Source organism: Dasypus novemcinctus, chromosome 7, assembly GCF_030445035.2.
Source record: "Dasypus novemcinctus isolate mDasNov1 chromosome 7, mDasNov1.1.hap2, whole genome shotgun sequence".
Classification (NCBI taxonomy): domain Eukaryota; kingdom Metazoa; phylum Chordata; class Mammalia; order Cingulata; family Dasypodidae; genus Dasypus; species Dasypus novemcinctus.
Genome location: NC_080679.1, coordinates 58,031,823 through 58,103,911, shown reverse-complemented (window position 1 = coordinate 58,103,911; position 72,089 = coordinate 58,031,823).

Genomic DNA, 72,089 nt, shown 5'->3' with positions numbered 1-72,089 from the left:
GTATTTGCAAACATTGAGTGTTTGAGTAGGAAGACAATTTTAAGGTTTTTTTCTTTTACTTTCTCATACTAACTGGCAAATTGAAGCAAACAGAAGTAAAGTTAATTGCCTGGTAAAGCATAGCCAACTTGTTCAGAGCTGGGACAAGCCCCAGGACCCCTAATTTCCTGTATTTCAGGATCCTTTTCTGATTTCTACCTATTTTTTTTTACATAAAATATTCCAATTTTTAATTTAATTAGTAATTTTTTGGTACTCTTGATTCTAGACAATACTGTATATATCAGTGTTTAAGAACATGAGTTCTAGGGACAGATATTATAGATCAAACCTTAACTCTATGGTTTCCTAATTGTATAATTCTGACATATCACTTAACTTATATAAGTTTCTGTTTTTCCAGTGGCAAAAATGAGCATCATAATTCTTATATTTACCTCAAAATTCATTGTGAGTATCAAAAGAAGTAATACTGCTAAAGGACTTATATAAGTACCCAGCTTATATCAATTATTGAATAAGTGTGAGTAATCATTATTTTTATCAGCCTTATACTTGGCTAGAGATTGTGACTTTTTCTTCAGTACTTTCATCCTTTGTGTTTTTAGCTAGATTTACTTTGTCCCGTATAATGTTTGATTGATAACTTGACCTGTTCTGGAAATTAGCATAAACTCAGATGAATGCTTCAGACATCTGATCAACAAGAAGAGTCCAAGTATCTTCCCCTGGTAGTTAATATTTCATATAGATTGCTTCATACATATCAGGAAGAGACATGTTGAACCCACCTTTGTCATTCAATGGATTCCTCTTTATTTTCAAAAGAGAATACCATAAGAGATCTGCATATACTTAGAACTGAAATAAAATTATAGAATGCATATGACCCACACCAGATTTTGAAACAGGTGCATATGTCTAACATTAATTGTATAACACAAATATATATATCTATACCATGACATTTTATTTACTTTAGTTATTCTTTCCATAATTTTAATATTTCTCTTTAATTGTGATTTTATTATATGTTATGTCACTTACAACTGTGGGAACATTTAAATATATTTCTGAGATTTATAATCTGACAATTAGATGAAAAAAGACACATTTGTCCATGCTGGTACTGTGGTAAGTACAAGAATAAAATTTGGGGGAAAATGGTTCCTAGAGATGCTTACAGATATGATAATTTATATATTTTGTGCTAGAGAATGGATACTTCTATTTTGAGGATGTTAAAAGGGCACACAGGAGGGAAAGAAATACAGAAACCTCTGTTATGAAATGTCTTTGTTCTAAGACCCTATATATTGCCCCTGCTTCTTTGCTGAGAACTACTTTTATTCTTTGGCCTGCTGTTGCTGAAGACCCTCTCCTGTCTGTAGGTGCCAAAAAATAAAGCTTATGCCGGACACTGTGCTAAATGCGTCCTTTGGTCTTGCTGCAGCCCTGACCCAAACCCTTCAGGAGTTGGGTTCCAACAACTAGTAACACTGTAGAAATGTATTATAGAATAGGTAACAAACATTTCATATAATTTAACAATTACAAATGATTTAATGTGGACTATTTTATTTAAATTCCTTGACAATCAAAACCAGTATTATTCATACCATCTTAGTCAACAAATAATAAAGTTGAAATTATAAGAATGATAAGTAATATGCTCGGGTTCACGCTATAATATCAGCACTCCAACACTGGGTTTCTGAATTCAATTCTCAAATTATTTCTTCTATGTGAAAAATAAATAAATTCCCAGTTACCGAAAATTTGACCTTGAGATATTAATAAAAACTCAAGGCAAGAAGTTGGGATTCCAAAAAGGGGTGTGGTCTTTGTCTATGTTCCTAAGGCAGGGGTTCTTGACAAGGGGTCCCTGAGCTTGAATGGAAATTTTAAAAAAACATACTCTTGTGGGGACATGTTGGTGCAGATGTGATATATTTACTAAATAAAGCACAGTATAGTGTGGACTTAGAGAGGGACTTGTGGTTTTCCCCTGACTGGTAAAGGGGTCTATGGAACCAAAAAAGTTAAGGATCTCTATCCTTAGGGGGTAACCTCTAAATCCTTGGGTTTTCGAATTGATGAGTGTCTTTGTAATTCATGATGCGTCCCCAGACCGCGCCTGTTAGTTTATGCTAACAGAGGCATAAACAGAGGGCCACACCATTAGTCTTAGGGTAGGGGCTGGTTATGCTAGAAAGACCTACCATGTTATTATGTGTTTGGGGTTTTGAGGAACATAAAGATCAGCTCAATCTCTTGGGAAGAGAGGGGCCTAGAGAATGAGTTCAACCATGGGGATTCCTATGGTAATGAGACCCCAGTGAAAATGTACACCAAATCTCAGGTGAAATTCCCTTGTTCATAATGAACATCTACAGGCCAAGGGAGATGTATCCTGTGTCCCTGGGAAGACCTCATGGAAGCTTTGTTTTGGGGCCCTCCATACCTTGTCTTATGTCTCTCTTCTTTAGGCTGGTCCTGATCTCAACCCTTTTGCTATACTAATACTGTAATATTAAGTACAGAGCTATCTTGAGTTTTGTGAGTCAGTCTAGTGATTCACCAAACCTGAGGGGTTAGTGGGAACTCCATGTAGGCACTTGGTCCGAACTAAGAGTGGCCCTGGGAACTCCCCATACTTGGGTCTAGTATCTAATGTGAGGTCAGTCTTGTAAAGAATTGTGTCCTTAACCTGTGGAATTTGTGTTAAGGTAGTTAGTAACAGAATCACACTGCAGCAAGATGAGACCAAACAACAACAACAAAAACAAAAAAAAATATTCTAGAAATTAATACAAGACAAAGAGTGGTCACAAAACAAATTCAGTGAATAAATAACTATATATAAGTCCTTATATCTGATAAGCTATTAGAGTGGAATCACCAGTTAGCAATTTCTTGGCCAGTTTGTCTAGAGACCACATAGAAAATCCTTCTGATTAGATGAATATGTTTTTTTTTCTGGGGATGTGAATGATCCTATGTGCAAGTGTACACATGTGTGTTACTATATATTATTGCTAGTTACTTATTGTCACTTATATTATTTACTTCATTAGATCCATTATCAAGTGGACAAATGGAAGGATCATTGGAAAATCTCTTGTTTGCCTTGCTGTGTACAGTAGTCATCACTTAACTCACTTCTTACTTTGACTAACTGATAAACAAGGATTGACATATCATTTACAACAAAAAATAAAAAGTGAACAGTTCCTCCTTGGGGTTATAATAATGTAGACTTCTAAGTCTGTAAAGAAGAGAGACTGGAAAGTAATTCTCCCAGTTCTACATAAACTCATACTATATTTCTCTCCTAGGTATTTATTACTGGGCAACAGGAAAGTCACATGATTGGCCACATGCTCTAAAGCAATCAATTAAGCAAATCTTGTGCCAGAGGTATGAAATGTGATTAGTTAATGCAACTCATTGTTATTATAAAATATTGTAAACCTATTCCCCAAAACCACAAGAGAATTTAATCGCTGGTTGTTTAAGGGTGTGGCAAGAAATAACCAGTAATATTTTTGGCATTGATTGCACCTCTGAGAGAAGTATACTAAAAACCAAAACCATTCCCATGCTTGGTAAGTGTTACTCAGAGTACATGCAGTGACTGAGAATTAATAGTGTCACCCTGTGGAGGAAAACTACTTCCAGTACTCTCGCCCAAATTTAAGTGTGTGTTAAAACTTACCTAGATTTTCATACGGCTGCTATGTTTTCAAAACTCTCTGTGGTTATGTGATCATGTCTATAAAAGAACATAAAATTTATTAAAGTTGGAAAAGTTACTAACCTGTAAAATGAAAGGAAAGATATTCAATGACCTCAGGATTGACTTGTTTCAGAGGTAGTTTTCAATCAATCCAAATGGCATTTGTAGTTTCTGAACTTTAATACACATTTGAGAAGCAGACTGAATATAATTGATACCCTTCCCATCGTGGTCTATTACGGATTGGGGCAAAAGTATGGAAGCAGATATGCCTGGGGTCAGAGGCAGACTAGTAAGAGAACCAGGAGTGAGTCCTAAGAGTCAGAGCCTGAGAAATCTCTTCAAATTCCTATTGAGAAGCTAAGGAATCAGATAGCGAGGGAGATAGTGGAAAAATAAAGAATATTGCTACAGTCAGGAGAATACTGAATAAAGCAGTCTTGCTCATAGCAGAGCTCTTATGCATTCCTTATAATATAATTCATAGGCAGGCTCCACGATCAAATAATAACAATAAAAGCAATAGCTAACAGTTAATGGGCATTTACTGTGTACCAGACACACATCTCATTTAATTCTCCTAACCTGATCATCAAGAAGTTATAATTACACCCTTCTTTTTCACTCATGGTCTTTTTACCTCATCATCTTTACCCAACCTTCTGAATCTGCCCTCATCTCCCATTGACTGTATATTTTCCTCTATTTCTGTGAGTATTGACTTTTCTTCCATCTCTACAGTAAGAAATAGCATCTTCCTGTATTCTGTCAAACAACCCTTTTTTCTAAGTTTAAACAAAAAGTCAAATGCATGACTCTCCCAATTTAATCCATGTAGTCTTAAATTTGGGGCCATGATATCCTTTAAGTGTTTGTTATTAACCTTTATGGGGCTTTTATTTTAGATCTTATTCTCATCATAGATATGATTTCATTCCTCTGTTTTCAGTCTCTCAGCATACCCCATGTGGCATATTGAGTATCAGTAGACTTCATATTTTAATATTCCTGTGTCAAAGGATGACACAGACATACTAAAAAATAATAATACATAAATTTAAAAAACTAAAAAAAACCAAATTCCTGTGTAGAACACTGTGACTTCCAAATTTGTAGTCATAAAGCTCAAATTTCTCAGAACACTGCATATCATCATTTGTAATCTCTCTCTTCAATTTCATCTCTTTCTCATCCTTGCCTTCTACTTCATGTTTGAACAAAGTAGCTCCCCTGAGAACAATTAGTTGTCTCATGACATTGTGCCATTATTCATGTGCTAAACCATCCCATTTTTTCACCTTATTAATGACTTGTTCTTTCACACACTCTCAGAAGTCTTTGTGTTGACTGTCCCTCCTGTGAACATCCTATTCATTAGCATTTGAGTGTGTCATTGCACACACATACACACACACAATATTTTAGGAAAGTTATCTATTTATATGCCAGTTCCCTCCCTAGTCACTGTTACTCATCTACCTATATATATTGCCAATGCTTATTCTGTATGCAGGACATTGTACGCACTAAACTAAATTAGAGCTCATGTCTCCTATCTCTGGGATTAGTCCTCTTACACCTCAAACTAACTCTCACGATACATTACAAAATATATATTGATATAAGTTTATTTTTGATTTTATGATCACCCAACTTATCAACTATGTGTTTTTCACTTATAAGTAACAAAATCCAATAAAAGATTGCTTAAACAATGAGTCTGTACCAGCTCATGTGAAACTGAAAAATTTAGAGGTAAGAAGAGCTTCAGAAATGGCTTGAGTTCCAGCTTCATTTCTCAGGATTATTTCCTTTGTGTTTTCCCTTGTGTGTCATGTTAGTCGATATTGTCTACCATGGTAACAAAAAGGCGACAGCAATTACAGGTGTCACACATATTCTACACTGCCCAGGAAAACAGAGAGAAGCCATCTCTTCCTCAACCATGAACCCATCCTGTGGCTCAGGTAGACTTAGGCCAGTAGGTCCTGTGGCTGAAGTTAGTGGCAGAAACACGATTAAATTCAGGAATCTTGACTCTAAGATACATAAAGTAAAAGTAAATTTTTATTCCGTATTGTGCTGTTCTAAGAATTGTTAATGGGTCAGAAAAAAAAAATCTCAGCTTTACTGTTGAAATATTTTTATATATAAGTTTTTATATTATTTCATGCTTGAAATGTGCTAGAAATATTTCAGATTTCTAAACCAAGTAAACAGGGTGATGGGAGAGCCATCAAACTTTGCAAATTGTAATAGAACAATGGGGTCAAACAAACAATACTGTACTCTTGAGTATATAGAGTATTTAAATAACAAAATATAATAGTTTGTAAAAACAAGAAAAAGGAAATGTACATTTAATGAAATATTTAATGAAAAATAATAGGTGAAATTGCAAATTGTTTACAACATTCTATAAAACCCTCTGAATAAAACCTGATTAATAAGAATAATCACAGAAAAATAAACATATAAATCTAATTCAGATTAAAATTAATCATGTTATTGGAATCTCTGCCAACAGCAGTTTATGTATTTCAAGGAGAAACGTAATTTCCACATATGCCTTCCTTTTATTAAAGCTATTTCACAGCGTATTTTAAACCATTCCATCTTCATGTTAGGTGCGCCTTATAATATATTAGATCTTTTGGAGGTTAATAATTGCAATCTTCAGGCCAAAGAGAGGCTAAATTTCTTTTGAACTTTATGAGGAAGTATCCTTTTTCAATAGTCTAACACTGCAATTAATCCTACTCATCAGTGCCAGAGATATTTTTATTAAATGCACACAGCATCTTCTGACTGTAAATTGCCCCAATGGCTCTCATGGTCTACAGGATAAGATTCAAGCCCTCACCCCTGTCTACTTCAGCAAGTGCATCTCACTTCATCCTCTCCCTGTGTATTCAATTTACCATTTGCAGAATGTTTCATTATTTTCTCCAATACCATTTTATAAAATATTTCTGAGTATTTCAACAAATTGTTGTTCTGGTTTGCAATCCCCAATTCCCCTTTCCTGATTAAAAATTTATATTTATATTATGTATGACAGATATATTTGATAAGGAAAAAAGAGATTATATAAGATAATAAAAGCTTTTCCTTCAAACTTAAGCCCCTCATTTTGCAAGACACTATTATCTGGTCTTTCTGAAATTTGCAATCAAAGTCATTCTTAGTTCACACAATTTTAATGATCTTGGGAATTAAGAAAGTTTACTTCAAATAAACATAAATTACAATTGAGACTAATATATAAATAAAGCCCTAAATAATATGTTCTTATAATTTATTCTTAATTTTGGATATTAGCCAATTTTGGCCATGACTAATTTTCCAAGTTTAACAGAGAAAATGATTCTTCAAAATAGAATTTCCATCCTTTAAACTTCTATTGTGCTCTTATAGTAAAGTAAACAATGTACTCTGGTAATGAGGAGATTTCTAGAATACTATGATCTTAAATGCACTTCATTACTTAAGCTTTTGGGAAGTAATACAATTATTCATGAGGATATTTTAAATACTTTTCTTAAAATACTATAACATTAAACAAAAATTAAGATGACTGTTAATAATTCTCACAATGTTGTGTTACCACCCCCCCCATCCATTACCAAAACTTTTCCATCATCTCAAATAGAAATTCTCTATCTTTTAGGCCTTACCTCCTATTCCCTACCACCACTGTGTCCCCTGAAAGTCTATATTCTGGATTCTGACTCTCTGAGTTTGCTTATTCTAATTATTTTATATCAGTGAGATCATACAGTATTTATCCTTCTGTGACTGGCTTATATCACTCAACATGTTATCTTCAAGTTTCATTCATGTTGTCACAGGTATCAGAACTTCTTTCCTTTCTACAGCTGAATAATACTCCGTTTTATATATATATATATATACACACACACACACACACACACACCACATTTTGTATTTCCAGTCATCGGTTAATGGGCACTTGGGTTGCTTCCACATTTTGGTAATTGCGAGCAATGCCCCTATGTCAAGTCCCTACTTTGAATTCTTTTGCATTTATACTTAGAAGTGGGATTGCCAGGTCATATGGTAATTCCATACTTAGTTTTCTGAGGAACTGCTAATGTGCTTTTCACATTCCCGCCAATAATGAATGAGTGCTCCTATTTCTCCACATCTTCTCCAACACTTGTAATTTTCTATTTCGTTAGTAGTTTATAACATTTTTGAGATGATGGCTTTGCTTTATGTTCTCTTCAATTTATACTTGAGAAACTGTACCAAATATTTGTTCAGTGTAATCTACAGAAGTAAATGTTACAGATTTGAAACAAAAATCAACATAATTAGCTGAGTAATTTACATTATATCACTTTATTAGATCTTGCTCAAAAGGAATCAATTATATATAACAACTTGGAAATTTGGAAGAAAACCTGGCATTATTATTTACAAGGCTAAAAGTTTTACCCCTGAGTTTCCTTAATGAACAAACTTTTCAATATCAATAAGATTAATTTTTTAAAAACATCAGAAAAAAATATCTTTTGAATAAAATAAATTACATATGCTATTATTTACATTTTATTGGCTGGTAAAATTAAATACTGAAAAGGGAGGTGAGGAGAAGAAAGAAAATAAAATTAAAATCACAGTTTTCAATGATCAATCCTTGACCAATTGAGTCACATTTGGTTTAGCTCCACTGGAGGGACAGTTTCTAGAAATGTACTGTATGTCTGTAATTTTATGGCTAGTCCTTTAGGTATAGAATATGTTCCCTATTACTTATTAACATTGTGTGCCGAGCTAATGAGATAAAAATAGTTAGTGTGAGAACTAAAAACAACAACAACAACAAAAAAAACAACTTTTCCAAGCTGAAAGAAATGGATTCATACATAGAGCAGTGAGGAATAGCTTTAAGACTGCAGTAAGGAACAGAAACATCCATCACATGTTTTGTCATATTCTGTGCAAGATACATGACAGGATGGATATAGGTCATAATTTATAACATGTGGTAAATTAGAAATATTTTTTATTTGATTTTATAAAAACTGTACGTATAAGGGAAGATAAATTTTTTTCTGGTTGTGCTATTTTAACTAGTTATTTTCTAATACTTTTTTAAAGGATAAATATTTTACAAAGGGATAAACCATATACATTTAAAGAATGAAATGAACATAAATGCTGTCTATAGTCAACAGTCTGTTTGGGGATCCCTGCAAGCAGCCTTGCCAGTAATCTACTAACATATCTGGCTTTCGTCCTCTTCACAGGAACCAAAAGACAGAGCTGTTCACTGTCAGAAAGGCAAATAAACTGTTCAATTACATTTGTTGATTGTAAATAAGATGGCTTTTCTTAAATGAAAATAAAAATATCTAATTTACATCAGTGGACTTTAGAAAATAGTAACTGATGAAAGCAAAATGAAAGTTTTCCAAATCAAAGAGGTAATGATTTGATAGAATCTGTTCACTGGGCCCAAAAGATCGTAAGCCAGAAATATGTGAGCCATCTTACATTTTTTATCTAACTATCCAAATCCAAATGATATCAACTAATATTATTTAATTGCCTCTTGAGTTTACTCCCCCCTAAAGTAAGGTACTCATCCTTTATCTATGTTATTGACAAATGTTTACTATAATTTTATGTATGACATGTATTTGATAAGGAAAAAGAGAGATTATTTAAGGTAAAATAAGTTTTTTTCCTAAAAAATTCCCCAAGGTCCCAGCTTCCTTCTAGAGGCAAAATTTCATATAATTTTTAAATGTATACTTCCAAAAATATTTCATGCAAATATAAGCACATATTACTTTATATTAATGTAAGCACACACAAATATATTTATATAATTTACACAGGTTGTAGTATATTCTCTACAGTGTTATCCAACTTACTTATTTCACTAAACAATAAAGCTTATAGATAGCTCCATATTAATTCCAATAAGGCAAATACTATTATCATTGTTTTTTAATCACTCAAGGGGGAATCTCTATTTGAGGAAACCAGAATTTTTAATTGTAGTATAGTAGTATCCTCTTGTGTGATTGTAACATGATAGTGCATTATACAGTTATTGTGCCCTTTATTGAATAATTCATTTTCCCATAAAATTTATCATCTAGTACATTGAGGTTTACTTCTGAACTCTTTATTTGGTCCCTGTTTTAACTCTTGAAGCTTCTAAATTAACCCCCACCATTTACTGTTTTCAAATGTTTGCTGGTATTGCACAAGATAACTCTCTCTATTCTGCTTGCCTTCAGTCTAATCCCCTTCTAAAATCAGCCACCAAGATGATCTTCTAAAGGACAAATCATGTACTTCCCATAATATCTTTCTACGACTCCTGATCACCTTCACAATAAATCCAAACTCCTTAGAAGGCTATTCAAGACTGCCCTTATGTAGCTTTAATTTCAACATTCCTCTCCTATTTCTTGTAGTTTCCCCAGTATGCCATGTTCTCTCAAACTTTTTGGTTTTTGCAAATACATGCTGTAAACACGCAGAATCTATCAGTCTCTCTTTCATTAGTTACTTATTATTCATTAATAATAATGCAAATAAAATTGTATTTCTTATTAAAGTCTTTTCTGATCCTCATGCTCTCTTTCAACATCAGGAGTGATCCTCCTGAGTGTTTTTAGGACAACTGTGCATAATTTTCAAAACAGATTGTAATGAAGTCTTTCCGGACCATCTCTCAAAATACTCTTTTTATGTTTAATACTGTCACTCCCTTCATGTTTGTCTTTACTTGCACTCAGTACAATGCCTAGCAGAAATCATATAGATATTCTGCCCCCCAAAATGACAGTGTCTATTAGACTGTAAATTTGTAGAAGAGGGAATTTTTCTTTAATGTCTTATTTTCCTTTCCTCAGTTCTGACTGAAATTAGAATGAAACCACAAAGTAGCTTGTACAAGTCTTACATTTGTAAGGGTAAAAATTAAATTTGATTTTTCATAATGTTCTTAATATTTTATGAGCACAATATATTTGAATACAGGTTCAGAAAAAAATTGGGGGGTTTACTGTCATAGCTGACTAAAGAACTATTTACGAGTACAGTTCATTAATTTAACACATACCACTAGGTTTTTTTTCTCTTATATGATTTTTCTCTTTATTTATGGAACAATTACCATAAACTCTGTACATTTCCCCACATTTACAGACAAGTTAATTAAAACTACATACATTAAGTATCAGTACTTCTTTTCAACCCTCCTCTTCTCTCATAATAACCTATAATCTAGGTTTTAACTCCATACATTTATTCTTTATATTTAGTTCTCATGAGTAAGACCATGCAATATTTGTCTTTTTGTGTATAGCTTATTTCGTTTAGCATAATGTCTTCGGTTTATCATATATGTCCCAATTTTGTTTCTTCTTACTGCAACATAGTATTCCGTCATATGTATATACCACATTTTGCTTATCCATTCATTGGTTGATGGAACTTGGGTTGTTTCCATATATTTGCAATTGTGAATAGCACCAATATGACCATCAGTGTGCAGATATCTGTTTGTGTCATAGTTTCCAGTCCTTCTGGATATATTCCTAGTAGAGGAATTGTTGGATCATATGGTGGTTCTATATTTAGCTTCTTGAGGAACCACCAAACTGTCTTCCACAGAGGCTGCACCATTTTACAATCCCACCAACAGTGGGAACTTACTGTTCCCACAGAAAACTTACTGTACTGTTTTTTCAGTAAAGAGCATTCATTCTAGTCGGTGTTAGATCATATCTCATTGTCATTTTGATTTGCATTTCACTAATAGCTATTTGGCCATTTGTATTTCCTCTGTAGAGAAATGTCTATTTAAATCTTTTGTCCATTTTTAATTGGATTGCTTACTCTTTTATTGTTGAGTTGTATGATCTCTTTATATAGAATGGAAATCAAACCCTTATTTGATATGTGATTTAGAAATATTTTCTCCCATTTAGTGGGCTGCCTTTTCACCTTCTTGATGTAGTGCTTTGAATCACAGAAGTGTTTAAGTTTGAGGAGGTTCCATTTATACATATTTTCTTTCATGGCTGGTGTTTTTGGTGTAAGGTTTAAGAATGTACCACTTACACAAACCTTAAAGATGTTTTCCCACATTTTTTTCTAGGAGCTTTATGGCTCTAGCTTTTATATTTATGTCTTTGATCCATTTTGAGTTAATTTTTGTAAAAGTTTTGAGATAAGGGTCCTTTTTCTTTCTTTAGGCTATGGATATCCAATTCTCACAGCACCATTTGTTGAGTAGACTGTTATTACCAAGCTGGGTGGGTTTGACTGACTTGTCAAAAATCACTTGACCACAGAAGTGAGGATCTGTTTCTGAACCATCACTTCAGTTCCATTGGTTTATGTGTCTATCTTTATGCCAGTGCCATGCTCTTTTTAACCACTGTAGCTAGGAAATATGATTTCAAGACCATATGTGAGAGTCCTCCAACTTTGCTTTTCCTTTTTAAGATGATTCTGGCTATTGGGGCCCCTTACCCTTCCAAATAAATTTGATAATTGTGTTTTCCATTTGTTAAAAAATGCTGGCATAATTTTTTATCAGGAGTGCCTTGAATCTGTTAATCAATTTGGGTAGAATTGACATCTTGATGATATTTAGTCTTCCACTATGTGAGCATGGTTTGTTCTTCCAATTATTTAGGTCTTTTTAAAATTTCTTTTAGCAATGCATCATGGTTTTCTGAATATAAGTTATTTACATCCTTGGTTAAGTTTATTTCTAAATATTTGTTGCTATTGTAAATGGAATTTTTTCCCTGACTTCCTCTTCAGATTATGCATTATTAGTATATAGAATCACCACTGATTTTTGCATACTGATCTTGTAGCCTGATACTCTACTGAAATAGTTTATTAGTTCTAGCAGTTTTATTGTAGAGTTTTTGGGACTTTCTAGGTATAGGATCATATAATCTGTGAATAGCAAAAGTTTTACTTCTGCTTTTCTGATTTGGGAGCCTTTCATTTTCTTTCTTGCCTGATTGCGCTAGATAGAACCTCTGACAATATATTGAAAAACAGTGGTAGCATGGGCATCCTTGTCTTGTTCTTTTTTTTTTTTTTTAAAGATTTATTTATTTATTTAATTCCCCCCCATCCCCTGGTTGTCTGTTCTTGGTGTCTGTTTGCTGTGTCTTGTTTCTTTATCCGCTTCTGTTGTCGTCAGCGGCACGGGAAGTGTGGGCGGCGCCATTCTTGGGCAGGCTGCTCTTTCTTATCACGCTGGGCGGCTCTCCTCACGGGCGCACCCCTTGTGCGTGGGGCTCCCCTACGCGGGGGACACCTTTGCGTGGCACGGCACTCCTTGCACGCATCAGCACTGCGCATGGCCAGCTCCACACGGGTCAAGGAGGCCCGGGGTTTGAACCACGGACCTCCCATATGGTAGACGGACGCCCTAACCACTGGGCCAAAGTCCGTTTCCCCTTGTCTTGTTCTTGATCTCAACAGGAAAGCTTTCAGTCTTTGTTCATTAACTACAATGTAGTTGTGAGTTTTTCATATGTAGTCTTTATCATCTTGAAAAAGTTTCCTTCAATTCCTATCTTTTGTAGTATTTTTATCAATAAAGGGTGCTGTATTGTGTTAAATGCCTTTTCTGCAGTAATCGATAGACTCCTATGATTTTTCTTCTTTGATTTATTAATGTGGAGTTTTATGCTGATTGAGTTTCTTGTGTTGAACCGTCCTTGCATGCCTGGTATAAAACCCTTTTGATCATGATTAATAATTCTTTTTTTTTCTTTTACTTTTTTAAGTACTGGAGCCAGACATTGAACCCCAGGACCTTGTTTGTGAGAAGCCAGTGTTCAACCAACTTAGCCACATCAGCTTCCTTGAGTTGGTTTTTCCATATGTTTGCATGATTTTGTCTTTGTTTTTAGGAGGCACCAGAGACTGAAACTGGGTCCCCCCATGTGGGAAGCAGGTACTCAGTGGCTTGAACCATATCTCCTCCCTGAATAATTCTTTTAGTCTGTTGTTGTAGTCTATTACCTAGTATAGTGTTAAGGATTTTTCACCTGTATTCATTAGGGAAATGGGTTGGTAATTTTCTTTTGTCATAATATCTTTACCTGGCTTTAGAATAAGAGTGATATTGACCTCATAGAGTGTTTGAAAGCATTCTGTCATGTTCAATTTTTTGGAAGAGCTTGAATAATATTGGTATTAAATCTTTGAATAATTGGTAGAACTCTCCAGATGAAACCATCTGGGTCTGGGTTTTTCCTTTGGGGAAGTTATTTGATGACTGTTTCAATCTCTTATGATTAGTTTGTTGACATCTTCTATTGTTTCTAGGGTCAATGTAGGTTGTTTGTACAGTCCTAGGAAGTTTTCCATTTTGTCTACATTATCTAGTTTGTTGGCATGCAGTTGTTGATAGTATCCTCTTATGATCTCTTTTATTTCTGTGGGATCTGTAATAATGTCACCATTTTCATTTTTTATTTTATCTATTTGCATTTTTTCTTTTATTCTCTGTCAGTCCAACAAGAATTTGTTGATTTTGTTAATTTTCTCAAAGGACCAACTTCTGACATTTTAAGTGTTCCTATTATTTTTTCATTCTCAATTTCATTTATTTCTGCTCTGATCTTTGTTATTTGGAAATTTTTTACCATTATTTCTTTAAATTTCCTTCTGCCCCTTTTTCCTTTCTTCTCCTCTGGACATCCATGACACATATGTTTGCACATCTCACTGTCATTAATTTCCTGAGATCCTTTTCAATTTTTTCCATTCTTTTCTTCATCTGTTCTTTTTTATGTTTGCTTTTGGAGGCCCTGTCCTCAAGCTCAATGATCCTTTCTTCTGCCCTCTCAAATCTGCTATTATATGCCTCCAGTATATTTTTAATTCCATTTATTGTGCCTTTCATTCCCATAAGACCTGCTACTTTTCTATGTATGCTTTCAAATTCTTCTTTGTGCTTACCCAGTATCTTCTTAATATTCTTAATCTCTTTACCCATCTTTGAATTTATTAAGAATATTTATTTGAACATCTCTGATTGGTTGACTCCTCTCTATTATGTCATCTGGAGTCTTATATTTTTTCCTTTGATTGGGTCATATCTTCCTGTTTCTTGGTATGTATTGTAAATTTTTGTTGGTGTCTTGGCATTTGGCTTGCTAGATGTATTTATTCTGGACACAGTCTTTGATGGCTGAAAACACCTACAATACCCAGAAGCTAGTAGTGCAGGTCCCCCCAGCTTCCTCCCTGCTGGAGATGGGGCTGGAGTCTAGTATATGGCTGCAATCTGATCTTAGTGAAAAGAAGCTGGTGCCTAGCATCACTGTGATTTTCAACCAACCTTGCTTCCCCTCATGCCGGGATGAAGTTAAAATGGTGTGCTACTGACCTCTTTCCCACTTGGACAGGTTCAAACTTTAGTTGTTCTTATGATTATACTTTAGCCAGCCAAATTTACTATTTAGTAACTAATGTCAATGGCCAGCCATCTCTTCCTCTCTTTTTTTTGGGTAATGGAGTTTCTAACTTCCCCCCACAGAATAACTCCTGAGGTGCATTGTGACACCAGTTTAGGATGGCAGCTGGCATTTGTGGTGTGGAGTGCTCTACTCATGTAACTTCATTGCAGATGGGTAATCTCCTCCTTCCATTCTTTCAAGAATGTTGCAGGATGCTCTTCTGGTTTCCAGGCCCCCCCAGTCAGGTACTTAGGTAACACTGAGTCGTTACTAGCTGTCCTGTAGGATGAACTGACTCTAGAAGTTCCTTACTCAGCTACCTTCTTGCCCCTCCCCCAGATTTTTTCTTTGATGGCAAAATAATTTCATTAGTTTCTGACTTATCCTTCCTGCATTTCTTCTTTTTCCTTTACTCTCAAAGGAGCTCTAGATGACATAAACATTACATTAAAAATATAGAGGACTCCCACATACCCGACCCCCACCCTCCCTAGATTTTTTGGCAGTTATATTAAAGGAGGTTTATTGCTATTAATCATTAAATCAAATCATTAGCATGTTTTAAAGATAATATTTTATTCTATTATTATATTCCAAAATAGTTTACAGCTTGAAAAAGCATTTATTCTTTACTTCAATGTCAAACCAAATTTTGCCACACACAAAAATTTAATGATCCCATCATCCCTCATATCATGAATTAAAGACACCACAATGAATCTTACAAATGAAATGGGTTAAGATATTTGCTCAAGGGCACAATATTTTCTGCATCATTAATCCCTTCTATTTTTTATTTAGCAATCTTCTGGGAGGTAAAGTTGAGGAAAATTTATATTGGCTAATAGGTTTCAGAGCAATTTTAAATTTTAAATTTATGTGTTACATTGAACAAGTATAATAATATATTTAATCCTAGAATTTGTACACTCAAAATCAATTGAGGGGGAATTTTATTTTTGTCTTCGGATGTAGAAAGCTGGAAAGAGCATTGCTACCACCCCAACAACAAGTTGGATAATTTATCAAATCATAAATTTTCTTGAACCTGTCAAATAGTAGCAGCCACAAGACAAACTAGTCTTTAGTTTTTAATATAATAAACTTTATTTTTAAAGAGCTTTTAGATTACAGAAAAGTTACATAGAAAGTATAAGGGATTCTCATATTTGTCATCCCTCCTCATTTCATATCTATTAATAACATCTTATAATTGTGTGGTACATTGGTTACAATTGATGAATAAATACTGAAGCATTGCTAATAAACAAGGTCTATAGTTTACATTTTGGTTTTCACTTATTTCCAGTGCCCTAAAAATGCCCATGTTCCACTTTTATTCCTTCTCCCACCCCTTAGAGTTTCTGGTAACGTCTATCTTTATATCATTGTTATATGTTTTTCCATTGCTACAATATTGCATTCCCCCCTTATGTTTGTTCATTCCTCAACCTTGAAGATTTTAGGATTGTGATTCCTGCTCTGCTTCAGATTAAGAGGAGGCTTAGATCATACTGGGCAGATTGAAGCCTCTTTTGCTTGTTGTTGTAGGTACTTTCTGGTTTTGGGGTGAGGGTTGTGCATCATAATCATTTTGTAGGTTGTCCTGTGTGAGTCTGATGAACTGGAGAGTAGGTGTTTTCTGAGATTCAGAACTCAACCAGCATATGAACAGACCAAAGATTTAAGTCTCTGAGACAAATATTTAATGGGTATAGTACTAATTACATGCTCAAATAATAGGGGTGGAAGAATGATATGTAGGGAAATTATAAATGAGACTATCTCTGCTACATTGGGGAAATAGATTATCATATATTCCAAGGTAAGGCCCACTGTATTAGTCAGCCAAAGGCATGCTGATGCAAAACACCAGAAATATGTTGGTTTTTATAAAGAGCATTTATTTGGAATAGGAGCTTACAGATACCAGGCCATAAAGCATAAATTACTTCCCTCACCAAAGTCTATTTTCACGTTTTGGAACAAGATGGCTGTCTATGTCTACAAAGGTTCAGTCCTCCTGGGTTCCTCCCTTCCAGGGTCTAGCTTCTCTCTGGGTTCAGGGTTCCTATCTTCCCAGGGCTTGCTTCTTCCTGGGCTCAGGGTTCCTTTCTTCTTGGGGCTTGCTTCTGTTTCCTTTGTGAGCTTACTTCCCAGGGCTCCAGCTTAAGGCTGCAGCATCAAACTCCAACATCAAAAACTCCAACATTAAGAACCCTCAACTCAGTCCTTTGCTGTGCCTTTTATTGGTGAGTGGGGACTCACCGCCCTAATGACATGGCTCAATCAAAGCCCTAATCATAACTTAATCATGCCCAGGTACAGACCAGATTACACATAATGCAATATCTATTTTTGAAATTCATAACCATGTCAAACTGCTATACCCACCAACAATGTGCTGATTTCAAGGGATTGTGTGCCTTATCTATAGTGTCCAGATGACGCTAGAGCCCTCAGGAGCACCCCATTTGAGGTTTTGTGCACAGTGACAGTTAATGAGATCTGCCTGAGTCATGTATAAGTGTCACCTCTGGCATTCTCTAGACTTTTCCATTTCTTTAAAATTAGGCATGGAATCTCAAAAATGAAAGCATATAATTAGCTGATTTTTTTCCTACTCAATGTTATATTTGCTGTTTTATATTCTATGTCAGTTTTCCCCTGGCATGTCCATTGCTTCTCATCCTAATGATATGTAAGTACTGATTATATTTCTTCAATGTGTACAAAGAAGCGTATATTCAATTTTTTAAAAAAATTCCAAGCTACACTGAATTCTTTCCCTCATGATCTCAGGCCTATTAAAATATATATTAAAGTGTGTGTGTAGAAGAAGATGCTGACATTAGTTTCTCCCACAGACTACCAAAACAAACTCCTGCTAAAATAGCATATCGTTTTGTACTTTTCTATGGAAACCTACAAGTGTCCTCGAAGTTTCACAATTTGGCACTATAATGGCTTCTGGCAATTTACAATAATATATTAATAAAAGATAACCTAATTATAGACAAAAAGATCTAAATGAGCAATTCTCCAAAGAAGATATACAATTTAGCAATAAGCACATGAAAAGATGTGCAATGTCATTAGTAAATAGATAAATACAAATCAAAACTACTCTGAGATACCACTTCACACTCACTAGGATGGCTTTAATCAAAAAGACAGACAACAAATGTTGGTGAGGATTTGAAGAAATCAGATCCTTCATACATTGCTGATGAGATTGTAAGATGGTGCATTCACTTTGGAAGGCAGCTATGCTTACCACTATACAACTAACTTGATGTATTCACTTTGGAAAGCAGTTTTATACTTCCTCAAAGTGTTAAACAGACAGTTACTGTAAAAGCCAGCATATGCCCTAGGCATATGCCCAAAAGAATTGAAAGCATATGTCCCCACAAAAGTTGTACTCATGTAATATAATAACATTATTGAGGATAGTCAAAAAGTGGAAACTTCCCAAATGTCATAAACTGATGAATGGATAAACAATTAGGTATATGCATACAATGGAATATTATTTGGCATTCAAAAGGATAGCTGAACCTTGAAAACCCCATACCAAGTGAAAGAAACCATTCACAAAAGACCATATAAAGTATAATTTATTTGAATGAAATGTCCAGAATAAGCAAATCCATAGAGACAGAAAGTAGACTAGTCATTGCCTAGGGCTGGGATGGGGCTTGTGGCAATGGGGAATGACTGTTAATATGTATGAACTTTCTTTTGGGGGTGACAATATGTTCTAAAAGTAGACAATATTGAGGGCGGCATAACATTGTGCATATATTAAAATGAATTGTACACTTTAAATAGTTGAATTGTACGGTGAGTGAATAAACATAATAAAAGTGTTAACAATGTTTACATATATGATTTCTGGCAGGCAAGGTAAAAAAAATAAATAAAAAGAAAGAAGCCAGAAATCGTATGAATTTCATTGTCTGATGGAAGAATTGTATCTGTTCTTCAAAAAGACAAATTCATTATTGGTGTTAACTTGCCAATGAAAAATATCAGATGTGTTTCATAACCAGAGAAACAGAATTATGTAATGAACAGTATCTTTCACATTTTTAAAAAACAGGTTCACATGAATTTTGGATGCTGTTTTTTGAGAAAACTATGGTTATAACGTTATATTATGACCTATAGAGGTAATTTTACATTTTGTTATGCCAATAAGATCTCAAATTATTTTTGATAATCAAATGGTATAAAATCAAATTTATAACATATTGATGAATATGCATTGTAATTTTCATGTGTGTTCCTAAAAATTCAGATTCCTTGGTTCCATGCTAAACCAATTAGATTAGAATCTCCAGGGTTAGTACCAAACCATCTTTTTTTTTTTTTTTTTTTTTTGTGGCATCCAAATATTTTATCCCATTGAGTTGACTGCCTTTTCATCCTTTTTTTTTTTTTAATTTTTTTATTTTTTATTGACTTTGTAATAATATTACATTAAAAATATATATGTGAGGTCCCATTCAACCCCACCCCCCCACTCCCCCTCTCCCCCCCCCCCCAACAACACTCGTTCCCATCATCATGACACATCCATTGGATTTGGTAAGTACATCCTTGGGCACCTCTGCACCTCATATACATTGGTTCACATCATGGCCCATACTCTCCTCCATTCCATCAAGTGGGCCCTGTGAGGATTTACAATGTCCGGTGATTACCTCTGAAGCACCATCCAGGGCAGCTCCATGTCCCAAAGACGCCTCCACCTCTCATCTCTTCCTGCCTTTCCCCATACCCTTTGTCCATTATGTCCACTTTTCCCAATCCAATGCCACCTCTTCTATGTGGACATTGGATTGGTTGTGTCCATTGCACCTCTATGTCAAGAGGAGGGTCAGATTCCACCTGGATGCTGGATGCAATCCTCCCATTTTCAGTTGTAATCACTCTAGGCTCCATGGTGTGGTGGTTGTCCTTCTTCAACTCCATCTTAGCTGAGTGTGGTAAGTCCAATAAATCAGATTGTAGGTGCTGGAGTCTGTTGAGGCTCAGGATCTGGCTATCACATTGTCAGTCCAGAGATTCAAATCCCCTAAATATATCTTAAACCCCAACATTAACTGCACCTCCAGCACATTAGCATGAAAGTCTTATGAAGGGAGATTCCATCTGAGTCCAGATTCATCACACATAAACACCATTTCCAAAGAGGGGCCATCTGCCCTGGTAGTTAACCCCATCGGCCATGACCATAACTCCCATGGGTCTCTTTAGCCCTCAAAGGAACCAATATCGTACCAAACCATCTTTACTGCCTCTTTTACACACTAAATTTTGAGAATCACTTCTTTTTTTTATTTTTTATTTTGAAATAATAAAAATTTTATTTTATTTTATTTTCCAAATTCTACTCAATTTATTCCTTTTTTAAAAAGATATTACATTAAAAAAATATGAGGTCCCCATTCGCCCCCACCACCCCCACCCCACCACTCCCCCCACAGTAACACTCTCCCCCATCATCATGTCACATCCATTGCATCTGGTGAGTACATCTCCGGGCATCGCTGCACCCCATGTCCCGTGTTCCACACCATAGCCCACACTTTCCCACGTTCCATCCAGTGGGCCATGGGAGGACATACAACATCTGGCAATTGTCCCTTCTTAGCTCAATTGTTTTCACGGAAAACGTGTCGTTTGATAGAAGCTACATCATATTCAGCTCAAAGTTGAATCCTGTCTCAAGCCTGAAATGCAAATATTCTGTGTGGCTAGTTGTTATACAAAGTTAAATGTTGAAAATCAAATGTTTATTATTTGTTATAATATAAACTGATGTCAGAATGAAGGAAACAACAAGTGAACTGAATACCATTCCCATACCCTGTCACTCATCAATAATACCAGATGAGCCTATTGACAATTAAAATACTGTTATTACCTTCTTCCTGCTTGTGAAATTATAAGGAAGATGTTAGAAGAGAGGGAAATCTAGATACAAGAGAATTATGCCTGTCTTCTTGAAGCATAAAATTTACCCTTCTTCAATCACAGATATATTTAATTAAAATTAGTTTAATGGTTTAATAAAAAGTCCAATATGGAGTAAGATTTGCTTTGGGTAACATGGAAGCAAACATTTAGCAACTAATGACCTTATTACTCACAGTTTAATATGCAAAAATAAGTACAGCTTTTACAACAGTATTCACTGAAATTCAGGTACAGGTTTGTTAATAAAACAGTCTAATAATCAAGGTGAAAACTTCAATTCAGCACTCTCCCCAGAACAAAGAGCTAGATGAAAGAAGATTAAAAGCCAATAAATCTATGCCAATATAATATTCATGGAGTTTTAATGATAAATATAATTCTTTCCCTTCCAGTTTTGCCAATGAACTCCATAACACTGCATCGTTTAGAGGTTAGTGCATTATTCTGACATTCAAGGTTATTGTAACCCTAGAGAAAGAATGTTCTCAGTGATGAAAACTTCTAACTTGTTAAACATTTAGTTGGCTTATTTTACAGGCAAGTTACACTGTCATGTATATCTGTGTGAGACAATATTTATATAATCTTCTTGACCATTGTGGACAGGGAGTTTTCAACTTAGAAACAAAATATAAAACACATCACAAAATTGTATACTTTTGCAAATATATGGGTCTTTCAAGTATGATATGTCCAAGTAGTCATATGCAATCTATTTCAACTCTGAGAAAACACAGTTATCTGCAAATCAGGGAGAAAAATTGCTGCTTCTATAGACTTCATTAAACCAAGAATATGATATAAAAAGTGGTGGTGTGCAAAGAGAATACCTCAGTCTTTTGAGAAAAAATTATTCAGAATTAAACCACATTGACATAAATGATTCCCTGGTCTCAAAACTCTATCAAGTATATATAGTTTTTGGGTGGTTAGTTTTGCATAGTCAAAGTTAATTTAATGGTTAAATAGTATGTGTTTTCAAATTTGCCACGTGCAAATGAGCCTTCCATAGGTTCTTAAAACACAGTGGCATTCTTTACAATAATTGGCAAGCAAACTAAAATAAAAACATGGGAATTTTTTGAAATTTGTTCACTGTTCTAACATTGTCATTTGTATCATTTAACTTAGAGTCTCTGAAATTGCCAGAAGCCATTATAGTGCCAAATTGTGAAACTTCGAGGACACGTGTAGGTTTCCGTAGAAAAGTACAAAATGATATGCTATTTTAGCAGAAGTTTGTTTTGGCAGTCTGTGAGAGCAACCAATGTCAGCATCTTCTTCTACACACATACTTTAATATATATTTTAATAGGCGTGAGATCATGAGGGAAAGAATTCAGTGTAGCTTGGAAAATTTTTTAAAAATTAAATATACGCTGCTTTGTACACATTGAAGAAATATAATCAGTACTTATATATCATTAGGATGAGATTTTTCTTCATTAAAAATAGAAGCAATGGACATGCCGGGGGAAAACTGACATAGACTATAGAACAGCAAATATAACATTGAGTAGGAAAAAAATCAGCTAATTATATGCTTTCATTTTTGAGATTCCATGTCTAATTTTAAAGAAATGGAAAAGTCTAATGAATGCCAAGGAGATTTTTCCATACCTTATAGCTTTTGGATATAATCTATATGTATTTATCCAGATGTTAAAGGTGGAAATTGTAGTATTTAATGATAACTGAAAGTGCTCTTGAGGAACAGAATAATAAAATGAAAATGGATGACTAATACATTAGCCAAAGGGGTGCTGATGCAAAATGCCAGATATTTGTTGGCTTTTATAAAGAGTTTTTACTTAGGGTAGAAGCTTACAGTTACCAGGCCATAAAGTGTAACTTAGGTCCCTCACCAAAATCTGTTGCCACATGTTGGAGCAAGATGGCTGCTGACATCTGCAAAGGTATGGGCTTCCTCTCCCTCGTAAAGGTCCGTGGTCCCAGCTTCTTCCAGTATCAGCTGTAGGCTGGGACAAGTCTTGTCTCTCTCCCAGGGTTCCTTTATCTCTAGTCTCAGCTAATCTGATCTCTCCACAAGGCCAGCTGTAAATTATCAGGCAAACAGCTCCTCTCTCTTCTTGGGGCCTCTGCCGTGTCTAATGGAGCCTTCTCTCTTTCCTCATGTGTCTGCTTCTCTGTATATTTACTTCCAGGGGCCCCAGGTTCAAAACTTTAACCTCCCTTCTCTGCAGTATGGTTTTCTCTGTGAGTTCCCGTCCCCTACTGACATGGCCCAATCATAGCCTTAATCATTATTTAATCAAGTAAAAGTGAAACCTCAGAATCCAATGTAATCTAATAAACCCAGAGGTACAAACCAGTTTGCAAACATAATCCAATATCTATTTTTGGAATTCATAAACAATATTAAACTGATACAACTAAGATAGAAAATAACTCCATTTCTTCTTAAAGGAATCTAGGATCTTACTCTGTTATCATTTTAAAGCATATCAGTAAAGATGCAACCACAAATTAATTTCGTCTAAAATTCACACTTAAAATTACAGTAGAGTGAAGTTCACTAAAAACAGTTTTAATGTGAACTATTCAATGGTCTTTAAAAGATACATTTTAATAATATGTGTGGAGCATATTTTCTCACTGTTCTGATGGGTATTCTTTCCATGTAAGGACATAGGATGAAGGAAGCAGGTGGAAGGAGGCAGTAGGAGGACGTAAGGAAGAGCAGGCATTCTGGATCATGCAGACCTGGGTTAGACCTGCCCTCCACAGGGTGTGAACTGTGTGACCTTGGGCTGGTGATGAGCCTCTCAGAGTCTCAATATCCTTATCCATATAAAATGATAAAAATACCACCTCATAAGATTCATGTGAGGATTAAAGTCTATGAATTCAAGTGATTTTGGTAACAATTATTACCAAGAAGTTCTGTACATAACTTGCTAGATTGATTATTCTTATACTGACCATCAATTGTTTATGGAGTTCTGGTAGTGAATGGGCATCAGTGTAATTACTCTGTTCTGGTTGCATGAAGAATACTATCTCTAACGGTGCCTCAGGGCTTTGCCAAACCTGCTAGGAGATTTGCTCTTCCATAGGCGCTGTCATTAGGAGTTCAATTTCCAGTGTACCTCATGGTCACCCTCCTCCATGTAGGCCCTGAATCTCATTAGTTGCCTTCAGGAGTGCAGTGAATGTGGAAAGACTCTAGCATGAAGGAGTTGAAATTTTACAAAATCGATTGTTCTAAAGCATTCATTTCAATTCATCATGCCGTCTCTATTAAAAAATTCCATTGGCTTTTCTATAGAATTAAGTCCATACTTAATGCTACCTTTTACAGTCCCCAAAACTGGTCATAATCAAGCCTTAGAACTACCTGCATCTTGGCCACACCAAACCTGAACTACTATGCCACTTACTCACAACCTGGGAATATTTGACACCATTCTCTCCAGCTAGTATGTCTCCCATTCCATACTTCTGCATGCTGAAATATTCATACTCAAGAATGAGCTAATTCCCTTTCTGTGAATACCAAGAGTCCTTATTTGTCGTATTCATATTGTTTTTATCATTCTTCTAATGGTTTTTTTGTAAATACTGTATGTTTAATGTCCCCCTCTAGTTGGTAAACTCTTATCTAGCAAAGATCATTTTGTTTTCTTTATATTTCTCCTCTATGCTCAAAATTGTATCTTTCTCCTAGAAGACTCATTCAATATTAGTTAAATAGAGGAACAAATAAGTGAATGTACCTTATTTTCCTCTTTGGTGTTTTCCAAGCTGCCATGCTCAAAACAGAATATGAGGTGTTCTGGAGTTGATAAAGATTAGTATTCCAAAGGTATTAAACCAATATCAAAATTGTTTCATTTTTTATTAATTCCGATTAAATTCTTTGGAATTAAAAATGCTAAAATTTGATTCAAGTTAGAAGAAATAAATAATATCTATTATTTGTGGTTTTGGAAAGGATAAAACAAAACAAAATCACATTCTTTTTTGTTAGAAATATGAAGGTCTACCTACATGTATGGTGGCTAACTGTGAACCAAATTACTGGGAAAATTTTTACCAATGAACAAACTCTCTTAGTCAATGGTTATATTACTTAAAGTCATAATTTGGACAGCCTGGGCTATTGTGCAAGTAGATTGAAAAGCCCTGGTCTATATCATCCAACATTGCCAGTTTTCCTACAGGAATACATATGGTCCATTTTATAAACATCTGGCCAGAATGAAACATACAACCAGATATGATGACATTTTCAGCAGCTTTGAATCAGGATTTAATGGTATGGTGAAAGGTAATGTCTGAAAAAATTTTTGGTTTGATTTGCCTAAACTAGTAAGTCCCCATTCATGACCTTGTTACATTTCCTACTAGCTGCTGAAAATTTGATATTTCTTATTTGTTAAGTTTAAATAATACAAACCATGTACTTTTTATCCAATGACAGTTGTTTTTCTCTCAATGTCATTTTATTAGAAACAGAATTTAGTTGTGCATGTTTCTATTTTACCCAGTGAACATTTGCATAACCCTAAACATTTGCTGTCCATGCTTTTTGTTCACACTCTTAAATTTTTTTGGCCCTCTTCCCTCTTACTCATCAGTTGGCTCAGCTGGAAAGATTTAGTTCTTTCAATCTGATAAAGTAAATAATTCCCAGATTTTTAAAAGAACATTTCTATTCATACTTCACAAACATTTTAAAAGTCTTTCTGATACAGAAGAACATAGAATTATGCTTAATGTGGTTTTACCAGAGAAATATAGAAAATTAGCTATCCCTAAATTATTTATTGAAGGTTAAAAGTGGCTTCTGACAACTGTTCAATTACTAACTTCATAACTGAGACAAGCCTGTTCTCTATTACTGTACAGGATTTGGCAGAGGAAGACTTTGAACTGTGAACTGAAGGGAGTACTCTGTACAGATAGTTTACAGATGTGTCCACTATTTTTTTTTTTGCTAGTGTGCAGTGTAGTCTGCAGAAAATAATATAATTGTCCTTTGTATTTCATGCTATTTTATGTCCATGTGGTATTATTGCCACTGGTATAAATAATTTTACATTAAATTCCCCCTTCCCAATTTTTTTGTGAATGGAACAACCAAATATATTGATCATTCTTCATCTCAGACCATATAAAAACATGTGAAGACCATATAAACAAGTGAAAGCAGTACTGGGTGCACAAAATTTCAAGGAGGCCTATTATGGAATATGTATTTTGGACAATCAGGCTCAGTGTAGTAGCTGCCTCTCAGGTGCTCCCCCAGGTAAGTTCTATAATACATTTTTCTCAAACACAGTAAATACTGTATGCCAAATTTATGATAGAAAGTTCTGTACTGTAATTTGTGACATTTTAAAATATAAAAAATTATAGATAACATTCACTGTACATTGTATGAAAAAAAGGCCCCCAACATAAAAATATGTTGTTTAAAATACTTTAAAATGATTTAAAACAGCAAAATGTAAATTTTATTATCAAGAAAGGGCTTTCTAGAGTAAAAGACCTTAGTAGACATAAGCACATAGCTGGACCTTAATTTAATATGAAGTAAAATCCACCCACTCAAGTATGCATTCTATTATTGTTCTTCATGACTCCTGCCTTTGTCTCCCACTTTTAAGAAAATTTAACAATTATTAAAATCACTTCTCTTTATTATACAAGGGAACATCTTTTTATTCAGAACAAACCTATTAAATTTTGTACTGGTCACTTTGAAACAGATCAAAAAGAGGGCTAACTTATCCTTTGTTAATCTTCACCACATGAGTAGACTGAGTTTTTCATCTCTACAGCCCAGAGAACACACTGCTATGGAAAGAAGACATGCCTATCTATTGATTGCTTTGTTCAGCAATCACTTATTATAAGTATTCTTTTTATGTAGCACTAAATTAAATGTTGAGAACACAGGAAACAAAAAACACACCACACAAGTTCTGTCCTGCTATATCCTGTTTAGACAACAGTATCAATAAATGAACATATTATTATAAAATATGAAGAGCCTATATAAAGTCTCAAGATTTTGAATATTATTTTAAAGAAATTTAGGGTTGAATCATAAGGTAATTTTAAACTGAGGGATTAAATGATTAAATTGAAAGTTGGAAGGATCAGAGAAAATGGAGAATGTGTTGGAAAGTCAAATCACATTCTCCATATTCTCATTCATACCCGCCCTAACTTCACATCTGAACTCCTTGCTAATAACTTAGCACAAAAGCAAGCAAAAATGATGCAAAAATTCATGCTTTTTATACTTTCAAAATATAGAATTCTGGTTCTTATGATAAAATCCAACTCAACTTACTCAACTTGTATTCAGTTATCTAAAACATATTCCTGAGGCGGAATTTAATTTTTTTTTCACTGTTTACTTCCCATCATTCAAATTTAGAGTGCCCATTTTGAACTTAGCAAGAGACACTTTCAGGCCTTTTCACCATTAAATATAAAGTTACATAAGATACAATACTTCGTATTAGATGTGCATTACAAGAGTCTGAAGGAAGTACATGGCAGGACCAGAGCTGGTTGGTCTGCCTGCCAATTGTGACCTAAGAAAGCAAAAGTGATGTATCCTTGATGGTTGTTTCTGCATGATTTAGTCATGTTCTCAGACTTAGACTATTTGTTCTTCTATTCACAAAAACCTTTAAGGCACTAATTAAATTCCAGACATGATGACACAACAATGATCACAGCAGACATGGTTACTGCCTCATGGAGCTTATAGTCCAGTGGGAAAGAAAAGCATTAATCAAGCTAGCACATATATAAATGTATATTTTGATATAAAACATATATATTGCTCCTATGAGGAACAGATACACTGTTCTAAGAGAATATAAGAAATGGGCTTGGCATGACCTGAGGGGCACAGAAATTCTTCCCTAAGGATATACACTATGAAGTACAACAGAGTTAACTGGGGGAGGAGACGGGGTAACAAGATATATAACCACACCACATGGAGAAGGGTTAACATGTGCAAAGTCTCTGGTGGGAATGTGTTGGCTATTCCCAGAGGCCATTAACTAAATGTGAGGCCATATCATTCTGATATTTAACATCACCACAAATACCTATGATAAATGTTTCCCAAACACTTTCTGAACGGACTTGCAGCTATTTACCAAATAAACTGTTACCTGGAGGAGAGATAATATTCTGATCTTTGGAGGACTGTTGAATCTCAGTTCTAAGCTGTTACCTACACCAGGGGACCCAAAACTCTATTACAGTATCTGACTAGAATGCAGATTTGTGAACACCCAGTTTGATATATAGAGTCCCAACTCATGAGATCAGTGTGTCTATAAACTATTCTGTTGTGATTCCCCAGTTGTTGTTTAAATAGGATGGTTATAAATAGTGTCTTGAAGAACACTTATTTTGAGTATCTAGTCCATGGACTAAGAGCAAATAGGACAGAAAAGGCCAAATAGAATCCCTTAAAACTACACAACCACCACTTTGACCAATACCCATCCACCTAACTCTTACCCAGCCAAGATATTAAGTCAGAAAAAATAATGAATCCTGAGAGGAATTGCAGAGTAACACCCTCAAAGACTTAAAAAGGCAAAGATGTCATCTCCATCATATACCCATTCACTTGATCTCTTTTGTTGCAACAAAAATCAGATGGGTTTTGGCAGAAAATATTAGACTATAATAAAGTCAGCTGCATTTTAGCTATAATAGGAGCAGCTGAGCTAGATATACTATCTTTACTGAAGCAAATCAACCAAGCCTCTTGTACTTGTTCTTTTCAATCCTCATCAATAAAGAGAATCAGAAGTAGTTTGATTTCCTGTGGGAAAGACAGCAGTACACATTGACTGTCTTGCCCAGGTCTAAGTTAATACCCCTATTTTCAGTCACATTATAGTATGTAGTGTCATTGATCTTCCTAATATTTTGATGCCCTCACAAGAAACATACATGGTGGTAGGTAGGACATACAGTCTATGGAGAGTCAAGGATTTACTATATTGGAGAACATTTTGGGTGTCAAAGTTACACAGGAAAGATCCCTTATAAAGTAAAAGATAAATTATTGTCCTTTTCACCTGATACTAAGAAAGGGACATCACACAACAAAACTGCAAAAAATGTAAAGCAAAAATTGATAGAACCGAGTGGAGAAATAGGCAAATCCTCAATTATTATAGTTGGAGGCTTCAATACCCCTCTCTCAACAATTGTAGAGCAACTAGATAAAATCAGCAAGAATGTAGAAGAATTCAACAACATAAACCAACAGAATCTAATTTGCATTTATAGAATGCTACACCCCAAAAGAGTAAAATATATGCTGTTTTCAAATGCTCATGAAACATATACTGAGAGAGACCATATCCTGTACCATAAAACAAACTTCTACAAATTTATGATAATTTAAAGTGTCCAGAATCTGTTCTCCAAAGATAATAGAATCAAACTAGAAGCCACTGATAAAAAGATAATGGGAAAATCTCCTATCACTTGGAAACTAAGTAAAACACATATGAATAATTCATGAGTTAAAGAGAAAGTATCAAAGGAAAGAAAAAATACATTGAAATGAATGAAAACAAAAGCACAAAACATCAAAATTTGTGCGACACAGCTAAAATAGTGCTGACAGGGAAATAAACAACACCAAAATGCTTATAGTTGAAATGAGGAAAAGTTGCTATGTAATAAGCTAAGATTCTATCTCAAGAATCCAGAAAAAAGAAAAGCAAAATAAAGTCGACTTAATATAAGGAAGGAAATAAAGAGCAGAAATCATTTAAACTGAAGAAAGAAAAATAATAATCAATGAAAAATCTCTTGTTATTTGTAAAGTTTCGTAAAATTGGCAAACTTCTATTAATATTGACAAAGAAATAATGTGAGGAGATACAGATTACTAGTATCAGGAAAGAATCAGGAGGTAACAATATTGATCCTGTAGATATCAGAAGGATAAAGAATACTATGAACAACTCCACCCACACACACATTTGAGAACTTAAAGGAAATTGACCAATTCAATGAAAAATGCAAACTAAAAAACTCAGCCAATATGAAATGTACAATTTGAAAAGCCCTATAAATATTAAGGAAATTGAATTCATATTTTTTTTAAATCTAAAAAAAGAAGAAATCCTCAGTCCCAGGCGGTTTCACTGGAGAATTTTACCAGCTATTTAAAGAAGAATAAATACCAATTTCCACAATCTCTTCCAGAAAATCAAAGAACTATTTGATAAAATTAAACACCCACTCATGATAAAAACTCTCAGAGAATAGGAATACCTTGCAAACTTTCTTACTTGATAGAAAACACAAGAAAAAAAATTATTTCTAATGTTATACTTAATGGTGAAAGACTAATGATTCCCTCCTGAAATCAGGTACAAAGATATTCTCTCTCACATTTCATATTCAACATCGTGCTGTAAGTTCTAGCCAGTACAATAGTGTAAGAAAAGGAATTAAAAAGAATGTCTGTTAGAGAGGAATAAGTAGACTGACTCTATTTGCAGATAGTGTTTCTCTATAAAGGAATCTACAAAAGCATTCCAAAAACTAATAAGGCAGTTCATAGAATCTCAGGATACAAGATGAACATAAAAAAAATCAATTGTATTTCTATATACTAGCAATGAACACACAGACATGGGAATGAATACAATAACATTTATAATTAAAATGAAATATTTATGTGAAAATAAAAAACATGTATAGCATTTATGCTATAAATTAAGAAATACTATTGAAAGAAATCAAAGAATATCTTTTAAAATGGAGCCATATACCTTGTTCATGTATTCCAATTTCTCAACATCCTCACTAACACTCATTATTATGGTTTTAAAAAAAAATTATATTAGCCATCCTAGTGGATATGCAGTGGCATTTTGTTGTACATTGTCATTTTGATTAGCATTTCTCTGGGCTACTTAACCTGGGCTAATGATGTTGAGCAGTCAATAGAAGGAAATGCCAATTTATGTGGTACATGTTACATGGAACCAACAGTGGGCATCTTGAAGGAGTTTGGCTTCACTAACACGGATGACCTTAGATGGCAAATGCTGCTATTTTCAAGAAACTTACATGCCCATTAAAGTCAATTTATGTACTAAAATAAATTGAGGGTAAATTGAAGAAAAAAAAAAATTTCTCCTGGCAACTATGTCAATCAATGTCATGCAAAGAATAAAACTAGTGGAAAGTCCAAAACACATTTTCTTCATGGGCCAGCATAAAATCATAACTTTCAATCCAGCTTAGGGACATCATTTTGATCACCATCAGAAAAGAGTTTTAGAACTGATATGCTCTTTATGGTTTTAAATGGCAATTATATTTAACCAGTTTTTGTAACTTGAATAGCATTGGAGGGGGAAACCCAGAGCCAGAAATAGCTTTGAAGCCCTATGCACTGAAAAGATTATGGTATTCCCCTGCCTTAGCTTAAAATCAAAAAAGAAAAAAAATTAATTCATAAAATAATTGTAAGGAATTAAAAAATGTTCTGATTTTTGCCATGAAAACTACTTAAATATTTTTTTGAAGTGCTAAAAACTAAATGATTTCAAAAATATGCTTGATGACCCACACCGCTGTAGACCATGAAAGGAGATATTTTTCTGATCTGTCTAATGGTCTGTAGTCAAAATATACAACTCATTATATTGGAGGAAGGATGGTCACATAGGAGCTATGAGAATAGTATGACTGGGGCCACTGGGAGAAAAATAACCACTTCTCAGTGTTCCTATTGTTACTTTACTATAGTTGTAATGAAAAGCCACTGAGTTTTAGAGGTCCCCGGTGAGACCTATTCAATGTAGCAATTGAGTCACACATTAGGTTGACGCAACCCCTTTTTATATAGTTCCTACAAAACTAGAAATTTGTAAAAGATGGCAATTAAGAAACTTCTCAAATATGCTTAAGGGAGCAGATAATATTACTATGGAAACCATTGGCCATCAAATATTCAAATACAAATTCATTTGTACCCTTTGTATATCAGGTCTACAAACACATTTTATTGTGAATGGGTAATGAATTAGGGGATTTCTTGGACTGAATTTTGTCAGTATTATATTTCTAATGTTTTTTCTTCATTAGTTTTTGTTTTAAATTCCTTTTTCTGCATGACAAATTAGAAACTACTCAAATTTGTTGAACCAACCTAGTATTTTCTCACTGAATCAGAAAGATTAGTACATTTTACTTATAATGGAGATAATTATCCATGAGGAATTGTGTGAGATTTTAATTCTTCATAGTTGGCATTCTTGCATTTTCAAAACCCAATTCCTTTTTGCTGATGGTGTGTGAATTTACTATTTTAGTAAATAATTTAGATGGGTATGCATACTTTGAACTAAAGCTGTCATATACTAGAAGAGATAAAAGACCTGGGTCAGAGGATCTGAATTCCATTTACTTTTCCACCACATTAGCTGCAAGAACTTGAGTAATAATGATCTCTCTCATCCAGTTTTATTTTCTGTAAAAGGCTAATAAATGTTAACCTAACTATAAAATAACAATGGTTTTAAAAGATAGATTACTATGGGAAGCAGATGTGGCTCAACTGATAGAGCATCTGCCTATGATATGGAGCGTCCAGAGTTTGATTCCGAGGACCTCCTGGCCTGTGTGGTAAGTTGGCCCACATGCAGTGCTGCTGCATGCAAGGAGTGTCATGCCACTCAGGGGCACCCCCACATAGGGGTGCCCCATGTACAAGGTGTGTGCCCTTCAAGGAGAGCTGCCCTGTGTGAAAAAAAGTGCAGCCTGCCCAGGAGTAGCAGTGCACACATGGAGAGCTGATGCAGCAAGACAACACAACAAAAAAGAGATGCAGTTTCCCAGTGCCACCTGATAATGCAAGCAGACTCAGAAGAACACATAGCAAATAGACAGTGAGAGCAGACAATGGAGGTAAGGGGAGAGAAAAAAAATAAATCTTTAAAATAAATAAATAAAATATAGATTATATTAGGTGACATTATATTAAGGGACATTTGACATCCTAACTTTTTGGAAATTAAGGAAAAGTAAATCTTGATGGTTGGAAGCATAAGCTAAACTTAATGGATGATATTGACTGTATATAAAGGCAGGAATTTTGATTGTTAAACTCAACTGCATTAGTACAGAATTAGTGCATCTTTAGTTAGCCATTCATATGAAAAACAGCTAGGGTTTTAGTGGATGGCTGCTTTTCTGTAATCAAGAGAGTGATTTAGTTGCTTATAAAAGGCCAGGAAAGCTCCTATTTCATTTGCAGTAAGAATTGAGATGTTCAAGAATCACTGCAGCAGTCTTCTAAGTGGCTATGTGGCTCCCTGCCTTCATTATTGCCCCCTCAAGTCCACTTTACACAAACACAGAGTGTGCTTTTGAAATTTTCTCATGAAATTCTCCAGCTTGATATCAGTCTATGATTCCCTATTACACCCAGCAGAAGTGTCCAAACTCATTATCATCACATACAATTCCCCCTTTGTTAAGACTTCTGTTAAATCTCCTGGGCTTATCTGTGCCCATTCACTCTGCCCTTCTCACCTTAGACACCAATCATGATAACTATTTTTATCACACCAGGTTGTTTCAATTTTCCCTATCTTTAACTCAGTGCTGCTTCTTCAGTTGTCTTAATTCTGCTTGAGTCTTCACACTTAACCCAGTTACTTGGAGTAATCCATATTATGTTTCAATATACAACTTAATCATCATCTGCTCTAAAATCTACTTTGTGATTACTGACCATTCCTAAATTTAGATATATTCAATATGTCCTGCCTGGTATTGTAATACACACATTTTTCTTCTGACTACTACTTTTAAGCCCCTTGTAGTTATCGTGTTTCTCATTTATCAGTAGCATTTAACTCATTCTCTAACACAAAGCTGGTGCCAAATAAATGTGTGTGTATGTTAAAACAAATGCATGGATTAAAACAATCCTATCTATGTAGCATGGAAGGATAAAATCAGAGTGTCAGTTGGGCAAAGCAGATTTTGTGTTCTCTGTATAAAGAAAATTCCTAACAATAAAAGAGCTTTCCAACAAAGGAAAGAAAACTATTCACTCAGCTAAATTCTAAACAACAGAAGCGTTTTTAAAAAAAGTTGAGGGCTAAAGAGACCCATGGGAGTTATGGTCATGGCCGATGGGGTTAACTACCAGGGCAGATGGCCCCTCTTTGGAAATGGTGTTTATGTGTGATGAATCTGGACTCAGATGGGATCTCCCTTCATAAGACTTTCATGCTAATGTGCTGGAGGTGCAGTTAATGTTGGGGTTTAAGATATATTTAGGGGATTTGAATCTCTGGACTGACAATGTGATAGCCAGATCCTGAGCCTCAACAGACTCCAGCACCTACAATCTGATTTATTGGACTTACCACACTCAGCTAAGATGGAGGTGAAGAAGGACAACCACCACACCATGGAGCCTAGAGTGATTACAACTGAAAATGGGAGGATTGCATCCAGCATCCAGGTGGAATCTGAGCCTCCTCTTGACATAAAGGTGCAATGGACACAACCAATCCAGTGTCCACATAGAAGAGGTGGCATTGGATTGGGAAAAGTGGACATAATGGACAAAGGGTATGGGGAAAGGCAGGAAGAGATGAGAGGTGGAGGCGTCTTCGGGACATGGAGCTGCCCTGGATGGTGCTTCAGAGGTAATCACCGGACATTGTAAATCCTCACAGGGCCTACATGATGGAATAGAGGAGAGTATGGGCCATGATGTGAACCAATGTATATGAGGTGCAGAGGTGCCCAAAGATGTACTTACCAAATCCAATGGATGTGTCATGATGATGGGAATGAGTGTTATTGGGGGGGGGGAGAGGGGGGGTGGGGGGGTGGGGTTGAATGGGACCTCACATATATATTTTTAATGTAATATTATTACAAAGTCAATAAAAAATAAAAAAATTAAAAAAAAAAAAAAAGTTTGAATAGTCACCTCGCAGTTAAGTTGTAGAGGAAATTGCTTCATTGGGTGAGGAATTGGATCAGATAGTACCTAAATAACAATAAGCTAATGGTAATAATGGCTTGATTCATAGAGCACCTCCACAACAGTTAATGAGTACTTGTTATGTGTCAGGCATTGCTCCAAGTATTTTACATAGATTATCTCATTTACCAGCAAATGGAGGCTCAGAGATGTAAATTGATTTGCCTTTGTTACAATGCAATTAAATAAGTGAAAAAAAAAATACCTAGTCTGAACTCATTGCTGGGCTTTTCTAGGTACTTTGCTAGGTATACTTCCTGGCCTCTTAAATTCATGGGCAACAGCCTGACGACTATGTAATACAAAAAACTGGATGAATGAACGAGCATCAAGATCTTGGATAAGATCAGGGGAGCAAGAGGGAACCAAGAAAACAAGGTCAGTTTATGAAATCCAAGAATCTTGGGGGAAGAGGACTAGAGATGATAAATTCAGGTTAAAGGAAACATAACAACTTAGGCTGACTGAGTTCTTTTTCTCTTCCAAAACAGTGCTTAAGCAATTTTTCTTTCAGATTTCAACAACAAAGAGCTTTCATGGGACACTTTCATCCCTTTGGTGCCACTCCCAATCCCATTCATTCTACCCATACGCTTTTGTCTGAAATTCTTTTAAACAGAAACAAAGATTTTCAGTTTAAAATAAATATGAAATCAGGAAATCATGCTTTGGTCCCAGAGTAACCCCTTCATTTGTTACATTATTCATATCCAAAATGCTATTTCACACAAAGTGAAATAATTGCTAAAGATTACACCATATCATTTCCTTGATATATGTATACTGTACTTGTTTACCTACCTCTAGTTTTAGCCTGGAGCAGAAATAGAAGGAATTTGAATTTGGAGTCATACCGGAAATATTTAAAAGGTAGTAAATTAAATTCCTTGTTCACAGGCCACTAGACAGAATAAAAATGAGTCTTTCAGGTGCCATTAATGGCACTCCAACTGAGGTAAAGAATAATAGTCCTAAGGTATGGTAGAGAAATGTCATATAATTCAGCAAGACTTAGTCATAGACCTAATTGCATAACCCCACTCTTTAGGAATTCCAATCTTTCCTTCTCCATCATGACACTCTCTGCTGTTCCCATCTCTCCTTTAAATTATACCTATACTTAGCTCCATAATGAATTTGCATTACCAAGGCAGGGTTATATTAAAACCTTGTTCTTAGTATACTCTTCACTGTTTCAAAACAACCTTCATTTTTTTAATACTCCAAATTGTATTGACTTTAATTCAAATGTGATTTTCATCCATTCTGAGGTAAATAAGCAAAGGAAAGTATGACTTGTTTTCTACTTCTAAATACCTCACAAATCATACCATATGGTAATAGTTCATTTTTTGTCAAAGAACTCTTCAGTAAACAAAGTGTAACTCATCAAATATCAAAATGATTTTAAGTTATTTGTAACAGAATACTTATAAATTCCGTTGTACTGTTTCCCCACATGATACCTTTATGTCAGAAATTTTATTATTAGTACTTTGGGGGTGTGTATGTGTTTTGAAATAGAGTTTTTGATAAACTTCAGGGATCATGTCTATGTACAAGAAAGCTGATGTATACCAGAAGGCTGATGTATAACTATGTGGAATCTTTTTTAAAGTTTGGAGTATAATGAATGAAAAAGAATTTTTTTTAAATCTAAGTCATATTTCTTACATTAATTTGTTGAAGTTCTAGAACAAGTCATTATCTTCTCAGACTTCAGTTTTCTTACCTCCATAAAATAAAAAAAAGAAGAAGATGAGTTATCTTCTCTTTAGGCAGATGAATGATGAGATGAGATAAATTAATAGGGTAAAAATAATATTAAGAGGTAAGATAAGAAATATCTAACAATACTCCCATTTAATGGATTGGGGAAAGAAAAATACTAACAAGTTAAAATACGGGTAAGAGGTAAATTTTATTTTCATTGAATAAAATATTTTCATAAAAATATTTGTCTTGAATTCAAATATTATTTTAAATTAAATCAAAATTGAGGCATTCTTCTATGTTTTTCAAGTTATTAAATATGCCTACTAGGCCTATGATTCCCAGATAGTCACATGAATTATAATTAATTTAGATAGAAATTACATGACTTTTGTTCTAAATTCCAGTGAAATATCTAAAGCAAAGAACAAATCTAGACTGTACTTATAATGCCAACCATGAAACAAACATGTATGAAAAATTTTAATGGGCCAGTTATTAGCCCCTGTTAAAGTATTTTTTATAAGCTATAATCATGATGCTAATACAGATATAATAAGCACATTTTACAGATTATATTTTACTTTTTAATTAATGAGGAAACCAATAATATATTATAACTGGTTCAAAAAGGAATAAGAAGTGCATATAAATATATAAGCATCAGGAATGTAGAAAATAATTTCACATAGATGCAAAATTGACTTTTTCCATGAGGTGGAAATAGGACTCAACTGTCTATCTACTGGATGGAATTTGTGTGTTTATGACAAGTTCCTTCTTTCTATCTTCTTTCTCCTTTACAAAGCAATAGTAAAATCATTTCATTCCTTCCCTTTCTGGGTCACTGATATTGTCAAGATCCATTATAATACTTCCTTTTTATTTGTTCCAACTGTACAAATTCCGTATCATTCCTTGAATTTTACATTAAATTTTGAGATCTTATCTTTTTATCATTTGTTTATTACTTTTTCTGTACCAGAGAGACAGGCGCAGGATTTTGATGGTGCACATGATTTTGATTATTCGCATAATTACCACAAAACACAACTCTTCCTATATTATAGGTTCCAATAGCTGTTGCATAGAAATCTATGGAGAATTCAAGAATAGAATCCATTGGACGATGTTATAATAACTAAACTATCTTTAGAAAAGCTTATTCTCTAAGTACAATAAAGGCAGAGAGGTGTTATTTGACTGAGTTTGAATTTTATGCCTTCTCATCAAGTGCGGAGCTCTAAAAGGCTCTCATGCTACAGGCATGTAACACTTTCTCACGCTGTCCACATTTTCTTTCCACAGAGCTGAACATTCAGAAGGCATATGTCATAGATATATCTTCTTTTTTTTTTTTTTTTTTTTTTTTAAAGATTTATTTATTTATTTAATTTCCCCCCCTTCCCTGGTTGTCTGTTCTTGGTGTCCATTTGCTGCGTCTTGTTTCTTTGTCCGCTTCTGTTGTCGTCAGCGGTACGGGAAGTGTGGGCGGCGCCATTCCTGGGCAGGCTGCACTTTCTTTTCACACTGGGCGGCATTCCTCACGGGCGCACTCCTTGCGCGTGGGGCTCCCCCACGCGGGGGACACCCTTGCGTGGCACGGCACTCCTTGCGCGCATCAGCGCTGCGCATGGCCAGCTCCACACGGGTCAAGGAGGCCTGGGGTTTGAACCGCGGACCTCCCATATGGTAGACGGACGCCCTAACCACTGGGCCAAAGTCCGTTTCCCGATATATCTTCTTATCCCCAAATTTCATTAGGCCCTTCAACAATTAATCAATCCATTACCAACTAAAATGTTTCCCTTTAAACCATCTCCATCTTGAAAAGCAATTAGGTTTTTTTATTTGGTGGGTTTAGTAAGCTAGCTTTGATATAGCTTCAGATCAATTCTCAATTTTCCGCTTAAGTTAATCTATCTTTCAAAATCCTATAATAAACCCCTGTTCTTTTAAAACTAGAACTATCTCTGAGACAAATTTCTCTGTTTTCTTAAAAAAAGATATTTAGATTACATAAATGTAACATAAAAATATAGGGGATTCCCATATGCACCACTCCCCACACTGTCATATTTATCCACATTAACAACATCCTCCATTAGTGTGGTACATTCATTGCACTTGATGAACACATTTTGGAGCACTGTCACCAAGAATGGATTATAGTTTACACTGTAGTTTACAATCTCTCCTACCCAATTCTGAAGGTTATGGCAAAATATATAACAACTTTTATCTGTCATTGCAATGTCATTCAGGACAATTCCCAAGTTCTGAAAATGTCCCCATATTACACCTGTTTTCCCTCTTCCTGACCTCAGAACCTCCAGTGGCCCCTGCCTCCACATTAATTATGTAAGTTCTTTCACTGCTAGAATCACAATGTCTATAGTAGAATGCCAGTAAATCTACTCTATGCTGTAGATCATTCCCCAATCCTGAGGATTCTGGGATGGTGATGACCATTCCACCTCTAATTAAGAGGGGGCTCAAGTCTCATGTGGATGATAGATGGGACTCTCGCTTGCAGTTGTAGGCTCTCTTGGTTCCATCATCACCTCCTTATTAGTAGTCCTGGGTGAGTCCAAGGTACTGGAGAGTAGGTGTTGCAACTCCGTTGAGGCTCAGAGCCCAGCTGGAATATGGACAGCCCAAAGATTCAAGTCTCTTGTGTCTATACCTCCCAACTCCAGCATCAACTATAGTTCAAAAACAAGGCACAGAGGAGTCATGTGTAGGGAAACCACAACTGAGTCTAATTCTGTCATGCTGGGGAGCACAATCCCCAAAGTAGCACCTGCTGGCAAGACACAAAACTCATGAGCTATCTGTCCTGACCATAGTGCCTAGGTATCTCCAGAGTCCTCAGGGGCCCCACTATTTGGGGTAGTGTCTAATTTGGCAGTCAATGAGATCCTGCTGAGATGTGCATAAGTTTAACCTCTGGAATGACCTCCTGCTCACTAAGTCTCTTAGGCATATAAACTCATTTGTCTTTACCTTTTCCCCCTTTTGGTCAAGGTGTTTCTCCAGTTGCATTACTAGTTGTTGCTTATTAGTAATGCCTCAGTGCCAGGGACGCTCACCCTTGGGAGTCATGTCCTACACTGAGGGGATTTTGCATTTATTTGTTCAGTTCTGCTTAGAGAAAGACCACATTTGCACAACAAGGAGGCTCTCTGGAAGTAATGCTAAGGACCCTATAATACTATGTTAAGTTTCAATTTCAAGAGTAAAGGTTCATAAGCAGAGTCATCAATATCAAGGGCCCATCAAGGTACCACCTCCTACACTAGTCATTGCCTCTTTACTTAGGGGATTCTCGTTGTTTCATTAGAGAATAAGGCAGTGTTCCCCAGGATGGGAATTCAATATTCTTTCGGTTATTGTGTGAATTTCCACCCACCACGACAATACCCCATGAACGTGGGAACACATTTGTATGTCTTATGTGTATGCCGAGGTGAACCTCCTTCCATGATTCCCCCATCACTGACACCCCACACAAATGGTCCTCCCCTGCCACAGTTGTAACGATTCTGTGATCCAAAACTTCTTAAAAAAAGCAGCCAATAAATTTGCCAAATACAATTAATAAGAAATTGAAATAATAATGATAGTTTTAAAAATAAAAAATAAAATACAAAAAAAAATTTTTTTAATTTTTGGATAATAAAAAAATAACAAAAAAATTTTTTTTGACATTTTGCCTTTCTTCACTGTATGATCTGTTGCTCTGTATGTACAGTAACATTTTCATCCATGTATTCCCCCAATGTCTTACTTTTTTCATTTGTCTTCAATGAAGTTTTAGGTCACAGTAAAGTCACATATAGAATATAGGGGACTCCCATATATCCAACATCCTCCCCCTTTCCCCTCTTACCCTATTAATAACATTTTATATATGGATGATAGAACTAATGTACAACTGATGTACAAATATTGAAACATAGCTACCAATCATGATCAATGGTTTACAGTATAGTTTACATTTTGAACCACACACTTTCATAAATTTTGATGAAACTTAACATGGTCTGTACCCATCATTGCAATATCATGTAGAACACTTCCATTACTCTCAAAATGACACCTGTTCCATCTATTCTATTCCTCCCTCTCACTCCTCTCAGAACCCACAGCAACCACCAGGCTTCACTCTTTGCAGGGCCAGATTCATAGTTACTTGCAAGAACAGTAAGAGCTTGACACACTGGTCTGTCTACCCCTATTGGGCAACACCTATGCTCTTGAGAGACACCCTCCCCTCTATTTGAGAACATAGCAGGCCTCCAAAGGATGGGAATCCAACACTTTCCCACTCATTATGTGGTTCTCCACCCACTGATATAACACACAATGTCAAGATGAATACTCACACACTCCCTAGAAGTCTGCCCCAGGTTCACCCTATCCCGAATGCCCCCCATATCCAATGCCCTAAACTGGTAACTTTACCTTACCCTATTGCCAAAAGAGCATTCCCAACATTGTAGTTTCAACCATGTACCCACCAACCCCCAGTGTTTACCTGCTCCCTCCCCCAACCCTCCCCCCAGTCTGTGGACAGTCCAACCACCCCTCCACATCCTAATCTCCTGACATACCTGTACCACCTAACCCAATATTATCACTGCACCGCTGTCATGCCCCTCCACTGTGTAACTACATGCTTCCACCTTATCATAGATTTTGCCCTTATGGGCATTGGCCCACAGCCTTTTTCTCCCTTTCTATTTCCTATAAACTTATCTTCCAGACTCTATCTCTGTGAGTCTGCTCAATTTGCTTAATTCATATCAGTAAGGTCATATAATATTTTTCCTTCAGTGCCTGGCTTGCTTCACTAAATATAAGGTCCTCAAGATTCATCCATGTTATCCCAAGTGTTAATGCTATATTCCTTCTTATAGCTGAGTAGTATTCCATTGTATGTATATACCACAGTTTGTTTGTCAATTCATCTGTTGAAGGTCATTTGAGTTGATTCCAACTTTTGGCAATAGTGAATAATGCTGCTATGAACATTGATGTGCATATATCTGTTCATGTCCTTGCTTTCAATTCTTCTGGGTATATATCCAGCAGTGGAATTGCTGAATCATATGGCAGTTCTATAATTAGTTTTTTGAGGAACCACTATACTGTCCTCCACAATAGTTGCACCATTCTACATTCCCACCAGCAGTGGATGAGGATTCCCATTCCTCCACATCCTCTCCAACATTTGTAGTCCTCTGTTTTTTTAATGGCCACCAGTCTAATGGGTATAAGATGGTAACTCATTGTAATTTTGATTTGCATTTCTCTAATAGCTAGTGATGTGGGGCATCTTTTCATGTGCTTTTTAGCTATTTGTATTTTTTCTTTGAAGAAGTATTTATTCAAATCACGTGCCCATTTTTAAAATGGTTGTTTGTCTTTTATTTTTGAGGGGTAGGATTTCTTTATAAATGTAAGATATTTGGCCCCTATCAGTTAGATGGTTACCAAATGTTTTCTCCCTTTGAGTAGGCTGTCTTTTTACTTTCTTAACAGACTCCTTTGAGGTATAAACATTTTTAGTCTTGAGATGGTCCCATTTATCTATTTTTTCTTTTGCTGCTCATGCTTTGGGTGTGAAGTTCATGAAAACGTTTCCTATTTCAAGATCCTCTAGCTGTTTCCCTACATTATCTTCCAAGGTCTTTATGGTCTTGAATCTTATATGTAGATCTTTGAAACATCTTGTAAGGTATGAAATGGTGTTCCTTTCTCATTCTTTTGGATATAGATATCCAGTTCTCCAAGCATCATTTATTGAAGAGGCCATTCTCTCAGTTGAATTGCCTTGGTGGCCTTGTCGAATATCAGTTAACTATATATGCAAGGATCTATATAAGAACTCTCAATTCAGTCCCATTATTCAGTATGTCTATCCTTGTGCCAAAACCATGCAGTTTTGACCACTGTAGCTTTATGGTATGTTTTAAAATCAGGTAGTATGAAATCCTCTGTTTTCATTTTTCTTTTTAAATATGTCTTTGGCTATTCTGGGCATCTTGTCCTTCTGGATAAATTTCATAGTTAGTTTTTCCAATTCAGTGAAAAATGTTGTTGTGGTTTTTATGGGAATTGTGTTCAATCTGTAATTAGTTTGGGTAGGATACCCACAAAGAGACCACTCTCATCTCTCTTCCAGAACCCTTCTCCTCCCAAGGGACCCTAAATAGGCCCTTGAAAGCTTATTGGGCTTTCTTACCACCCACCTTCTTAGGGGAGTTGGAATTTTGATACTTTTCAGCACTGGACTAGTCAACTGCCTGTCTCTGTCCTCTCCCCACCCAAGTTCCTCTCTCCCAAGGTGGCTGGGTACATCAGGCTGCCTGAGCAGATTCTCCTCTCCCCTCTTCCTGGGGCCTTCTTGGTTCTGGCTGGTATGCTCCCTGAAGTACAAAGGGGGCCCAGGGTATCAAACCCACAGAAAGGAAAACCCTCTCCACCCTTCACCAGAACTCTCTTCCCCCAGAGAACATCCCCTTCCACTTGGTGACTGGTGGGAGTCAGAAGGTTTACAAGCTTTGTGTCTTGAGTGTAGGGCTTAGCCACCTGTCATTTCCAGCCACAGGGATGAGAAACTCACCTTTTTTCCTTGAGCTTTTTATCTCTTTGTCCAGTTGCCTCCAGATCAATGCCCTGAAGCCTCCTGTTCTGTGACTTCACAAAACAGCTCCCTTGGGTAGGATTTTGCTCCTTCTCAGCCTTTTTTGCAAGAGAGCTGGGGATGCCCACCTAAGTCAACACCATCTTGCTGGAACTTTGTTATCTTCTCTCCAAGATCCTACCATAATTTGTGTACCTTCTTCCCAAGGGCCAGTATTATACTGCATCTGAGTATTTTTAATGATTTTTGGGTCATTTATTTGTGCCCTAATTTTGATATGAATTATTATGTAAAAGGGCTCATTCCTCATTTTATTTATTTAGGTTTAGAGTTATTATTTATATATTTATTAAAGTATCACCCACCATACTCTTTTAGAGGAAAGCACAGTCTGAAACATACAAATTCGAATAGCTCAGGAAGAAGGTAGAAATACCTGGGTCAGATGTAATTAAACTGAGGAAAGACCACACAATCTATGGTTAATATATCTTTGACTCTGGATGAAATTCATCACCTGATATAGAGTAATTCAATTTTGTCTAGTTTATCTAGTGATCCTTGTGCCACATAATGTTTTGAAATCAGTCCAAAACTCAAAAACTCATACTTATTCTAGCTTTCATGTTACAAATTTCTAGATAAAATCATCAAAAGGATCATTTGCTAATGCACATAAAGCTAAATAGTGAAAACTCTGATTTTTTTTACGGAATCTTTGAAATAAAAAATGGGTGGTGGTAATGGCAGTCAACATAATTAACAACAGTGAAATATATATTTGAAAGTAGTTAAAAGTGGAAATTTTAGGTTTTATATACAATACGAGAATAAAAATTTTAAAAATACATATATCCATGAGACTGTATAACACAAACAATGTACTATAGAGTAAACCATGGACTATAGTTAATAGCACAATTATAAAAATGTTTTTTCTTCAAATGCAGGAAATATACCACATTAATTCAAGGTATTAATAATAGAGTAGTATATGGAAATTCTGTATTTTATGCATGATTTTTTCTGTAAACATACAATTTCTCTAAAAAGTAATAATAAAATAAAAACATATTCATTTCCTGGTAAGGTAATTTCTGCCTCAGCCAAACTCTGAATATTTTTTCTGAACATGTAGCTACAACCAGAGGAGACAAAGAGTCCATTTATGCATGCGATATCTTGGTGTCCAAATAGTAGCCTTTTTGTACACAATAGTTTCTGGAAAATGAAACATATATTTTGGAGATATGATGTATTCCCTCCCAGATTCTTACCAAAAAAGAGCAGACACATAAATGGGACCTCCCTGACTCAGACTATAATTCTGGAGAGATTTGCTTTTGTTGGGATAAAATTCAGAAGAGTCAAATATAAACATATATCTGACACCCTAGAGTCACTCTAGAGGTTACTAAATATGATAATATTATGTATGCCTCAGAGGACCCATAATACTATCCCACAAAGAATTTGGGACTTTTGTAATATGCAGGTTTCAGTGTAGAGTGAAAGAAATGAAAATCTGTATTTTAACATGTGAAGGCAGTCGTTTAAAACATTTGCTATTGGGACCTGTGATTTTTTGTTTAAGTATTCCATCTAAATAAATGTCTAAGTATTTATATTACTTGCATTAATTGATCAAATTTTAGTAAACTGAAGATGTTTTTCTGAGTATTTTACAGTGTTTTAAAGTTCTTAAGTAATGCCTATATTAAAACTCTTCTTTGAATTATTTCACTTAATAAACTTATTCATGTCTATTAAGCATTAAGCACTCTAGGGTGCCAAGAGGATAAGGTTGTAGCCACAATCAAGGAAATGACATTCTATTTAAACCAGTTCTATAAAATCATGTTAAAATAATCATTTGTTGGGGAATGAGTATAGCTAGTGGTTAAGCGCCTGCTTCCCATGTATGAGGTCCCATGTTTTAATCCATGGTACCTTCTGAAAAAAAAAAAAGAATAAAATAGTCATTTATTTACAAAAGATATATAGAGAAGTAACATGATATTATATTTTTTGTTGATAAACAGAGCTTCATAAAATTTGCTTGCTTATTAATTAGTGAGGAAGTCAATAAAATGCTACAATGGGTTGAAAAAATAATCCAAATAGAAAATTTATAAGCATCGGGAATGCTGAAAAGAATTTCAAATAGATGCAAAACCAGTTTTTTAATATAGGTCCCTCTACATTCACATTGCTAATATTGTCCCACTCTTTAATTGTATTGTCCACAAACAATTAAATGTTATGAAAATGAATGTCAAATATATGTTATCCCTTTTGTATTGCTTTTGGGTTTAAAAGGAGGGTTTGCAATTCCTATTGTCATTTTTCACCCTACAGTGGACATTTGGGCCACACTTTCCACTTTTTTTCTAGCTGTAATAGCTTTACTCGTTTCATGATGACTTTAAAATTGCATTCCTAAGATAGTTCACTACAGCTTTTTATTGTATGGTCTTGAAACTTTCCAGAACCTTTATTCAAGAAGCCTTCAGTAAATGGATTAGGATTTTGAAGCCTACATAAAGTCAGAGTCAAAAATAACAGTAGTCATTTGGTCAACAATGTTTATACAATATTTAAACCCAGAGGAGCAGGATAGAGTGTGCGAGAACTGTCTGAGCCCACCAGATAAAGGACAGACATTTTACTGTTTATAACGCAGACAGGAAAACCGGGTTTGTAGCAGTCTTTTTGGCCACTGCCACTTGCAGGAACACTGAGTTCTCTAAGGAGAACATGATATTGAATTAAAATTATTGACACACAAGTATATGTCATGTAAATTCTGCTTACATAACTACACAGCCCCCATAGTGAACCCGCATCTCCATTCATTAAACAGAAGGATCTTTACCTAAGCAGCATTGTCCACAATTATGAAGGACAAAATTGCATCTATTTAATTTGTTAAGAAAGATATTGATACGGTAATAAAAGTAAAGTGAATTAATCTGACTTATCATTTGTAGATCATTATAGAAATAATTCAATTTCTTGAACTTTTAGAATGTAAGATTTATGTCATTATTAATTTTTTTTTCCCTGAGAAGATACGTGGCATATCTTCATCCTCAGATTCACTTTCACCCTTGGACTCTCTCTCACCCTTCTCCTCCTTAGGGAGAGATAGAGAGAGAGAAAAAAAACAAAAACCCACATTTTCAGCCAATTGGCTTGATTACAGCTTTCTCATCTAGGAGGCATGAGAATATGTTTGTGAATCTGCCTCTCTCCTGATTGGCAGCGAGTAATATAATTGCTCTTTAATTAGAACCTTCTGGGGCCATCATATTATTAACCCAGTATTTAACCCACCTCCAATCCAAGTGCAAGCTAGTGATTTGGGTAAAAGCACAATTTTATTTAATTATTAGCCATCAATGAGTCACTGAGTAATTTTTGTTGATTGTTAGAGTTGGGGAGAGGGAAGGAATTGAGGAAGTGTGTAGAAAATCAAAATCAAAGAGACTAGCACATGAGATCTAATTCTTGTCTTGATTCTGATAAAATTTATTTGTAGTGAGATAAGTCCCTTAAGATTACGGGAACTTTATTTTCTTATCTGCAGAGATTGGAAGTGATATTTTTAAAATATTTCACAAGAAACCATCCAGGTTTCAAAAATCAGGTCATTCTAATCAACACATAGAAAAAGACTGAAGGGCCGAAAGGGATACCTTGGTAAGTTTACCAACAGGCTGGTTGCCATAAGAGTGTATGGAATTGTGAAACCCATATTTAGTCTGTCTTTTATCACTGATGTTTTGCTTTCATGACATTGTAGTAAAGAAATTTGCACAGCTGGAACTGACATAAAATGCATTTCATAATAACAGGATAAAAGACAGGCAGAAAAGGGTAAAAGTGTGTTTGTTTATATTTTAAAAATCTATACAGTTTACTGCTACAAAACAAGACACAACCTTTTCTAAGGAAACAGTGTCAGTAGCATGAGTAAACCAAGATGTTTGGGACTAATTAAAATCTACTTTAATAACTGTTAATATACCCCTTTAAGACAGCTATTTCCTCTGGAAACCTCACTCTCAACCAATGAAAAGAAGCAACAATTTAAGAATATCTCCAGATGCTAATTTATTTATATAGCTAATAAAATAAAAATACGCAAGAGTAATTTAGGAATTCTTGAAAAAAAATTAATGAATAGACATAGGTTTATACGTAATCCAAAAAAATATCATGTAACCTCTTTTCCAGAAGTGTGGTAAATGAGTTCAGAAATATCTTTACTCCAGCACTGCAAGTATAAGTTTTTTGATACACAATGTCTAGTATGACATACTCCACAGAAGAAATGTTCATGGATGACATTTCCCAATGTAGAAAATATAAACAACATTGTGGCTCATTGTGTCTTCACCTGTTTAGAAAGTTGAATTTTTTGAGTCATGAACTGGATAGTTAAATTAAAAATTAAGTTTTTAGGATATAGGATGATTTACAGTCTGCCTGTTATCACCAGTAAGAAAAGGTCCCTTAAAGATGAAAGGAAAGATAACTTCTTTGGACTGTGCTAACGGAGTAGGCCTTCTTAGATTTTTCTCTTTAATGAAAAGTCTTTATCAAATTTTATTTAAATAAAATAAAATATAAAACGAAGGTGAGGCATCTCAATTTTTAGATATCTGTTCGGAGAATACCATTCATTAGTAAGACCCAGAGATTTGGCATGGCAGTTTCAAAGAATTAAATGTTGAATACAAATCTTTAACAAAATATTAGAAGTTTTCTAAATGGTAACAAAAATCTTATAAATTAATATTATTTTTGATCAAAGGAAGCATGGTTCACAGATAAGGAAACCCTACTGTAATTTTTTTCTTCTTTTTAACAAATTAATTTTATTGATACATATTAATAAAGCATAAATCTATCCAAAGTGTACAACCAATGATATTTGGTATAATCACATAGCTGTGCATCATTCATCACTTCAATCATTATTAGAGGATTTTCATTATTCTAATAATAATAATAATAAACAAAAACCAGACAAACAAAAACTCATCACCTCTATATCTCTCTATGCTTCCCCTGCTGTACCTAGCTGCTATTCTGTTTCTATCTCTCTAGTTCATTTGTATTTATATTTTGTAAAAACAGTTTTATATACACACTATTACCCATATTCATATTTCACATAAGATTTTCATTATATTATACACTCCCATGTTCCTTTTTTTAATCTTTCCTTCTACTAATATATATGACTTTACACTTTCCCTTTCAACCACTGTCATACCCACATACCAGTTCTGCTAGCTGCAAACAATATGATGTACTTTCACCTTTTCGATTCATTTCCAAAGATTTATAGACAACTTTTTTACCACTTCTGCACAGATTAACCCTCAGCTTTCCATTCTCTACACTCATTCCATTTTCTATTGACCTATATTCTAATTAACTCCAGGAGTTTACACAATATATTTAATTCATAATAGTGCATACAGTTTTGTGTCTGGCTTGCTTCACTTGACATAACGTCCTCCAGTTTCATCTGTGTTGTCATATGCTTCACAACTTCATTTCTTCTTACAGATGCATAATAGTTCATCGAGTGTACATACCACAATTTGTTTATCCATTCATTGGATGATGGACACCTGGGTTGTTTCCATCTTTTGGCAATTGAGAATAACCCCAAAGTGAATATAGGTGTGCAGATGTCTGCTTTCATACCAGCGCTCAGTTCTTCTGAGTATATACCTAAAATGGTATTGCAATCACACAGCAAGTCTATATTCAACTTCCTTAGGAACTGCCAAACAGTCCTCCAGAGTGGCTGTAGCATTCTACAATCCCACCAACAGTTAACAGGCATTCCTATCTCTCCATATCATCTCTAATACTTGAAGTTTTCCTACCTTTTAATAGTGGCCATTCTAATTGGTGTGAAATGATATCTCATTTTAGTTTTAATTTATATTTCCCTAATCACTAGTGATCTTGAACATTTTTTCATGTGTTTACTCATCATCTGTATTTCTTCTTTGGACCACTGTCTTTTGTCCATTTTTTCATTGGGTAGTTTGTCTTTTATTGTTGAGTTGCAGTATCTCTTTATATATGATATATTTTAAACAGTTATCAGGTATGTGATTTCTGAATATTTTCTCCCATTGAGTTGGCTACCTTTTTACCTCTTTGACAGAGTCTTTTCAGGTGCAAACATGTTTAATTTTGAGGAGGTCTCATTTATCTATTTTTTCTTTTGTTGCTCATGCTTTGGGTTGCTACTGCCAACCACAAGATATATTGATGTGTTCCTACATTTTTTTCTAAGAGTTTTATGGTTCTAGTTTATATTTTAGGTCCTTGATCCATTTTGAGTTAATTTTTCATAAGGTGTAAAATAGGGTTCTCATTCTTTCTTTTGGATATGGATATCCAGTTCTCCCAGCACCATTTGTTGAATAGACTCTTCTGGTTAAGCTGGGAGGGCTTGATAGCATTGTCAAAATCACTCAACTGGAGATATAAAGGTCTATTTCTGAGTTCTTGATTTGTTTCCATTGGTTAATATGTCAGTCTTTATGCCAGTACCAGCTGTTTTTACCACTGTAGCTAAGTAATGTGATTTAATGTCTGGAAGTAAAAGTCCTCCAACTTTGTTTTCCTTTTTAAAGAATTTTTTTGACTATTAGGGGCCCTTTGACCTTCCAAATAAGTTTGATAATTGGCTTTTCCAATTCTGCAAAAAAGACTGTTGGGACTGTTATTGGGATTGTTTTGAATTTGTAAATCAGTTTTGATTGAACTGACACCTTAACAATACTTATTCTTCCAGTGCATGAACACAGAATGTCCTTCCATTATTTTTTTGGTTTCCTTTAGAATGTTTTGTAGTTTTCTTTATACAGATCCTTTATGTCCTTAGTTAAGTTTATTCCTAAATATTTGATTCTTTTACTTGCTATTATAAATGGATATTTTTTTCTGATTTCCTCCTCAAATTACACATCACAGTGTATAGAAACACTATTGAATTTTATGAATTTAACTTGTATCCCACCATTTTGCTGAACTCATCTATTAGTTGGAGTAGCTCTGTTGTGGATTTTTTAGAATTTTCTAGATATATGTTCATATCATCAGCAAATAGTGAAAGTTTTACTTCTTCCTTTCCTATTTAGGTGACTTTTAATTCTTTATCAAGCTTAATTGCTCTAGCTAGAAATTCTAGCACAATATTGAATGACAGTTGTGACAGTGGGCATCTTTGTCTTTTTCCTAATCTCAGCAAAAAAGCTTTAAGTTTTCACTGTTGAGTACAATGCTAGCTGTAGATTTTTCATATATACACTTTACCACACTGAGAAAGTTGCCTTCTATAGCTATCATCTGGAGTGTTTTTATCATGAAAGAATGCTGTATAGTGTCAAATACTTTTTCTACGTCAATCGAGAAGATCGTGTGAATTTTCTTCAATTTGTTAATATGTTTTATTACGCTAATTGATTTTCTTGTGTTTAACCACCCTTGCATACCTAGGATAAAACCCACTTGATCATGGTGTATAATTCTTTTAACGTGCTTTTGAATTTGTTTTGTGATTATATGTTGATGGTTTTTGCATCTATATTTATTAGAGATATTAGCCTGTAGTTTTCTCTTTTCCTAGTATCTTTATCTGGTTTTGATATTAGGGTGATATTGGCTTCATAGAATGAGTTTAGTAGCATTCTTCCCTGTTCAATTTTTTGGAAGATCCGGAGCAAGTTTGGTTTTAGATCAACTTTGAATGATTTGTAGAATTCATCTGTTAAGCTTTCTGGTTGAGCCTTTCATCTTTGGAAGGATTTGATGACTGTTCAAATCTCCTCACTTGTGACTGATTTGTTGTGATCTATTTGTTCTAGGGGCAGTTTAGGTTGTGTGTTTCTAAGAATTTGTCCATCTTGTCTACACTGTCTAGTTTTTTGGTATTCAGTTGTTCATAGTATCCTTTTATGATCTTGCTTATGTCTGTGGGGTCAGTGGTAATGTCCTAGCTCTCATTTCTGATTTTATTTATTTGCATTTTCTCTCTTTTATTCTTTGTCAGTCTAGCGAAGGTTTGCCAATTTTGTTCATCTTCTCAAATTGACAACTTTTAGTTTTGTTGATTCTATTTTTTTGTTCTTGTTCTCAATTTAATCATTTCTGCTCTGGTCTTTACTATTTCTTTCCTTCAGCTTTCTTTGTGGTAAGTTTGCTCTTCTGTTGCTAGTTCCTCCAGGTGTGCAGCTAGACCTTCAATTTTACCTCTTTCTTCTTTTATAATGTAAACATAAGGCTATTAATTTCCGTCTTGGCACCGCCTTTGATGTGCCCCATAGATTTTGGTATGTTGTGCTCTTTTATTCTTTTGTCTGAAGAAATTTACTGAATTCTTTTGCATTTTTTTCTTTGATTCACTGAGTATTTGAGTGTCTTGTTTAATCACCATATATTTATGAATTTTCCCTTTTTCCATCCATTATTGATTTCCAGCTTCATTCCATTATGACCAGAGAAAGTGTTTTGTATATTTTCAAATTTAAATTTATTGAGACCTCTCTTATGACCCATCATATGGTCTATCCTAGAGAAGGATCCATGTGTGCTTGAAAAGAATTTTATGTGCTGCTGTTTTAGGGTGTAATGCTCTATAAATGTCTATTAGGTCTAGTTCATTTATCATACTATTTAAGCTCTCAGTTTCTTGATTTCTCCTCCATCCAGATGGGCTATCAAATATGAGAGTGGTGTATTGGAGTCTCCAACTATTATTGTAGAGATGTCTATTTCTCCCTTCAGTATTTGCTTGTATATCTTGGGTGCATAAGTATTTATTATAGCTATTTATTCTAGGTGAATTGCCCTTTTAAAAACATATAATGAACTACTTCATCCGTTAAAACTGTTTTACCTTTAAAATCTATTTTGCCTGTATTAGTATCACTACTCCAGCTCTTTTTTGGTTACTATTTGTGTGGATTATCTTTTTCCAACTTTTCACTTTCAACCTGGTTGTGTACTTATGTCTGAGGTGTCTTGTAGATAGCCTATAGATGGCTCATATTTTTAATCCATTCTATCAGTCTATGTCTTTTGAATGAGGAGTTCAATCCATTAAACTTCAATGCTATTATTATAAAGGCATTATTTATTTTGGCCATTTTGGCTTTTGGTTTTTCATTGTTGTATCTTACTATTGTCTGTCTTTATATCTTTTAATTTACATTTTGAAATAATATTCATTTCTATACTATTCTCAAGTCTCTTGCATTTATTTTTTCCTTTCAGGCAGTAACACTCCCTTTAGTATCTCTTGTAAATAAGATCTTTTGTTAGCATACTATATTAGTCAGCCAAAGGGGTGCTGATGTAAAATACCAGAAGCCTGTTGGCTTTTATAATAGGTATTTATTTGGGGTAGGAACATACAGAGATCAAGCCATAAAGCATAGGTACTCCCCTCACCAAAGTCTGTTTCCACGTGTTGGAGCAAGATGGCTGCCAACATCTGCCAGGGTTCAGGCTTCATGGGTTCCTCTCTTCCCAGGTCTTGCTTCTTTCTGGGCTCAAGGTTCCTTTCTTCCCAGAGCTTACTTCTCTTTCTTCTGTGTACTTACTTCCTGGAGCTCCAGCTTCAGCATCAAACTCCAACATCAAAACTCCAACATTAAAATCCTCCAACTCTGTCCTTTGCCATGTCTTTTATCTGTGATGGGTGGGGACTCAATGCCCTACTGGCACTTGGTTAAGTAATCAAGTAAACCTCTGAATCCAATATAATCTAATATGCCCAGAGGAAAAGACCAGTTTACAAACAGAAACCAATATTTCTTTTTTGAATTCATCAATAATATCAAACTGCTACACATGCTCTCTCAGTTTTTGTTTGTCTTAAAGACTTTAAACTTACCCTCATTTTTGAAGGATAGTTTTGCCAGATACAGAATTCTTGTAGGGCAGTTTTTCCTTTCAGTACCTTAGGTACATCATACCACTTTCTTCTTGCCTCCATGGTTTCTCTTGAGAGGTCAGCACTTAATCTTATTGAGGTTCCATTGTATATGATGCATTGTTTTTCTCTTGCTGCTTTCAGAATCATCTCTTTATCTCTGTTATTTGTCATTCTGAAGAGTAGGTATTTTGGAGTATGTATATTTGGATTTATTGTTTGGGGTGTGTTGTCCTTCTTGGATATTGATATTTATGTCTTTCATAAAGGTTGGGAAGTTTTCAGTCATTATTTCCTCAAATTTCTTTCTGCCCTCTTTCCATTCTCTTCTCTTTCTGGGACACTGATAACACCTATGTTTGTTCATTTCACATTGGAATTCAATTCCCTGAGACCCTGTTCCATTTTTTCCATTCTTTTCTCTTTCTGTTCCCCTATATTTTCCAGTTCAGATATTCTATCCTTGAAACAACTAATTCTGTCTTTAGGCAACTCATATCTGCTTTTATGTGCCTCTACTGTATTTTTAGTCTCATCCATCATGCCTTTCATTCCCATAAGCTCTGATACTTTCCTTTGCAATCTTTCAAATTGTTCTTTATGCTCACCCAGTGTCTTCTTAATATCCTTTATCTCTTTGGTCAGATTTTCCTTCAGTTTTTTGGATTAATTCAGGAGAGTTGTATGATTATCATTGATTAGTTGTCTTCTTTTTTTAATTCATTTTTTAAAAATATTACATTAAAAAAATATGAGGTCCCCATTCACCCCCACCGCCCCCACCCCACCACTCCCCCCCACAGCAACACTCTCCCCCATCATCATGACGCATCCATTGCATTTGGTGAGTACATCTCTGGGCATCGCTGCACCTCATGGTCAATGGTCCACATCATAGCCCATACTCTCCCATGTTCCATCCAGTGGGCCATGGGAGGATCTACAATGTCCAGTAATTGTCCCTGCAGCACCACCCAAGTCCCAACTCCAAGTCCCAAAAATGCCTCCACATCTCATTTCTTCCTCCCATTCCCCGCACCCAGCAGCCACCATGGCCACTTTTCCACACCAATGCCACATTTTCTCGATTACTAACCACAATAGTTCATGAATAGAATATCAGTAAGTCCACTCTAATCCTTACTGTATTCCTCCTTCCTGTGAACCTTGGCTTGGTTGTGTCCATTCCACATCTATGTCAAGATGGGGCTTAGATTCCACATGGATCTGGATGCAATCTTCCTGCTTTCAGTTGTAGGCACTCTTGGCTCTATGTTGTGGTGGTTGACATTCTTCAACTCCATGTTAGCTGAGTGGGGTAAGTCCAATAAACCTGAGTGTAGGAGCTGAAGTCTGTTGAGACTCAGGTCCTGGCTATCATATTGTCAGTCCAGAGATTCAGATCCCTTAGATATATCTTAAACCCCAGCACCAACTACAATTCCAGTAAAGTAACAGGGAAGGCTTGTGAAAAGAAATCACATCTGAGTCCCGCTCCATCACGCAGAAACACCAACTCCAAAGAAGGGCCAACTGACATGGCAGTGAACCATAAAACCTGTGGGTCTCTTTAGCCCTCAGAAGAACCAATACCTGGGTTGTATCTACTTTATCTGTCTCCGAGACTCTGCTCAGGTGTGCATAAGGGCAATCCTTCTGACAACCTCCAGACTCTTTTTTAGAGACTCATAGCCATATAAACTCATTTGTCCTTTCCATTTCCCCCTTAATTTAGGTCAAAAAGCATTTGTAACTCCGGTTATTATATGTAGAAAGGGATATTCTGCTGGTCTGCATTGAACCTTTTATTCAAAGTCATTTTCTAGTTACACCATCAGCTGGTACTTGGTAGTGATCCCTTGGTGCCAGGGAGGCTCATCCCCAGTTGTCATGTCCCACACTGGGGGGAAGGCAGTGCATTTACATGCTGAGTTTGGCTTCGAGACTGGCCACATTTGAGTAACACGGAGGCTGTCAGGAGGAAACTCCTAGGCACAGTGCTGCTCTAGGCCTTGTTCTTATTTTAGGTGTATAATCTCACAAGCATAGTCATTAGTATCAGGGGCTCACTATTGGACCCTCATTCCTTCCTGGTCCTTGCCATTGCACCCGGGGGACTGCCACTGCTCCCCTAGGGACCATGACAGAGCCCCCCCAGCCAGGAACCCAGCACCCCCCCAGCTGTTGTTTTTAATTGTTTCCACTATAAGTATATTCAAACATTTACATGCACCCCGGACACATGCCCTGTATAACTCCCTGTAAACCATATGTCCCCTGTCAATAACATCCCATACCAGTATTCCTCTGCTGCCATTGCTGAACCACTCTGTGATCCAAAACTTCCTGAAAAGTGAAGCCCAATATAATGCCAGGTTCCCTTAATAGTAAAATGGAATATAGTGATGAGTTTAAAGGTTAGATATAGAATACATATTGATTTGGAAAAATTCTACATCCTATCTTTTTCTTCTCTTCACAAGAGCTATAGATCACAGTAATTCATATATACAATACACAGTACTCCCACATATCCAATATAAAACCTTTTCCCTTCCACAGCAATAATCTTTTAACATATTCATACCATATTTACTGAAACTCATGTACAGATATTGAAACAATAGCTTTCAAACAAGGTAACATTTGTGTTTACATTGTGGTTTATACTTTAAGCTATACAATTTTCTAAATTTTAAGTTATCCTATATTTTACATTATGATTTACATTATTAGTCTGTCAGCTCCTATGTATTTTTGGTATAATATTACATGTTTTATATCCATCCTTGAGTACTCTTGTGAAACACTTCTATTGCCCTCACAGTTACATTGGTTCCATCTATTCAATATCTATTTCTCCCTCCCCTTGGGGCCCACAGTGACAGTCAATCTTCATTTCTTGAGGAGCCATGTTCAGAGATACTTGAAACAGTGTTGAGGGCTTGACTTGCTCAACTGCCCTAATGCCCTGGGAGCCACTATTTCTCTTGAAAGATACAGTTCCCTCTATTTGATGGCATTAGTCCTCCCCAGGATGTGGGTATACCTTCACTCTCATTATATGGGTCTCTACCTAATGGTATAGCCCACTCTGGCAAAATGAGCATTCACATATTCCCTAGGAGTCTGTCCTACATCAGATTATCCCCTTTAAGTATCTTAAACAGGTAACTTTCTTAATTATATTTTGAAAAGGTTTTCTCAGCATTATACTCTCAACCAACACCTGATAATCTCCTATGTTCGTATGTTGCCCCACCCTCCCCCCAATTTCTTGGGCAATATTTCCCATCCACCCATCCCTAGCCCCCCTCAAGCCCACAAAGCCCCACCCAAAAGTAACCCTATGCCCCCATTTTATCCCTTCCTTGTACACAGACTTACCTCCAACTTATCATAGATTTCACCCATGTAGATTTCAGCTTATATCCTTCCTCTACCCCCGATTTCCTGTAAGCCTATCTGCGGTCACCAGTCGGGCTGAAGTGTGGTTTGCTGGCCTGGCGGGGGAGCAGCCGCGGTAGGCCAAGCCGCTGCCCCCATAATAGGGTGGCTGGTCGGACTCACCGCCACCCCTGAAGGGAGCTCGGCATGGGCGCAGAGTGCCCTCGGGTCTCCCCTTCTCGGCAGCCATGCTTCCGCGGCCGCCCCTCCTCCCGGATGGCGCCACCCGATGCCTGTGGGGCAGCACCCTTCTTCTTCTTTCTCCCTGCGCAGGCGCAGGGTGGAAAATTCCAGTCTGCCCTTTTCACCTCCCCCGACAGCAGCAACAGCCAGGTGTGGGTGGAAAAATCCAGCCCGCCCTTTTCCCCTCCCCCAACAGCAGCAACAGGCAGGTGTGGGCGGAAAAATCCAGCCCGCCCTTTTCCCTTCCCCTGACAGCAGCAACAGCCAGGCGTGGGCGGGAAACTCAAGTCTGCCCTCCACCCCAGCAACAGCAGCCACCAATCCCTAAACCCTGCCCCTTCCCCCAGCAACAGCGACAGCCAATCCCTAACCACCACCCCTCCCCCGTCCAGTACCGCCCACTGACCTTTCTCCAGCAACCAATCAGAACAGGGCGTGGCTTCGACCAATCAGCCTTCCCCAGCCCCTATAAAACTGTTGCCTCTCCCTCAATAAAGTGGACTTGCGTGTTTACCTTGTCTCCGCGGTAGTTCTTCTGCCGTGCGCCCTCCAGTCCTGAGAGCCCCTGACAAGGGCCTGGCCTCCCTTGTCCCCAGTTCGTCGCCTGCTTCTCCGGGCGACCCCTTCGTCGCCGGCTTCGCCGGGCGACCCCGTCAGCCGAACCGCGCAACCCCTTGTGAGACCGATCCCTCGTCTGCTGCTGGACCGACCCCTCGTCCCAAGCGGGACCGACCCCTCGTCCCAAGTGGGACCAACCCCTCGTCCAGAGCTGGACCGACCCCTCGTCCGCAGCCAGACCCCACCTCTACCGACCGAGCAAGCCGCCGCAGCTGGCGCCCAACGTGGGGCAGAGCACCCCTACCGCCACCGACTGAGCAAGCCGCCGCAGTTGGCCCCAACGTGGGGCAAGGCAACCCCACCACAGCCTCACTCCATAACCTGGCGGCCCCCCCCTCCTCTCTTCTCACCGTGGGACTTCTCTCGTGCAACATTGCTGCTACCTGAGCCTTGGCTACCTCATATGATCCACGGCGGTCTGGGAGAATCGCTGGATGGCTTTCTCCTTCCATGTCGGGGGCTTATACCGACCCGCTATGATTAAGAGGAGCCTTGGATTTCTCGGGAGCGTGCGCTTGCACGTCTGAAGTAATCCTACCATAGCCCTACGCTCTCCTCTCTTCTCACCCCTATCTTTTCACTCTGCATTGCTGCTCCTGAACCTTGGTGACCTCATATGATCCACGGCGGTCTGGGAGAATCGCTGGATGGCTTTCTCCTTCCATGTCGGGGGCTTATACCGACCCGCTATGATTAAGAGGCGCCAATAAAACTCTCAGGAGCATGTGCCTGAGCACCTCCACCCCTGCCTTCACCTCTGCCTCCTCCCTTCTGCGCTTGCTCCCCTTTGCCTTGCTCCACTGCTCGTCGTCCCGCCCTCCCCTCGTCGGGGCCTTCTCTTGGCCCGCAACCACCGTCGGAGCCCCACCGGCTCCGACCCCTCATCTCACCGCGCACCTCGGCTCCCATCGCCGCGCTCTCAAGGTAAGGGCCCCTTTTCTTATCGGCTCCAAAAGGCCATTAGCAATGGGTAACATCCTATCTGCTAAGCAAGCCCCACAAGTTCGGGCCCTCGCCGGTCTCCTAGACACTCACCGGTGTAAGATCTCTTTCAAACAGTTTCAAGTATATTGGGACCTTCTTCTCCCCTTTAATCCGTGGCTTACCACGTGTCAGCTTTGGGACCCGGACACCTATACTCGCCTTATAGATAGGGTCACTTTTGCTGTGGAGCAGGAAGGTAAAAGATTCCCTCCTGGCTTATTACAGGCAACATGAAGTCCAGAAGAAATCTTGAAGGGTATAATCTATGATATGCTATATAAAAAAAGATTTAAAAGCAGCTATACCAAGAAAGTAAGAATTATGAGTCAACTGTAAATAAATTATATATTTCTGTTAATGTGTTGTAATTGTTCTGTGTTTGTCTGTCTGTTCGTTCAATGTCAACGTATATTGTGATACCTCCGGATGGTAAATATAAATTACTAGAAATCTTTAAAAGAGCTGTATTATACCTCCGGATGGTAAATATAAATTACTAGAAATCTTTAAAAGAGCTGTATTCAAATGGCCAAAAATTAAATAAGCGCTTATATTAATACTTAAGTTTATTATATTAATACATAAGTTTAAATGTTAATAAGATATCTACAATTTTTAAAAAAATTGTAAGTCTTAACAAAATTAACTGTACGTCTTCATAAAAAGTTGTTCTTGCCTAGATTAAAATGAATAACTTATTTTTCTTCACAGGATAATATAAAGAATGTAAAACTTATATGAATATTAAAAAGGTTAAAAGTTTGTAAAAATGCTAACGGAAATGTAATAAGTTTTGCAAAAAGACGTATTTTGTCCTAAAGTAAGATGGCTAATTTTTCATAAACTCTTGAAATTTAATTTGCATGCGGCAAGTGTAAAAGGTATTGTGATAACTTTATGTAAGGGAATGTGTTCTGTAAAGATAAAATTTATCTTCAATAGCTTACATTAAGGTATTAAATGGCTAATTCCAAAAGGTCATTCTTAAATATATATATATAAAACTGAATTGATGATAATAATAATAAAAGGTAATTTTATAACAGGAAAGATTAACAGCAACCAAGCTCCCCTACCAACTTGCTTTTAGGAAACGGTTTCTAATATTGCATGCTACTAAGTATTTAAAGAAAAGTTATTTTTGAGGAAACAGAAGATGATTTTGTCTTTGCAGCCATTGTCTATTTAGCAACACCCCTCGCTATCGGCCTAGCCACTGTTGCGCCGGATGATTGGAACCTTAAACAAAGACTCCTCCTCACTGTCATCTTCCTATCTATCGTTACTATATTTACTGCCCTCATTCTCCTTTGTTTATAAAGCAGTCTCCTACAAACCACAAAGCTTCTGTCTTAAACATACCATTCTCAACCCTATCCTCTAAATGATCTTCTCACTTCCCCCACAGCCTTTAATACTCTATTTCTTCCTCATAACCTTTGCTTTCTTGATAATATTTTCCACCATCTGTCTAGCCGCTACCACCCCAGAAGATTGTAACCACGGCCCCCCATGCTGCCATCGCTCTCAAGCAGCTCCAGCCCCGTGAAACGGCCCGCAACCTGCTTTCCCCGGCCTGCGGCCTGCTTTCTAGCATCTAATAACGTTTCTGCTTTTAACAGCTCCCCATACTTCTGCGGAGCTTCCTCCTGTCTCGACCTCACTCCTCTTCTCAGCCATCCAAAGCGTCCTTTCTCGTCCCCCGCCCCCCCTCCTTTTTTCGCTTGAACCCCTACTGCGTTGCAGATTGGGCCGCCCCATGTCGGCCCGCCCCATTAACATCGGCCTCTCTCGCACCCGTGAAGACTTTGGCCTTCTTATTGTCCTCGCCTACGTCTCCACCACTCCCGACGCTGCCGCCACCACCATCGCTGGTGCCCTGACGCGACTTGTCCTCACCGCTGCGATCCTCCAGACCATCACACAGTCTGCCTCTACCGCTCTTCGCCGCCAAGAAGAGATCAACTACCTGTAACGCGCTGTCATCCTGGACTTTTAACAAGCAGATGGACCTTATAGCCACCGAGATCAACGAGAATTGGACATTGGCCACCCTTGCTTGCAACGGCAAGATACCGCCCCCCAAATTGTACATTTGTATCCCCGTCATACTCACCTCCCTCTTCAGCCCCACTTCCCTCATTGCTTACTGCCTCTTGGGCCTCGGCTACTTGTTGCTGCTGCCATCCTGGCCCTTATTTGAAAAGAAGGGGGAAATGCGGTCACCAGTCGGGCTGAAGTGTGGTTTGCTGGCCTGGCGGGGGAGCAGCCGCAGTAGGCCAAGCCGCTGCCCCCATAATAGGGTGGCTGGTCGGACTCACCGCCACCCCTGAAGGGAGCTCGGCATGGGCGCAGAGTGCCCTCGGGTCTCCCCTTCTCGGCAGCCATGCTTCCGCGGCCGCCCCTCCTCCCGGATGGCGCCACCCGATGCCTGTGGGGCAGCACCCTTCTTCTTCTTTCTCCCTGTGCAGGCGCAGGGTGGAAAATTCCAGTCTGCCCTTTTCACCTCCCCCGACAGCAGCAACAGCCAGGTGTGGGTGGAAAAATCCAGCCCGCCCTTTTCCCCTCCCCCAACAGCAGCAACAGGCAGGTGTGGGCGGAAAAATCCAGCCCGCCCTTTTCCCTTCCCCCGACAGCAGCAACAGCCAGGCGTGGGCGGGAAACTCAAGTCTGCCCTCCACCCCAGCAACAGCAGCCACCAATCCCTAAACCCTGCCCCTTCCCCCAGCAACAGCGACAGCCAATCCCTAACCACCACCCCTCCCCCGTCCAGTACCGCCCACTGACCTTTCTCCGGCAACCAATCAGAACAGGGCGTGGCTTCGACCAATCAGCCTTCCCCAGCCCCTATAAAACTGTTGCCTCTCCCTCAATAAAGTGGACTTGCGTGTTTACCTTGTCTCCGCGGTAGTTCTTCTGCCGTGCGCCCTCCAGTCCTGAGAGCCCCTGACAAGGGCCTGGCCTCCCTTGTCCCAGTTCGTCGCCTGCTTCTCCGGGCGACCCCTTCGTCGCCGGCTTCGCCGGGCGACCCCGTCAGCCGAACCGCGCAACCCCTTGTGAGACCGATCCCTCGTCTGCTGCTGGACCGACCCCTCGTCCCAAGCGGGACCGACCCCTCGTCCCAAGTGGGACCAACCCCTCGTCCAGAGCTGGACCGACCCCTCGTCCGCAGCCAGACCCCACCTCTACCGACCGAGCAAGCCGCCGCACCTATCTTCCAGACTCTAGCTCTCTGAGGCAGCTTGGTTTACTTATTTCATATCACTGAGGTCATGTAGTATTTGTCCTTCAGTGCCTGGGTTGCCTCACTCAACATAAGGTTCTCAAGATTCATCCATGTTATCACGTGTGTTTGTAGTGTATTTGTTCTTAAAGCCGAGTAGTATTCCATTGTATGTATATACCACATTTTATTGATCCACTCATCTGTTGATGTGCATTTGGGTTGATTCCACCTTTTGGCGATAGTGAACAATGCTGCTATGAACATTGGTGTGCATATATCAGTTTGTGTCCTTGTTTTCAGTTCTTCTGGGTATATACCCAACAGTGGAATTGCTGGGTCATATGGCAAATCTATGATTAGTTTTTTGAGAAACCACCGAACTGTCCTCCAGAATGTTTGGATCCTTCTGCATTCCCACCAGCAGTGGATGAGTGTTCCCATTTCTTCGCATCCTCTCCAGCATTTGTATCCTTCTGTTTTTTTCATAGCTGCCAATCTTATGGAGTAAGATGGTATCTCATTGTAGTTTTGATTTGCATTTCCCTGATAGCTAAAGATTTGGAGCATTTTTTCATGTAATTTTTAGCCATCTGTATTTCTTCTTTGAAGAAGTGTCTGTTTAAATCTTTTTCCCATTTTTTAAATGGGTTGTTTATCTTTTTATTTTCAAGATATAGAAGTTCTTTATATATGCAAGTTATAAGTCTCTTATCAGATATATGGTTGCCAAATATTTTCTCCCATTGTGTAGGCTCCCTTTTTACTTTCTTGACAAACTCCTCTGAGGTGCAGAAGGCTTTCATTTTGAGGAAGCCCCATTTATTTGTTCTTTCGCTGCTCATGCTTTTGGTGTGATGTTCATGAAGCCATTTCCTATTACAAGGTAGATGTTTCCCTACATCTTGTAGATGTTTTCCTACACTGCTTTCCAAAGTCTTTATGGTCTTGGCTCTTATATTTAGGTCTTTGATCCATCTTGAGTTGATCTTTGTATAAGGTATGAGATGGTAATCCTCTTTCATTCTTCTACATATGGATATCCAGTTCTCCAAGCACCATTTGTTGAATAGGCCATTCTCTCCCAGTTGAGAGGGTTTGGTGGCTTTATCGAATATTATATGGCTATATATATGAGGTTCTCTATCAGAACTTTCAATTCGATTCCATTGGTCTGTGTGTCTCTCCTTATGCCAATACCATGCTGTTTTCACTACTGTAGCTGATTAATTGTCTTAAATCTTGTATCTCACCAGCTTTGTTTTATCCTTTGAGTGGGCTATATCTTCCTGTTTACTAACATGGCTTGTAATTTTTGCTGATGTCTTGGTATCTGAATATGTTGGTGAATTTACTCTAACAGTCAATTTCTCTTCTCTTGCCTAGTATTTTTTTTTTCCATAGTTCCTCTTCGACTTTTGATTCCATTTATTCTAAGTCTTTAAAATTTCCCATTTTAAGTTACCAAAATTGGACAAAAGGACTATTATTGGGGCACAGATTTTTTCCCAGAGAGTGAAAGAGAGATGTAAAAGCAGTGTTCTCCTTGCAAATTCCTGGCCAGCCATGAGATGGCACTCGGCAAACTTTTACATAAGGTAGTTTTTTCAACCTCTGCTTTCCAGTATTTTTGGTCTGGCCTGACCCAATATATAAAATGGGCTCTGCTGGCAAATTTCACTGAAGAGAAGCCATCCCACTCACCCTCTATCTACCTTTTTAACAGCTGACAGGGAGGAAGACATCTGTTTCTCAGTTGACTACAGTGATCCAGTTTTATTAAAGCTTAATGTCTGGAATATAGGGGGGTGGATCCCTTCCCAGCCACCATAGGGTTTTGATAACTCACATTTGTTGTTTGGCTTCTTCATTTCTCTGTTCCTTATACTCCTAGGAGTTATGCAGCACTGTCCTACTCTGCTGACCCCTTAAAGCAGGTCTTTTGAATACCTTTCGGCACTTTATTTGTGAAAGAGTTGAGCCCTGCTTGACTACTTTGGCACTATCTTCCCAGAGTTTCATACTGAAAATTTAAAAATCAGGAACAGAAATTGATAAATGTTCTCCAAAGCTATAAGTAAATTCAAAATTCTTGACTGTAATATGACATTATTTAAATTATTCGAGGGAAGCAGACTTGGCCCAGTGGTTAGGGCGTCTGCCTACCATATGGGAGGTCTGCAGTTCAAACCCTGACAGAAGAAGATGACACAACAAAAAGAAACACAGATTCCTGTGCTGCTGACAACAACAGAAGCGGACAAAGAAGAAGATGCAGCAAATAGACACAGAGAACAGACAACTGGGGTGGGGTGGGGGGAGGGGAGAGAAATAAATAAATCTTTAAAAAAATTATTCAACTTTTTTTTGCTTAATATGGGCAATATGTTGTAAACACTTGGATAAAGCTGTAAATAAAAGAAATATCTCTGTACTCATGGGGCTTATGCTGTATTAAAGGATGAAAGGTAAAAATTCAGATATCATAAATTAAAATATATATAATATATTTGATATTGAAAACTTCTATGTAAAAGAAAATATGTAGCATGTTTATGGTGATCCAGACAGAATGTAGAGAACAAGGTGAAATGTTAAAGTCATCTTAGTAAGTGTTATTGAGAGATGACATTTTGAGAAATATTTTAAGGAGATGAGAGAGAGGAATGTGGTTATTAAGAGAAGATAATTCTTAGCAGAAAAACCACCTAGTTTCCAGATCCAATGTGGGTATATTGTGTCAGGTATATTTGAGAAACTACAGGGAGACTAGTGTGGTATGGGTGGATTGACCAAGAGGAAGTGTTGTTTTATTTTTGGTAGAAAGATATTTATGTCCAGTGATGTCTGGATGTAGTGAGAGTGAACATCCTTGCTTTGTTCTGATATTAAGGTGAAATTGTTCAATATTTCACTATTAGGTATGATAATGTTAGTAGATTATTTGAAGAGGCCATTTATAAGATTGAGGAAATTCTCTTCTATTTCTAGTTTGGAAAATGTTTATCACAACAGGTGTTTAATTTTGTCAAATACTTATTCTGTATCCATTAAAATAATCATATGACTTTCCCTCGAGTTCTTTAATATTATAGTTGAAACATTAAAGTTAACAGTGATGAGTATTTGAATGTTAAACCTACCTTGCATTCCTGGTAAACTCTATTTGGTAATGATGTATTATTTTCCTTAGGTACTACTAGAATCAAGATTCCAAAATTTTGTTAATTGTTATTGCATCTATTTTCAGGAGGAATATAGGTAAGTTGCTTTCATTTTATTGTAATGCCTTTAATTGGTTTTGGTGCCAGGATTTGGTTGTCCATAAAAACATTGGGAAGTATACCCTTCTTTTTAATTTTATGGAAAAGGTTTTGAAAAATTGGTGCTTCTTCTTCCTTAAATATTTGTAGAATTTACCAGTGTAACAATCTAGGCTTCAAGGTTTATTTGTGGGAAGCTTCTTTATATCAAATTCTGTTTCTCAAATAGATACAGTGCTATTCAGATTTTGTTTCTTCTTGTTTCTAGAAATTTGACTATTTCATCTAGGTTTTTAAGTTTGTTTTTAAACTACAGTGCCAAATTATTTTATGCAAAAACAAAAAGAAAAAATATGCCTATCATCTTAATTTATACAATTAGGTCTGCCACTTATTCCCCCATATATAGATTTAGCTACCTGTCTTCAGGCATGAGTCATACATAAATCATCACCACGGACTATGTATATGGAAAGTACAAGTTCGTTTATGAAGCAGAAAAAAGAAAGCAGCAGATGTCAGCCACTGTTCTCAATAATGCTCAAGATCACATTACCTTCTCGGTTTCTACTGTGTTCTGTTTTACTGTATTCTTACTTGGTTTTATACACATAATTTTGTAGAACTTATATTTTCACTCCTGACCTTCTAGATTTAGCCTTTGATTTCATCTGACTCTCAGTATCTCAGGGCTCCATGTTTTTCTAGGTTGAATATTCCTACTTTTCATTCTGGCTGTGAGATCCATGCCAGTTAGCCCAGTCCAACCATTTCTGCATTGGTAGTGAGACAATTAATAAAAACTGGTGTAATTGTAATGAGATTAAAAATGCACTATCTGAACAAATAATGGAGAATTTAAGGAGCAAATTGTGCTTGCTGGGGGAAAAATATCTTGAAAGACATTTATAAATGTTATTTATAAAGTCTGCCCATGACAGATGATACAAACAAAGTGCTTTGTATTAGAAATGAACAGGAAACTGGAAGTGAGAAAGAATAAAAGTAAGAAACATAGGCAAAAATTGACCTGCTTCATAATGGGAATCTGGTGCTTAAGATTTGGAATGGAGGAGTGACCTTTAGGAACATTAATATCTAACAATGAATTTTAAATCATGTGTGTATAATCCAGTAATCTTCATATATTCACAAGTTTTCTGTAAGTAGTTCGATGTAAATGAAGGGCAAAGATGGCAATCGATATCTGAAACAATAAAATGACAAACAAGATAATAATGTTGGCTATTTAGATGATCTCCAAATTGATTCAACCTAAGCAGACCTTCAGAGTCAAAGTGATCATAAAGTCTAAAGAAATTGGAAAAATCTTGAGGCATAGTTTGAACTCACTGGAAAGTACTTTTGAGTCAATCTTTTTTTTAATCTCAAAGGGCAGGCAAAATATAGGTTAGCATTTAGTTTACTTAAATATTTTCTTTTTTGTGTGTATATCCTTGGAATCAAAACTTGACATGACTCTGAAATCTTGGTTTTAAAAGAAATTTTGTTGTGGGTAAGCAGGAGTTTTAAGAAAAAATTCAAATGTTTAAAGGGATCTTTATATCTATGGAAAATATTCCATATGCCTTTTGCCAAATTAATCTTCAAAATAAAACCAATACTATATTGGACTTTGGCTTTTAGCTCACTCATTTACAATGTAAAAATATGATATTTTACAAGATCATGGGCTGTGACAATTCATTAAATGATGTATGGCGAATCATTTTATGATGGGCATGGACAGGTTGAAACCCAGGCTGGACAATCAGTGATGATGAACTTTAAAAGAAATTTAAAAACTGAGACAAAAATACCAAAAACTTCATAAACCTTATTTGTGGCTGAATTTAAGCTATTTAAACATGCATTAGCTAAAGCGATAAAAAACAGTTTTCTACCTGTACATCGTGAGAAGTCTTCTGCAGTCATACAAATCGTCATTGATTCAAACATCTATTACAAGTCATATATCTATACTTTAAACTGGGAAGACTAATATCTATCTTGAAATGTTTTAATGATTACAAACAACATATAAAGTGCCCTACAGGTAGACTTGTGATTTAGAACTATTTTATTATTTTAATCTTATTTCAATTGTAATTCAGGAAAGGAAAAAAAGCATAGAGCACAGTAGTTAAATCAGAGTGATTTAATTTTCTTATGATTGTAAATTACTCATTTGCCTTAAAAGATTAGGACTGATATGCCCAGGTTTGTATGTAACAGCAGAGCTTTAAAATATGTGAAATAAAACATTTCAGAAATAAAGGGAAAAACAGATAAATCCAATGGTTATTTGAAATTTAAAGGCCCTATTTAAAATTGATAGACTGAAATTGGTATGGATATAAAATGTTTCAACAACACAATCAATTAACTTTAATTAATATTTATAGACCTCTATAATAAATTACTGCCAAATGAATATTATTTTCAAGTAGAAGTGAAGCATCTAATTCATATTTTAAGCTATAAAACAAATCTCAAATTTCAAGCCACAGAATAAAGTTGAAAGTCAATAATAATAAAAATAAAATTCTATAATTACTTGAAATATAAGCACTAAGCTTCTAAACTATCAGGGCCAAAGAAAAATTTGCATAGGAAATTAGGGTCTATTTTGAACTGAATAAAAAAGACAACATGACATATCAAAAATTATATCATGTGGTTAAAAGAGTTGTATCACATATTACTGTTGCATAGTGATCCACTCCAAAATTTAGTTGCCTCAAATATCAAACATAATATTTGATCATGATTCTATGACTCAACAGTTGGAGTAGGAGGCTCACCTGGGCAGTTCTGTTGATCTCACATGGATTCAGTAGACAGGTTTAAAGTGTAGGATGCCTCGTATCTCCTTCACATGGTATCATTATCTAGAAAGTTAGTCTAATCGCCTTCACTTGGTAATTTTGTATGCTATTTTAAATTTGATTATTTTAATACAATACTTGCAATTATTTTGTGTTACTATGTACAAATACAAATGGTTTATATAGTTTTCTTTATACATATTTCTCATGTAAATAATTTTACATAAACAATCAGTTCATTTGTAAATAAAGAGTTTTCCATCAGCTAGGAAAACTGGCCTCTAGTACATTTCTGGTGGAAGTATGAAATGGTATAACTACTATGGAATACAAATGGAGAATTCCTTATAAATTAAATATACACTGACCCAATGGGTTAACAGGATAACTCTTTAAGGAAGCATGCTGCTAAACTGTAAAAACTTCTGAATTCCAAACACAGGCAAATTAGAAAATAACTACTTACCTTATTAAATAATTTTCTAGTTTGTTTAGAAACATTTGCCTTACATCCACTTCTGTAATATTTGATTAAGTGAAGCATAATGTTGAAAAGGATCTTAAGTGATTTATGATTTAAATTATTTATTTGGGGGATGTTAAAAAAAGAAAATGCGTTTGTTCTTTAAGGAGAACTCAGGAAAATGCAAAAATTCCCCTTAGGAAACAGACCTAAAGTTAGAAGCAATTTGTTTAATGTAAATAAATTTACAGTAAAAGTTACGGAATTAAGCACCACATTGACAAGCACTGCCTTCTTTGCCTTTACCCCCATATATTAGCTGTCATTATTCAGAACTCAGTTCATACAACATCTGTTCTTTCTCATACTTTCAATTCTGTCTTTTTCTCATGTTTTCCAATGGCCAAGTTTATGTGTTCTATAATTTCAACAGCATCAGTGTACAATTGCTTAAATAAATGGACTGTGAGGATATTTTGCCTAACTTCAACCTTTTCACTTATTTGCTATGTACTTTAGGCAAGTTTTGTAAACAGATTGTTAATTAGTTTCATCAGTATCTACTGTGTGGTACTGCTGTGAGGAAAAAGCATTTAGAGCAGTGTCTTCCGTGAAGTAAACAGTGAATCTTAGCTATGTTGATCATGAATGAAGGCTAAGCACACAGTGCTGCCACATTGATTGCACTTGCCTGTCTCCCCTGATTAGATCACTGGGCTGGAGGAGTTCAAGCAATTGGCCTGCAATCCATTCTGTCCCTTAGGAAAGAATGAGTAATGCTGTTGGGAGAAAAAGAAGACAGATTACTTGTCTCCTCTTCCTTTGTACACTTCAAAGAGAAGGCTTATGTATTTAATATCGTTATAAGGGTGCCCCTAATTGAAGAATTATTGATAATACATAAACCCAGACTATAGGTTATGGCTCTCTAGAGAATGTTACATAAGCTATACACTCCAGGGGGGCGGGGGTGGTGAGAAAAGGTATTTTATAGCTTAAATAACTTAAATGTGTCTTACCATGTGAGGAAACCTACCCATCTCCCTTGGAGTTCTCATCCTTTTTTCTGAACCAGACAGTGCATATCTAACACTGAAAAGAAGGATGTGGGGAAACACATGCAATGTCCCAGCCCTCTACATAACTTTTGGTGCCTTTTCATAGCCTATTCCTGAAATTATTAACAAATTTGGATCCTCTGTAAGTTTTATCATTCCTGCGCATCTGATTTGATGATTTGTAACTATGCTAAACCAATCAATGATCTCCAAGACCATTAATTTACTGGCTCAGAATAGATACCGAATGACTTCTGACAGAATAAAGGAAACAATCTTTTCTTTTGGTGTCTTGGGCTATAGACAGTTCTCTTATATGCACTCCAGGCAAACTTTCTTTTCCTGGGGACCTCATTATGAAGAAGAGAATCTACGTAATTCCATACACTGATTGATGAATGATAACTGCTATTATAACAGATTCTATAGGTCTAGCAATAAGTTCGTAAATCCTTTGAAACTCAATTGCCCTTGTTTCTGGTTTCAGTGTGTGCATTTAATTCATTTAAAAGTGAAGTTGTTGCATTTGTTCATAGACTATTACACTTTCTTTCTTTCTAAGTTACACATAACTTCTACCTTTTCCTTCAGTCAATTAGATAACTGATAACCTCAATACTGGTAAGCTTCCTATGGGTCATCAAAAGGTTTTGGACCACACTAAGCAGACATACCACATTCATTCAGGGGTTTGCACAACAGCTCAGTTGTCTTGAAGCTTATTTTCATTTGGAAGAATAGCTCCATCAGACATTATCAGAGGAATTATGGGATTGTTTTTATAATTTTATGTGCTTATTTTATTTACATTGATATTTTTTATTTTTTAAATAGGAGCACAGTAGAATATTTATCTATAGAAAAATAGATGGATGGGGCTAGTTAAATAACTAGAATTATTATTATTTTTAAAAATAATCTTATTTCAAATTCAAAAAGTTTTGTTCAGACACCTTTATCTCATCAAAATCAAATTACTAACTCAATTGTTCCTCTAGTATTCAGAAAGATACAGAGATGAACAGAAACTAGAGAAATGGCATAGTCATGTTCTCCTTAGCAATTAAAAAATGAAGCTAAAAAGTGTTTACTCATACTCATATCTCAAAAAACAAAGCCCATATTCTTTTTTTTACCTTTAGCATTAATATAGTAGCAGCTTTGCTTTCGCTACAAAATATTGCAACGTTCTTGATAACTATAGCCTAAAAATTACATTAATTATGTTTTCCCATATAACACCACATTCTTAACACCTTGTAGTAGGAGAACATCCCTGTATTTATATTTTTAACCACAATCCTACTTTACTGCCAAAATCATTGTATAACAATGTCTTCCAACTAACATTAATCTTCCTAGACTACTCATTTCAGCCACAATCCCATCCATAAATCAAATGTTTATTACACGCATTATAATGTATTGCTATAAAGTTCAACTGTTACCACATATTTACATTTGACCTTATTAAGCATTCTACATAACTCCAACATCATCTTCTCCTTCTCACCCCACATTCTATCCCTCACCAACCTATCCTATATTTCATAGTCCAACTCTGTAAGTCTACTCATTGTATTTAGTTCACATCAGTGAGACCATACAATATTTGCCATTTTGTGTCTGGCTTGTTTCATGCAACATGATATACTAAAGTTTCCTCTATGTTGTCATGTGCTTCTCCAATTGATTTCTTCTTATAGCTGAATACTAAGTAATATTCCAGTGTATGAATATACTACATGTTGTTTATCCATTCATTAGTAGAAGGACACTTGGATTATTTCCATATTTTAGCAATTGTGAATAATGCCACTATGAACATTAGCGTGCAAATATCTACTCAGGACCTTGCTTTCAGAATTCTGAATATATTCCCAGTAGCGCAATTGCTGGATCATATGGCAGTTTTCTATTTAGTTTCCTGAGGAACCACTAAATCATCTTCAACAGAGGCTGCCCCATTATACACTCCCACCAACAGTGGAGGATTTTTCTATTTCTCCACATCTTCTCCAACTTTTGTAGTCTTCTGGGTTTTCAAAAACAATAATATCCATTCTATATGATGTGACATGATACCTCATTGTAGTTTTGATCTGCATTTTTCTTAGAGCTAGAGATGTTGAATATTTTTTCATGTGTCCTTTGACCATTTGTATTCCCACTTGAGAAAAATATCTATTCAATTATTTTGCCATTTTAAAAAAGTGGGTTGCTTGTCATTTTCTCATTAAGTCGTGCGATCTCTTTATATAACATGAAGATCAATCCATTATCAGATAGATGTTTTCTAAAGATTTCTTCCCATTGAGTTGGATGTCTTTTCACTTCTTAATAAAATAATTTGAAATACAAAAGTACTTAATTTTGAGGAAGCCTCATTTACCTTTTTTTTTCCTTGTTGCTCAT